This window comes from Oncorhynchus kisutch, linkage group LG13, assembly GCF_002021735.2.
Source record: "Oncorhynchus kisutch isolate 150728-3 linkage group LG13, Okis_V2, whole genome shotgun sequence".
NCBI classification, from domain to species: domain Eukaryota; kingdom Metazoa; phylum Chordata; class Actinopteri; order Salmoniformes; family Salmonidae; genus Oncorhynchus; species Oncorhynchus kisutch.
The window spans coordinates 19,298,057-19,358,470 of NC_034186.2; the positions used below are offsets into that span (position 1 = coordinate 19,298,057).

Consider the following 60,414-nt stretch of genomic DNA (forward strand, 5'->3'; position numbering starts at 1 on the left):
GTGTGAGTGTGTATCAGGATGCAGTGGGGTAGGGTGACAGAGGAAACATAACTCTCTCTCTCTCCTTCACTGATCCACTTTATCTCTTTAGATTGAGATGTTTTTTATTGTCACATACACCCAGTTTAACAAAGAAAAGATCATTCTACCACAAATACACACACGCAATATTTGAGTGTGTGATAGCGCCAAATACACACAAACACACAATATGTGATTGTGTGAAAGCTTCAAGTACATACACACACAATACCTGAGTGTATGAGAGATTCAAATACACACACACGCAATATGTGATTGTGTGAAAGCTTCAAGTACACACACACACAAACACACACACACAATGTGTTAAGTGTATGAGGGCTTCAAATACACACACACACACACACAATATGTTAGTGTATGAGGGCTTCAAATACACACACACACACACACAATATGTTAGTGTATGAGAGATTCCGTGAATGCAAGAGCATGAGAGTCCTTCTGGCATAATAATAATTAGGCTAAGGATGGTGTGTGTGTGTGTGTGCGCATGGTGGTCTCAAGGGATGGGAGGTTCACAAGCATCCATTCCTATAAACCTGTCACCAAAAAATGTAAATGAACAGAACTAAAAAACACAGCAGGACTTAACTCTCAGACACACAGAGACACCTACTGTACATATCAGGATCGCATATCAACATGTATGTGCATATGAACATGTGATGTATATGCCCTGTTATATTGAAAACACACACAAGCACATACATGCCTGCACGTACACACACATTCATTCAAAGAAACATAAAGACAATGTGCATCCTATTCCCTATATCGTGCACTATTTTTGACAAAAATAAGTGTATTATAAAGGAATAGGGTGCCATTTGGGAGACAGACACAGACATTTTGAACCCTAAAGTATACTGTCTATGAAGAAGGCATTAAGGAAATATTGCTGAAATAAATACAAATAAATTAAATTATATAAAACAGTGGGTTAAAAAACATTAAAACTCTGTTAAATACAACAAATCATCAATTAATAAAACTAAAAACATATCTTTAAAAATAATAATCCATACCAAGTCACATCTGCTAATAGAAAACATACTTTTGTACGGGTCCAAAAGACAGACAGTACTCTGACAACCTGTAGATGGAGACAGACAGGTACATTTGTAAACAACAGACAGAGTAAAAGACGTACAGACAGAAAAACAGACAGAGGTGGACGGATCTCAATTTAGACATTCAGAAATCATGTCAGTATGAGGGAATGGAGGTGTATGTAGTCTTGAGGATGGTAGGGGGGGTAGGTGAAGAGGAATGAAGAGGAATGAAGAGGGGTGAAGAGGAATGAAGAGGGGTGAAGATGAATGAAGAGGGGTGAAGAGGAATGAAGAGGGGTGAAGAGGAATGAAGATGGGTGAAGATGAATGTAGAGGGGTGAAGAGGAATGAAGAGGGGTGGAGGGGAATGATGAGGGGTGAAGATGAATGAAGAGGGGTGAAGATGAATGAAGAGGAGTGAAGAGGGGTGAAGAGGAATGAAGAGGGGTGAAGAGGTATGAAGAGGGGTGAAGAGGAATGAAGAGGGGTGAAGAGGAAGGAAGAGGGGTGGAGGGGAATGAAGAGGGGTGAAGATGAATGAAGAGGGGTGAAGATGAATGAAGAGGAATGAAGAGGGGTGAAGATGAATGAAGAGGGGTGAAGATGAATGAAGAGGAATGAAGAGGGGTGAAGATGAATGAAGAGGAATGAAGAGGGGTGAAGATGAATGAAGAGGGGTGAAGAGCAATGAAGAGGGGTGGAGGGGAACGAAGATGAATGAAGAGGGGTGGAGGGGAATGAAGAGGGGTGGAGGGGAATGAAGAGGTGTGGAGGGGAATGATGAGGGGTGAAGATGAATGAAGAGGGGTGAAGTGGAATGAAGAGGGGTGAAGAGGAAAGAAGCGGGGTGGAGGGGAATGAAGAGGGGTGGAGGGGAATGAAGAGGGGTGGAGGGGAATGATGAGGGGTGAAGATGAATGAAGAGGGGTGAAGTGGAATGAAGAGGGGTGAAGAGCAATGAAGAGGGGTGGAGGGGAACGAAGATGAATGAAGAGGGGTGAAGAGGAATGAAGAAGGGTGGAGGGGAATGAAGAGGGGTGAATAGGAAAGAAGAGGGGTGAAGAGGAATGAAGAGGAATGAAGAGGGGTGAAGAGGAAAGAAGAGGGGTGGAGGGGAATGAAGAGGGGTGAAGTGGAATGAAGAGGGGTGAAGAGGAATGAAGAGGGGTGGAGGGGAATGAAGAGGGGTGAAGAGGAATGAAGAGGGGTGGAGGGGAATGAAGAGGGGTGAAGTGGAATGAAGAGGAATGAAGAGGGGTGGAGGGGAATGAAGAAAGGTGAAGGGGAATGAAGAGGGGTGAAAAGGAATGAAGAGGGGTGAAGAGGAATGAAGAGGGGTGAAGAGGGTTGAAGAAGGTTGAAGAGGGATGAAGAGGGGTGAAGAGGGATGAGGAGGGGTGAAGAGGGTTGAAGAGGGCTAAAGAGGAATGAAGAGGGGTGAAGAGGGGTGAGGAAGGCTGAAGAGGGGTGAAAAGGGGGGAGTGAGGAGAGCTGAAGAGGGCTGATGAGGAGTGAAGAGGGGTGAGTGAGGAGGGCTGAAGAGGAGTGAGGGTTGAGTGAGGGGAGGGTGAGGTTGTGTGGTTGTCTGGGGGGTCAGAGGGGTGAAGGGGGCAGAAGTGGCTATGGCCAAGGAGATGGGTGGTAGGGGGTGCAGGGGGTAAATCAGTATTTCTAAAGTCTCACAGGAAGTCCTGTGGGACAGTGTCTGACATCCCTTCCTGTTGCGACAGACACAGTTGATTGGCAGTGCTGCGGTGATCCCCTCTAAAACCTGTCCTGGATCAGCCACCGCCGTCCAAAATAACAAAATAACTTTATCGACATCAGTTGGTTGGTGAGAACAGTGCAGACAGATAAACGGGGCTTCATGGCAGTGTGAATGTTGCTCTAGGCTTGGAGCTGATAGGTGGACTGACGCCCTCATTTGAGAACTCACAGGGAATCAGGAAGGGGGAAGCAGATGTGATTGGTTTGTATTGGGAGAGAGGCGGAGACTGGGGAGTGGACAGCACCAAAACATGTCGGACAGTGATAGCCGTTTGGGTGGGTAGGGAGTCAAACAGCTGTGTGTGTGTGTGTGTGTGCGTGCGACATTGTGTGTATTTATGACAATAGTAGGCTGAGTATATCTCAATAATGATATAGACTGATCCCATCGATCTTGTACTGTGTTGGTCAGCCATTTGTCATTGTGTATATGGATGTGTACTATAGAAGTGAGAGTATGTGTGTGTGTGTGTCAGTAAATGTACATGTGAGAGTATGTCTAGGTGAGTGTGTGTGTAACCCTGTACAATGTCTGTGCGATGCAAGTCCCTGTGTGTAGAGTGGCGGTAGAGGGGTCAGGCTCAGACTGGGATGAGACTCCGCCTGGGAGATTGGGGTCATCCTGGTTTGGGGGCCAGTAGTTGAAGTTGGGAGGTTATAGCTGGGTTTAGTGGGCAGTAGTTGAAGTTGGGAGGTTATAGCTGGATTTAGCGGGCAGTAGTTGAAGTTGGGAGGTTATAGCTGGGTTTAGTGGGCAGTAGTTGAAGTTGGGAGGTTATAGCTGGGTTTAGTGGGCAGTAGTTGAAGTTGGGATGTTATAGCTGGGTTTAGTGGGCAGTAGTTGAAGTTGGGAGGTTATAGCTGGATTTAGCGGGCAGTAGTTGAAGTTGGGAGGTTATAGCTGGGTTTAGTGGGCAGTAGTTGAAGTTGGGAGGTTATAGCTGGGTTTAGCGGGCAATAGTTGAAGTTGGGAGGTTATAGCTGGGTTTAGTGGGGAATAGTTGAAGTTGGGAGGTTATAGCTGGGTTTAGTGGGCAGTAGTTGAAGTTGGGAGGTTATAGCTGGGTTTAGTGGGCAGTAGTTGAAGTTGGGAGGTTACAGTGGGGTTTAGTGGGCAGTAGTTGAAGTTGGGAGGTTATAGCTGGGTTTAGTGGGCAGTAGTTGAAGTTGGGAGGTTATAGCTGGGTTTAGCAGGCTGTAGTTGAAGTTGGGAGGTTACAGTGGGGTTTAGTGGGTAGTTAAAGTTGGGAGGTTACAGCTGGGTTTAGTGGGTAGAAGTTGAAGTTGGGAGGTTATAGCTGGGTTTAGCGGGCAGTAGTTGAAGTTGGGAAGTTATAGCTGGGTTTAGCGGGCAGTAGTTGAAGTTGGGAGATTATAGCTGGGTTTAGTGGGCAGTAGTTGAAGTTGGGAGGTTATAGCTGGGTTTAGTGGGCAGTAGTTGAAGTTGGGAGGTTATAGCTGGGTTTAGTGGGCAGTAGTTGAAGTTGGGAGGTTACAGCTGGGTTTAGTGGGCAGTAGTTGAAGTTGGGAGGTTATAGCTGGGCAGTAGTTGAAGTTGGGAGGTTACAGCTGGGTTTAATGGGCATTAGTTGAAGTTGGGGTTTTAGCTGGGTTTAGTGGGCAGTAGTTGGAGTCGGGGGATGTCCCAACTAGTTGGTCGGGGGTACAGTTATTGTTGGGGGGCTATAGCAGGGTCTGGGGGGCCGGTGGGGCCTTGGGAGGTTTAAGGGTACAGTCGAAGTTGGGGGGCATCCTGTGTGGTTGTTTCTGATTGAGAAGTTAAAAGTTGGGGGCTATAGCAGGGAAGGGGATTGGGGTCCGATGATGTTGGTCTGGGGTACAGGAGCAGGGTTTGGGGGGCTATAACAGGGAGGGGGAAGGAGGTGGTCCCGTGTCATTGCCCTGGGGTACAGGAGCAGGGTTTGGGGGGGCTATAGCAGGGAGGTGGGGGTCCTGTATCGTTGGCCTGGGGTACAGGAGTTGGATTTTGGGGGGCTATAGCAGGGAGGTTGGGGTCCCGTGTCGTTGGCCTGGGGTGCAGAGGCAGGGTTTGGGGGGGGCTATAGCATGGAGGTGGGGGGTCCTGTGTCATTGGCTGGGGTACAGGAGCAGGGTTTGGGGGGCTATAGCAGGGCAATGGGGGTCCTGTGTCGTTGGCCTGGGGTGATGGAGCAGGGTTTGGGGGGCTATAGCAATCTGTCCATGAAGCTAGTGTCGAGGCGCTGGATGAGCACGCGGATGAAGGACATCTCTTTGCGTGTGTTCTCAAAGATGATGCGTGGGTCGTCTGACTGGCAACGCAGGCAGTTAGGGGCCATCACCATGGCCAGGTTGTTCACATCCATCTTAGTGATCACCACGTTGGCAGGCTGGCCAAACACCTGGAGGGAGAGAGAGAGATGATGATGGGTGTGTTTGATTGTGTGTGTGTTTGCTACCTATAGGAAGTGGGTGATGTTGAAGTTGATAGTGTGTATTTGGAACAGAAGATGAGTTTGGAGCAGATGATGTGTGTGTTACCTGTAGAAAGCGTATGAGGTAGCAGAGCACCAGTTTGTTGATGTGAGGAAGACCCATCACTACGTTGACTGCAGCCTCAGGGTCATCATAGTGAGTGATACACTCCTCATAGAACTCATGAGGAATCAACGGCTCCTCCAACTCCCTGTACCACAACTTCAACAGAGAGGCTGGTTGGGTTGTCGGGGGGTGGGGTGGGAATAAGGGGAGCAGAGAGGGGGGAGAGAGAAGGGGAAAATAGGTAGAATTGGAAAAGGGAGACGGTGAGAAATAGTTATTTTTGGGCTCTAGCTATCTGTATGTACAGTGTAAGTCAATTTTTTTACAAATTCATTGACAGTCCAATCAAGAGACAGAAACAGTTGACTGGTCAGACACACAGCCCACCTCTACGCACTGACACTAATGCCTTAATCACACACAGAACAGACCAGAAGAACACCATCGCACTTCTCTATGTGTGAGTGTGTGCTCATCCATGTCTGTGTTGGTAATAGAGTTGTGACTGATGATGACCTCTGCCAACCTCCACACAGGATTGCTCCTTCTTTTCGGCTATGAAATCTATTTGATTGTTATTTATAAAATGTGCAGTAGTTTAGCAGCGGGCCCATTCAGTGTGTCAGTGTGGTGGGGGGGAAGTGTGTGTGTGTGCTGGGGGTGGGTCATCCAATCATGTTGACCTGCTGCTGCAGCTCCTAACATGCTTTGGTGTTGGGGCTATTAATATTCAGAGAGAATTAGAGCACCGCAGAGGGCCTGGGGCTAGGGGAGGGTGGAAGAGAAGAGGGGGGGGGCTAGGGGAGGGTGGAAGAGAAGAGGGGGGGGGGCTGGGGCTAGGGGAGGGTGGAAGAGAAGAGGGGGGGGGGCTGGGGCTAGGGGAGGGTGGAAGAGAAGAGGGGGGGGGGGGGCTGGGGCTAGGGGAGGGTGGAAGAGAAGAGGGGGGGGGGGCTGGTCTAGGGGAGGGTGGAAGAGAAGAGGGGGGGGGGGGGGCTGGGGCTAGGGGAGGGTGGAAGAGAAGAGGGGGGGGCTGGGGCTATAGGGGAGGGTGGAAGAGAAGAGGGGGGGGCTGGGGCTAGGGGAGGGTGGAAGAGAAGAGGGGGGGGGGCTGGGGCTAGGGGAGGGTGGAAGAGAAGAGGGGGGGGGCTGGGGCTAGGGGAGGGTGGAAGAGAAGAGGGGGGGGGGCTGGGGCTAGGGGATGGTGGAAGAGAAGAGGGGGGGGGCTGGGGCTAGGGGAGGGTGGAAGAGAAGAGGGGGGGGGCTGGGGCTAGGGGAGGGTGGAAGAGAAGAGGGGGGGGGGGGCTGGGGCTAGGAGAGGGTGGAAGAGAAGAGGGGGGGGGGCTGGGGCTAGGGAAGGGTGGAAGAGAAGAGGGGGGGGGGCTGGGGGAGGGTGGAAGAGAAGAGGGGGGGGGGGCTGGGGCTAGGGAGGGTGGAAGAGAAGAGGGGGGGGGGCTGGGGCTAGGGGAGGGTGGAAGAGAAGAGGGGGGGGGGCTGGGGCTAGGAGAGGGTGGAAGAGAAGAGGGGGGGGCTGGGGCTAGGGAAGGGTGGAAGAGAAGAGGGGGGGGGGCTGGGGCTAGGGGAGGGTGGAAGAGAAGAGGGGGGGGGCTGGGGCTAGGGGAGGGTGGAAGAGAAGAGGGGGGGGGGGCTGGGGCTAGGGGAGGGTGTAAGAGAAGAGGGGGGGGGGCTGGGGCTAGGGGAGGGTGTAAGAGAAGAGGGGGGGGCTGGGGCTAGGGGAGGGTGAAGAGAAGAGGGGGGGGGCTGGGGCTAGGGGAGGGTGGAAGAGAAGAGGGGGGGGGGCTGGGGCTAGGGGAGGGTGGAAGAGAAGAGGGGGGGGGGCTGGGGCTAGGGGAGGGTGGAAGAGAAGGGGGGGGGGGGGGGCTGGGCTAGGGGAGGTGGAAGAGAAGAGGGGGGGGGCTGGGGCTAGGGAGGGGGAAGGAAGAGGTTGGGGGTGGGGCTAGGGGAGGGTGGAAGAGAAGAGGGGGGGGGCTGGGGCTAGGGGAGGGTGGAAGAGAGAGGGGGGGGGCTAGGGGAGGGTGGAAGAGAAGAGGGGGGGGGGGGCTGGGCTAGGGGAGGGTGGAAGAGAAGAGGGGGGGGGAGCTGGGGCTAGGGGAGGGTGGGAAGAGAAGAGGCGGGGGGGGCTGGGGCTAGGGGAGGGTGGAAGAGAAGAGGGGGGGGGGCTGGGGCTAGGGGAGGGTGGAAGAGAAGAGGGGGGGGGGGGCTGGGGCTAGGGGAGGGTGGAAGAGAAGAGGGGGGGCTGGGGCTATAGGGGAGGGTGGAAGAGAAGAGGGGGGGGCTGGGGCTAGGGGAGGGTGGAAGAGAAGAGGGGGGGGCTGGGGCTAGGGAAGGGTGGAAGAGAAGAGGGGGGGGCTGGGCTAGGGGAGGGTGGAAGAGAAGAGGGGGGGGCTGGGGATAGGAGAGGGTGGAAGAGAAGAGGGGGGGGGCTGGGGCTAGGGGAGGGGTGGAAGAGAAGAGGGGGGGGCTGGGGCTATAGGGGAGGGTGGAAGAGAAGAGGGGGGGGCTGGGGCTAGGGGAGGGTGGAAGAGAAGGGGGGGGCTAGGGCTAGGGGAGGGTAGAAGAGAAGAGGGGGGGGGGGGGCTGGGGGAGGGTGGAAGAGAAGAGGGGGGGGCTGGGGCTAGGGGAGGGTGGAAGAGAAGAGGGGGGGGTGCATATACATTACTATGTACCCGTACTCCCCATTTAAAGTGCCACCAGCCATCACTGGTGTACAGTGTGTGTATTACCTGGGATGTGTGGGTCCTCCAGGTCCGTGGGGATCTTCCATTGGTCCACTTGCAGTTTGAGAGCGTTGACCTCATCTATGTCACCTGGAACCCTGTGAGGTCAGGGATCAGAAACACATTAGACTCCTCCTTCCTTCCTCACAGCATTTCTATCCCTTTACCAATCCCTCTAGCTCATTCATGTATTGCTCTTCCTTTGTCTGGTCTCCATTAAGTACTAGGGCCCAGATGAACAAAATCTTCTTAAGATATTTCTTCTTAACTGACTTTTTTCCTTAACTATTTTATTGGTCATATACACGTGTTTAGCAGATATTGCGGGTGTAATGAATTGTTTGTTAAGCAAAGTTGCTATTCCTCAAAAAGGTTATTGGAAATGTTCTTGCGCTATTTCTTCTGTTTCTCTGTAAGCAAAAAGTTAAGAGGAAATTAGATTCTTGAAAATAAAGTTGTTGGAAATGAAATTCCAAGATAGCTAAACCATTGTCTTAAACTCAGGGCAGTGAGAGGAAAAGCTCATGAAAGCAATTGAATATGTTATTTCACTCACAAATTTCATCTGAAAGTTTCAGTATTGATTATTTTAAACCCAAGAACACGTTTTAGAACAGTAATATCAGTATGAAATATACTAATATGATTGCCATTGCTAGCTAGATAGCTAGCTAAAACGGTTGCCTAACAACAACAAGATATTTGAGAAATTTGTAAGAAAATCATTACATCTTAAGATATGGTTGAGGAATTGCACTTAGGAACTATCTTATGAACTTCTTATTTTTTTTCTTAAGAAACTTCTTAAGTTTTTGCATAAGAAGTGTTTTGTGAATCTGGGCCCAGGATCTTCACTGACAGGCATGTCTAATACTACTAACTCCTCCCTCCTTCCCTTTACCCCACTTCCACTCCTCCCTCTCGCCCTCCCTACCTCTCTCCCTAGTGTTAGTGAGTGAGAGGTAGGTACTGACCTGAAGATGCCCTCTATTTGGTCTCCATTAAGACCCAGGACCTCCTCAGAGAGGCGTGTCTGGACCCAGGGCAGCTGGCTGTCGGGGGTAACGCTCCTTCTGCAGTGACATCACTTCCTCCAGGGAAGAGCCAAACATGGAGGGGCTGAAGATGGCGTTCCTGGCGTGTTTGATCTCCTCCAGACACGGCTTCTGCAACCCCTGGATTACAACACAGGCAGATACGTCAATCAATCTATCAATTAATAAATAAATCAAATGTATTTTATAAAGCCCTTTTTACTTCAGCAGTTGTCACAAAGTGCTTAAAGTTATCCGGCCTAAATGCCAGAGCATGCAATGAAGAGGCAGAAGCAGAGTGGCCTGGAAAAGTTCCATAGAAGGAAGGAACCTAGAGAGGAACCAGGTTCAGAGAGGTGGCCCATCCTTTTCGGGTAGAGATTTAGAGCACATTTGTTTTTTTCTATAAACTAGGGTACCAATGAGGATTTCCTACACTGGACATTAAGATACAAAGGGGGAACATGGCTATATTCAATACAATTCACAAGTTGATTTAAAACCTATCTTTAACCCTTTATCATGGTTGGTTTTTCAGTGGCAGGGACTGGGAGACTAGTCAGGATCGAGGCAAAGATGAACGGAGCAAAGTACAGAGAGATCCTTGATGAAAACCTGCTCCAGAGTGCTCAAGACCTCAGACTGGGGAGAAGTTTCACCTTCCAACAGGACAACGACCCTAAACACACAGCCAAGACAATACAGGAATTGCTTCAGGACAAGTCTCTGAATGTCCTTGAGTGGCCCAGCCAGTGCTCGGACTTGAACCCAATCTAACATCTCTGGAGACCTGAAAATAGCTTTGCAGCAACAGTCCCCATCCAACTTGAGAGAACTTGAGAGGATCTGCAGAGAAGAATGGGAGAAACTCCCCAAATACAGGTGTGCCAAGCTTGTAGCATCATACCCAACAAGACTCAATGTTGTAATTGCTGCTAAAGGTGTTTCAACAAAGTACTGAGTAAAGGGTCTGAAAACTTGTGTAAATGTGATATCAGTAAAAAATAAAAAGATTTAAAAAAAAAAAACAGTTCTGCCATAATATAAAACTACGGCTCTTGAGGCAAAGCCCAAAGTCACATATTACACACTATGTTTAGCAACTGCGTGTTTACTGACAAATAATGCTATTCATAAATGTATCTAAATTCAGAATTAAAAAATATGTTGGATTCAAGTCTCCATCTCAACCCAAAAGAAAAGTTAAAGAATATGATTAAATCAAATCAAACTGTATGAAAGTGCATTTAAAGTTTGATTTGATTTGTTCCTATTCTTTAACTTTTCCATTTTTAGTTGAAATGGAGACTTGAATCAAACATATCAATTCTACATTTTAAGGGGAAAAGAGAGCATGGTTAAAGGATGGGGAACAGAGAGCATGGTTAAAGGATGGGGAACAGAGAGCATGGTTAAAGGATGGGGAACAGAGAGCATGGTTAAAGGATGGGGAACAGAGAGCATGGTTAAAGGATGGGGAACAGAGAGCATGGTTAAAGGATGGGGAACAGAGAGCATGGTTAAAGGATGGAGAAAAGAGAGCATGGTTAAAGGATGGGGAACAGAGAGCATGGTTAAAGGATGGGGAACAGAGAGCATGGTTAAAGGATGGGGAACAGAGAGCATGGTTAAAGGATGGGGAACAGAGAGCATGGTTAAAGGATGGGGAACAGAGAGCATGGTTAAAGGATGGGGAACAGAGAGCATGGTTAAAGGATGGGGAACAGAGAGCATGGTTAAAGGATGGGGAACAGAGAGCATGGTTAAAGGATGGAGAAAAGAGAGCATGGTTAAAGGATGGGGAACAGAGAGCATGGTTAAAGGATGGGGAACAGAGAGCATGGTTAAAGGATGGGGAACAGAGAGCATGGTTAAAGGATGGGGAACAGAGAGCATGGTTAAAGGATGGGGAACAGAGAGCATGGTTAAAGGATGGGGAACAGAGAGCATGGTTAAAGGATGGAGACAAGAGAGCATGGTTAAAGGATGGGGAACAGAGAGCATGGTTAAAGGATGGGGAACAGAGAGCATGGTTAAAGGATGGGGAACAGAGAGCATGGTTAAGGATGGGGAACAGAGAGCATGGTTAAAGGATGAGGAACAGAGAGCATGGTTAAAGGATGAGGAACAGAGAGCATGGTTAAAGGATGAGGAACAGAGAGCATGGTTAAAGGATGGGGAACAGAGAGCATGGTTAAAGGATGGGGAACAGAGAGCATGGTTAAAGGATGGGGAACAGAGAGCATGGTTAAAGGATGGGGAACAGAGAGCATGGTTAAAGGATGGGGAACAGAGAGCATGGTTAAAGGATGGGGAACAGAGAGCATGGTTAAAGGATGGGGAACAGAGAGCATGGTTAAAGGATGAGGAACAGAGAGCATGGTTAAAGGATGAGGAACAGAGAGCATGGTTAAAGGATGGGGAACAGAGAGCATGGTTAAAGGATGGGGAACAGAGAGCATGGTTAAAGGATGGGGAACAGAGAGCATGGTTAAAGGATGGGGAACAGAGAGCATGGTTAAAGGATGGGGAACAGAGAGCATGGTTAAAGGATGGAGAAAGAGAGCATGGTTAAAGGATGGGGAACAGAGAGCATGGTTAAAGGATGGGGAACAGAGAGCATTGTTAAAAGGATGGGGAACAGAGAGCATGGTTAAAGGATGGGGAACAGAGAGCATGGTTAAAGGATGAGGAAAAGAGAGCATGGTTAAAGGATGGGGAACAGAGAGCATGGTTAAAGGATGAGGAACAGAGAGCATGGTTAAAGGATGGGGAACAGAGAGCATGGTTAAAGGATGGGGAACAGAGAGCATGGTTAAAGGATGGGGAACAGAGAGCATGGTTAAAGGATGGGGAACAGAGAGCATGGTTAAAGGATGGGGAACAGAGAGCATGGTTAAAGGATGGGGAACAGAGAGCATGGTTAAAGGATGGGGAACAGAGAGCATGGTTAAAGGATGGGGAACAGAGAGCATGGTTAAAGGATGGGGAACAGAGAGCATGGTTAAAGGATGGGGAACAGAGAGCATGGTTAAAGGATGTGGAACAGAGAGCATGGTTAAAGGATGGGGAACAGAGAGCATGGTTAAAGGATGAGGAACAGAGAGCATGGTTAAAGGATGAGGAACAGAGAGCATGGTTAAAGGATGAGGAACAGAGAGCATGGTTAAAGGATGGGGAACAGAGAGCATGGTTAAAGGATGGGGAACAGAGAGCATGGTTAAAGGATGGGGAACAGAGAGCATGGTTAAAGGATGAGGAACAGAGAGCATGGTTAAAGGATGGGGAACAGAGAGCATGGTTAAAGGATGAGGAAAAGGGAAGAGAGAGAGAGAGGGAAAGTGAGAGCGTTCAGTGGGTTTGATCTTCCTTCACAAGGGCATAATCAGTACTATTAATCCCCCGGTAGAGGCTCTGCTCTGGGGTTAATACCAGTCAAACACTGTGCCTCAGGCTACAGGCTGTATTCAGGGTGTGTATGTGTGAGTCCACCAAGTGACAAACTGTCTCTATTACCACCCTGCAGAGATGCTGGCACATGCTACATGCCTCACACACGCTATGCCAACCACCAGTGCCCGCTATCACAGGCTGACATCGCCACGGGTGATAGGAGACAGGAACACACACACACACACACACACACACACACACACACACACACACACACACACACAAACAATTAATTACACTACCCACCACTATCAATCCATATTTTCACTCTTTCATTGCCTGTCTATTCGTCTTCCTCCCTCTCCATCCCAGTCAATTCCTCTACACTGCTCCTTTGCTCTGATCCTCCCTCTATCCCTTGGTCTCACTCTCCATCTGTCTTTCCTCTGTCCCTCATCTGCCCTTTCCTTCAGTTCAGCCCTCTGTCTGTTTCTGCCTCTATAGAGGCACTCTATAGTGTAGACAGCAGATGACTGCCTCACTGGCCCCCTCCTGTGGTCGGAAAGAGAGAAGCACCATTCCATGACAGGAAGTAGAATTATTGCTCCATGGTCACATTGGGGCCTGTTTGAGAGGATGTAATGTTAGCAAACTTTCAAATAGAAATGTATTGTGATATATAACTGATATTAGATAGAATAAAGAAACCTGTCAGCTCTATTCATTCTATTTCAATCTCCAATATTAAAAATATTTCACATGAACTGAGCTAGATGTAGCCCACTGGGCACAAACTGGTTAAATCAATGTTGTTTCACCTAATTTGTCAACGTATTGTGATGTGGAATCTACCCGGAAAATACATTGAATTAGAAAAAAGTAATTAGCATAAACTATTGTTAAGAGGATAACATTTCAACCTCAAGATCATGTCATCATGGTAACCAACTTTCAAAATAGACAAACCTTGCATAAAATATGTTGAAATTGTATCTTTGAAACAACGTAGTGCAGGGTGGTATACCGTATTTTACTACATACCGGTATTTATCCACGGACCGGTTTGGGTTCTTACTTTACCTTCTATAACAGTATTTGAATGTTTGGTTTGTTTAATGTGATACGCCGTGTGTAACGTCCATGTTTTATAGTTTACTCCGCTACTTGAGTCATCCCTCTCTGCTCTCTCAATTCAATTAAATTCAAGGGGCTTTATTGGCATGGGAAACATATGTTTACATTGCCAAAGCAAGTGGAGTAGATAATATACAAAAGTGAAATAAAAAATAAAAATGAACAGTAAACATTACACTCACAGAAGTTCCAAAAGAATAAAGACATTACAAATATAATTTTATGTATATATACAGTGTTGTAACGATGTACAAATGGTTGAAGTACAAAAGAGAAAATAAATAAGCATAAATATGGGTTGTATATACAGTGGTGTTTGTTCTTCACTGGTTGACCTTTTCTTGTGGCAACAGGTCACAGGTCTCTCTCTCTCTCTCCATGCCGCTTTCCACACAGAACTAGTGTTGCTTGACCACGAGACACTTGCGTTTAGTCTGCATGGTCAATGCAGCACATGCAACAATGTTGATGACAACGATGTTGTTTCCACTTTAATCTTAATATAAATCCACAAGCATTCTATAATTACAATATTAGTTTGTATTTCTTACATCTGCAAACAGCTAGTTTGTATTTTCTTAGCACTAATGCTAATCGCTAGTTAGCTGGCTAGGTAACTAGCTAATAAAAGTACTGAGCCACAGCAAACGTAGCTAGCTAATACAGCCTGATACCAGTGCTGGTGGAGGCCTAAATCAACATGTTGTTTATGCAACAGTATCTTCTAAATCAAAGAGGAAATAGGCGAAGCATGAACACGTTGGCTACATGAATAAAGATTTAATGTAGCCAAAGATTATAGTGTCCCCTAGGAAGCACTCACATCACTTTGGTTTCTACCCTGTCACAATAACTCTTCCATGGCATTTTCATTTGTTGTCATGTCAAACAACACTGTATTCAAAGTGCCCACTATTATTTATATTCTAACTATAGAATTAGAATAAACTTTATATTTCCATGACTCCAAAAGTTCACCAAATGTTTTGATCTAAATCACAATTGCAACATTTGGTTAAAAATAAGGCCTAGTTTTATTGCCCATATTGTGGCAGTGTGGAAATGATCTCAAATGAGTGCAGGAAATGCAGAAATGGATGGAAATGCAGGAAATTATTTTAGGTTGAAGTTGAATTGAACAGTATAAAACAATCAGAAAGGAGAAAGATCCCTTTAAATAATTTAGAATGTATGTGTTGCCACCCTAGGATCACTCACTACTCATAAAGCACCCTAGGATCACTCACTACTCATAAAGCACCCTAGGACCACTCACTACTCATAAAGCACCCTAGGATCACTCACTACTCATAAAGCACCCTAGGATCACTCACTACTCATAAAGCACCCTAGGATCACTCACTACTCATAAAGCACCCTAGGATCACTCACTACTCATAAAGCACCCTAGGATCACTCACTACTCATAAAGTAAATGTATAAGCATAAATATGGGTTGTATATACAGTGGTGTTTGTTCTTCACTGGTTGACCTTTTCTTGTGGCAACAGGTCACAGGTCTCTCTCTCTCTCTCCATGCCGCTTTCCACACAGAACTAGTGTTGCTTGACCACGAGACACTTGCGTTTAGTCTGCATGGTCAATGCAGCACATGCAACAATGTTGATGACAACGATGTTGTTTCCACTTTAATCTTAATATAAATCCACAAGCATTCTATAATTACAATATTAGTTTGTATTTCTTACATCTGCAAACAGCTAGTTTGTATTTTCTTAGCACTAATGCTAATCGCTAGTTAGCTGGCTAGGTAACTAGCTAATAAAAGTACTGAGCCACAGCAAACGTAGCTAGCTAATACAGCCTGATACCAGTGCTGGTGGAGGCCTAAATCAACATGTTGTTTATGCAACAGTATCTTCTAAATCAAAGAGGAAATAGGCGAAGCATGAACACGTTGGCTACATGAATAAAGATTTAATGTAGCCAAAGATTATAGTGTCCCCTAGGAAGCACTCACATCACTTTGGTTTCTACCCTGTCACAATAACTCTTCCATGGCATTTTCATTTGTTGTCATGTCAAACAACACTGTATTCAAAGTGCCCACTATTATTTATATTCTAACTATAGAATTAGAATAAACTTTATATTTCCATGACTCCAAAAGTTCACCAAATGTTTTGATCTAAATCACAATTGCAACATTTGGTTAAAAATAAGGCCTAGTTTTATTGCCCATATTGTGGCAGTGTGGAAATGATCTCAAATGAGTGCAGGAAATGCAGAAATGGATGGAAATGCAGGAAATGATTTTAGGTTGAAGTTGAATTGAACAGTATAAAACAATCAGAAAGGAGAAAGATCCCTTTAAATAATTTAGAATGTATGTGTTGCCACCCTAGGATCACTCACTACTCATAAAGCACCCTAGGATCACTCACTACTCATAAAGCACCCTAGGACCACTCACTACTCATAAAGCACCCTAGGATCACTCACTACTCATAAAGCACCCTAGGATCACTCACTACTCATAAAGCACCCTAGGATCACTCACTACTCATAAAGCACCCTAGGATCACTCACTACTCATAAAGCACCCTAGGATCACTCACTACTCATAAAGTAAATGTATAACTTTTATTAATCGAAAATATAAAATACCGTCAAATACCATCATACCGTCAAAAATGTGAAAAATACCATACGTTGGCCAAACAACGTCAGATCTTCAACGTAATATCCACTATAAGAACCGTACCCAATTCTCCACGTTGAAATTACATGTTGTGCCCAGTAGGAGGCTAGTAGTCTGGTTTACGCAGGGATATTAGATGGTCCGATCACACAAATTGCCTGGGTGGCAAACGTCTGGATGGATAATGTAATTTATCCGCGTAGTAACAAACCCCCACCTTACAACCCATGCGAGCCCATGTATTCACACCCTTTGCTGGCGGATAAAAAATGTTGCAGTTTTAAAGCAAATTTCCTGAAATTCTACAAATTTAGCATGGGGCAGAGATTTATTTAGCTGTTTTAAAGCTAATCTCATGCAATTTTACGCATTATTCCAAAAACATATACAGTGCATTCGGAAAGTATTCAGACCCCTTTACTTTTTCCACATTTTGTTACGTTACAGCCTTATTCTAAAATGTATTAAATTGTTTGTTTTCCTCACCAATCTACACACAATACCCCATGGAGCAATAATTCTACTTCCTGTCATGGAATGGTGCTTCTCTCTTTCCGACCACAGGAGGGGGCCAGTGAGGCAGTCATCTGCTGTCTACACTATAGAGTGCCTCTATAGAGGCAGAAACAGACAGAGGGCTGAACTGAAGGAAAGGGCAGATGAGGGACAGAGGAAAGACAGATGGAGAGTGAGACCAAGGGATAGAGGGAGGATCAGAGCAAAGGAGCAGTGTAGAGGAATTGACTGGGATGGAGAGGGAGGAAGACGAATAGAATTTTTTGTAAATATCTTAAAAATAAAAAACTGAAATATCACATTTACACAAGTATTCAGACCCTTTACTCAGTACTTTGTTGAAGCACCTTTGGCAGCGATTACAACCTCAAGTCTTCTTGTGTATGATACTACAAGCTTGGCACACCTGTATTTGGGGAGTTTCTCACATTTTTCTTTGCAGATCCTCTCAAGCTCTCTCAGGGTGGATGGGGAGCGTTGCTGCACAGCAATTTTCAGGTCTCTCCAGAGATGTTTGATCGGGTTCAAGTCCGGGCTCTGCCTGGGCCACTCAAGGACATTCAGAGACTTGTCCTGAAGCCACTCCTGCGTTTATCCTGGCTGTGTGCTTAGGGTCTTTGTCCTTTTGGAGGGTGAACTTTCACCCCAATCTGAGGTCCTGAGCACTCTGGAGCAGGTTTCACCAAGGTTCTCTCTGTACTTCGCTCTGTTCATCTTTGGGCGCCAGATAGCCTAGTTTTTAGAGCGTTGGGCCAGCAGTAACAGAAAGGTTGCTGGGTTGAATCCCCGTGCTGACAAGGTAAAAATCTGTCATTCTGGCCCTGAACAAGGCAGTTAACCCACTGTTCCCCGGTAGGCCATCATTGTAAATAAGAATTTGTTCTTAACTGACTTGCCTAGTTAAATAAAGGTAAAATAACAATATATTTCCCTTGATCCTAACTAGTCTCCCAGTCACTGCTGCTGAAAAATATACCCACAGCACGATGCTGCCACCACCATTCTTCACAAAGGTTTCCTCCAGACGTGACGCTTGGCATTCAGGCCAAAGAGATCAATCTTGGTTTCATCAGATCAGAGAATCTTGTCTTTTAGTTGATTTTTTGTCAAACTCCATGCAGGCTGTCATGTGCCTTTTACTGAGGAGTGGCTTCCATCTGGCCACTCTACCATAAACGTCTGATTGGTGGAGTGTTGCAGAGATGGTTGTCCTTCTGGAAGGTTGTCCAATCTCCACAGAGAAACTCTGGAGCTCTGTCAAAGTGACCATCGGGTTCTTGGTCACCTCCCTGACCAAGGCCCTTCTCCCCTGATTGCTCAGTTTGGCCAGGGCCAGCTCTAGGAAGAGTCTTGGTGGTTCCAAACTTCTTCCATTTAAGAATGTTGGAGGCAACTGTGTTCTTGGGGAGCTTCAATGCTGCAGACATTTCTGGTACTGTTCCCCAAATCCGTGCCTTGACACAATCCTGTCTCGGAGTTCTACCGACAATTCCTTTGACCTCATGGCTTGGTTTTTGCTCTGACATGCACTGTCAACTATGGGTTGTTACATTGAAAGTTGCTACATTGAAACTACAAGCAGTTGCTACATTGAAAGTCAACGTGGTCCACATTGTCCCGGAACAAAGCAAAGTAAACACAACTCCTGCAACGTTGGAAACGTTCGATAGCGGCCTCCATTTGAGACGCCGAGCCAGCTAGGCTAGCTGGGCTTTCATGTCTCTCCCCCTATATGGAATCTGGCAGGATCCCGGGACAGTTAGCTGCGCTCACAGCAACTTAGCCCAACAGAGGATTCAAAATAAAATAACAGTATATAAAAACACTGTCAGCTTTTAAACCGAGATCTTTAGTTCAGATTTCAGCGTACGACAAACCTCAAAGAGAGGTTTCTAGGGCATTCAAAAGGTCAGAGTAGAGATCAGCACTGGTCACCACCCACTGGGCAAAGACTGGTTGAATCAACGTTGATTCCATGTCATTTCAACCAAAACATTTAATGTGATGTCGTTGAATCAACGTGGAAAACTGCTTGGATTTGAAAAAAGTAATCAATTTAAGGGAATTGTGTTCTTTTTTCCCTCAACTGAAATCCAATGACGTGGTGACATTTTTTGTTGATTTCACGTTGAATTCATGTTAGTTGACAACTCAACTAAATGTATATCAAAACTAGACGATGAACTGAAGTCTGTGCCCAGTGGGCAGTAGAGAGACGCCATTATATTACAACCCATTTAAACCAGTGGAGTGGCCTGATAATGATTGGTACTGGTCTAAAACCGACAGCTAACTGGGCTTGTAACGATCGGAACTGGTTTAGTGAGTCAGTTAGTCAGATAGTGTTTTTTTAGGTCAGGGCGAGGATAGATGAACAACGGAATGGAACGTCCCCCAGGAGATGGTTTCCATGACACCCAACCTTCCCTCCACACCCTCCCAGCCTTACCCCCTTCTCTCTCACGCACACACACACACACACACACACACACACACACACACACACACACACACACACACACACACACACACACACACACACACACACACACACACACACACACACACACACACTCCTCCGTCTGGGAGCCTGGTAAACAGAGGCAGACTGTGGAGTTGTGATCTGGTATAAAAACACTCAGAAGATACATTTGCCTAAAGGGCCCCTGTAATTGGTGGACTAGTTAAGAAGCATGTGGGCATGTGTGTGTTTTGTGTGTGCTTGTGCGTTTGTGTGTGTGCAAGCGTGTGGGCGGATACGTGTGTGTGCCGTGTTGTCCCAGCAGTCTCAGCAGGAGTCCTGCTCCAGACATTTACATTAATAATACACTACATTTTGTACACCGCTTGCTGAAACAATAACTAAATTAAGACAAATACACACACACACACACACACACACACACACACACACACACACACACACACACACACACACACACACACACACACACACACACACACACACACACACACACACACACACACACACACACACACACAAACAGCTAGAGGGAAATGATTCAAATGAGAGGCTAATGAAATGGAAAAACAGGAAGTCCTTTGTCACACAAACAGTAAAATACTAAATCAAAGGATAAATGATGAGACTAATTGGAGTTTAGCTTATCCTCTCATTCACCTATTATTATTTGACCCTGCTGGTCATCTATGAACGTTTGAACATCTTGGAGAACAATCTGGCCTTAATGTCTATGTACTCTTATAAATCTCCACCCGGCACAGCCAGAAGCGGACTGGCCACCCCTCAGAGCCTGGTTCCTCTCTAGGTTTCTAGGGAGTTTTTCCTAGCCACCGTGCTTCTACATCTGCATTGCTTGTTGTTTGGGGTTTTAGGCTCTGTTTCTGTATAAGCACTTTGTGACATCTGCTGATGTAAAAAGGGCTTCATAAATACATTTGATTGATCTACTTATTAATATTCAGAAAATAAGAGCCGAAAGCAATACAAGTCAATGGTGACATACCGTTGAATGTGTGTGTATGTAGTGTGTGTGTGTTGTGTGTAAGTAGCATGTCATTGTGCCCCATCTTCCCCTCCCATTCCCATCCCTGGGAGCATTCTGATATGGAATTCTTAATCAGATGGAGGTGGGGTACGCCGTGTTATCAGGGTGTGTACAGTGTGTCTCTGTTTGTGTGTGTGCGTATCCGTGCGTGTGTGTGTTTGTCTGTGTGTGTGTGGCGTGCATGAGGAGGGGTGTTAATTAAGTGGCGTGTGTTGTTGCCTTAGGGATGGCTAGTAGTTAGCTACATAGACCTCGTTACTCCCCTTGGTTACTGTGCTGTCAGCCAATTAACAGCTAGCTAACTAACCCTGCACTAACTGCGCTACGGCTAACAGGGGAGGAAGATGAGCAGACTTGCCCCCCAGACACAGCCCTGCCAGGTACAGAGACAACAGACAAACATCCCAGGAGAGGAAGATTAGAAGGAAGAGAAAAAAAACAGGGAATAACCAAGCACAGACCTTCTTCGCTCCGGTCAGAGCAGCCTTCTGCAGTTTACGGTAACAGTATTTGGCATAGCCGCTGATCGCCACTCCTGGAAGAAATAACAGACACACACACAGGTTAGTTGTTAGATCATACAGCAACGTGTTGTAATTACCGAAGAGAAGTGGACTCAAAACACTGGTACAGGAAGGAAACAGAGATAATACACACACACACACAATAGTTCATTACTGGAGGGTAACACTGGTCTAATTCTGGAAACACACCATACTGCTCCAGTCCCCTGACCTCCTGACCCTACAAGAACACACGCACACAAACACACATACACTGACAATGTTCAACCATCAAGTTCCTGTTGTCTACATAGTTACATACACACAACAGCAGGATTTCACTGAGGTAACAGTCCTAGCAGTTACCAGTTACCCTACAGTAATGTAAAAAGACTGAACTGATGCCCAGGACTCTCCCCTTAGAGAGACTGCAGTGCAGACAGATGTAATATGGGTCAAAGAGGAGAGGTGGAGGGAGAACCTCCTTTCAATCAGACAACAAAATGATCTAGTAAAATGAATTAGTAGACACCCATATGAAAAAATACTATAGCATACTATGCTCTAAATACTGTAGTATTACTATATTTATAGTATACTTTTTGCAGAAGTATACTGTAGTATTCACTGTAGTGTTTTTGTGGACATCCCTGTAGTATACTGTAGTAAAGTTTACTATAGTATAAACACTAATATTAGTATAGTAAAAACTATATTATAAAATGGGTGGTTAGAGCCCTGAATGTTGATTAGCTGAAAGCAGTGGTATATTAGACCGTATACCACGGGCATGACAAAACATTTATTTTTACTGCTCTAATTACATTGGTAACCAGTTATAATAGCAATAAGGCAACCTGGGAGTTTGTGATATATGGCCAACATACCACAGCTAAGGGCTGTGTCCAGGCGCTCTTAGCAGTGATATATTGGCCATATACAACACCCCTTCGTGACTTATTGCTGCTTAAGTATACACTACCGTTCAAAAGTTTGGGGCACTTAGACATTTCCTTGTTTTTGAAAGAAAGCAAATTTTTTGTCCATTAAAATAACATAAAGTTGATCAGAAATACAGTGTAGACATTGTTAATGTTGTTATTGACTATAGAAGCTGGAAACGGCTGATTTTTAATGGAATATCTACATAGGTGTACAGAGGCCCTTTATCAGCAACCATCACTCCTGTGTTCCAGTGGCACGTTGTGTTTGCTAATCCAAGTTTATAATTTTAAAAGGCTAATTAATCATTAGAAAACCCTTTCGCAATTATGTTAGCACAGCTGAAAACTGTTGTTCTGATTAAAGAAGCTATAAATCTGGCTTTCGTTAGACTAATTCAGTATCTGGAGCATCAGCATTTGTGGGTTTGATTAGACTCAAAATAGCCAGAAACAAAGACCTCTCTTCTGAAACTCATCAGTCTATTCTTGTTCTGAAAAATGAAGGCTATTCCATGTGAGAAATTGCCAAGAAACTAAAGATCTCGTACAACGCTGTGTACTTCTCCCTTCACAGAACAGAGCAAACTGTCTCTAACCAGAATATAAAGAGGAGTGGGAGGCCCCGGTGCACAACTGAGCAACAGGACAAGTACATTAGAGTATGTAGTTTGAGAAACAGACGCCTCACAAGCCCTCAACTGGCAGCTTCATTAAATAGTACCCACAAAACACCAGTCTCAACGTCTGTGTGCGCCATTAAAATGCATCGCCACAGCCAGCTAGCCACCACACACACATGCACGTAACCACACACATCACACACTATCTCTCATCCAACCTTTAGTATCGTTAAGGGGGTCCATGTGTCTGTAGATGTATCCCTCCAGGTAGGAGTGGAAGCGAGGTGTAGGCGGGAAGAAGGCCAGACACACAGCCATGAGCTCCCAGCCCCTCTCCAGACTATCGTAGCGGAAGTTCTCTGTGAGAAGTAGTGGATGAGGTTAGTGTTCATTTGACTTCAGGTTGACTGTGCATCAAGCCTGTGTCTAATGAATTAATAGGTTTGTTAATTATGTGTCCAGTAGTTTACACACTGTTAGTGTTACACAGTGTGTGTGCACGTAGCTGTATGTGTTCAGGTGTAAAGCTGGCCGTGTGTGAGTGTGTGTGAGCGTGTGTGTGTGTCTGTGTGTGTACCTGTAGTCTGACGACACAGCTGAATGTAGAGTTCATCACGAAGACCCTGGCTGCTCCAACCACGCACTGCCACCTGGGAAGAAAAGAGAGGGAGGGGTAGAAGAAAGAGAGAAAGGACAGAGAAGGGAGAGAAGGGAATTATTAAAAGTCACATATGTTTCCATGATGTGCAGAATTAATAAACTGAAGGAAAATTGAAGCTTAAAAGACATAAATGCATAAAATAACAGAGTAAAAAAGTAGAGAAGTGAGAAGCAACACAATGAAAGTAAATTCAAAGAGAGACATGAACAAGTAGAAGCAGAGAACGGAGAGAGGGATAATAAAAGGGCCTGTGCAGACCTCTAGGGCGATGTTCAGGGGGCCAGTCTTGGCGCGAAAGAGAGAGAGAAAGACAGAGAGGAAATGAGGGGGGGTGGAATCATTAAGTCATGTTTATTTCTTTGATGCACAAAATCAGAAACTGAAGATAAATTGAAGCTTAAAGCACATAAATGACACATGGCTGCAGAAGGTGAGACAATGGCTCAGTCCAAAATGGCACCCTTTCCCCTTTTAGTGCATTACTTTTGACCAGGGTCCATAAGGGCTCTGGTCAAAAGTAGTGCACTATATAGAGAATATGGTGCCATTTGGGATATGCCATAAGGACATCAGAGAGTCTGCAGACCTCCAGGGCGACAGTAAGCGGGTCAGTCTTGGCCCGGCGGTCTCCCATGTAGGTCTGGATGAGTTTAAAGATCTCCACCGCCTCTCTCTTCACCGCACGGTCTGACGTCACGATCATGGGCTTTTTGATTGGCTCACTGCTCCACGCCAGCATGTTGGCTATGGACACCTTGCGCCGGAACAGACCCTGAGAGGGAGGAAGAGGAGGAGGGGGAGAGGAAGGAGGAGGTGGAAGGAATGATAGGTCAATATTTAGCTTTAGTTATACTAGATATTATATAGATGTGTTTGTGCGAGACAGTGACTACTGAGAGTGTGACTGTTCCTGTGTATTTTACATTGTAAAGCGGCGTGTGTGTCTGTAATGTATCAGTGTGTGTTAAAGTGTAAAGTTAAGTGTGTGTGGGTGGGTGTACCTGTGTGTGTTTGTTAAAGTGTTTGGAGGCCCAGTTCTCAATGTCGGTCTCGGAGGACGGCTTCCTCAAGGTGAATTCTGGGAACACTCCACAGCTGGCGCTGGGCATCATGTTCCGAGCATTCCGACTCGCCTCGAACTGAGCACACGCTCCAAGATCCTCCGACTGAGGGAGAGAGGAAGAGAAGGAGAGACAGAGAGAGAGGGAGGGAGAGAGAGAGAAAGCGAGAGTAAGGTTGAAAGGGAGAGAGAAAGAGAGAGGTTGAGAATGAGAGAGAGAGAGAGAGAGCGAGAGAGATAAAGAGAGAGAAACAGTAGCAGTAGAGAAACACATGATGTTAAAAGGGAATGCTGTGAGGAAAGAGAGAGTAGAAGACAGCCTGACATCTTTTTTTCCTTTAACGTCTCATTTTTTCTTTCTTTCTTTCTCTCTGCTCTGAGTTTGAGTAGCACTGTATTCCTTGGTAAGCACTTTCAGGCCTGCTATTTTCCACTAACCCCCGCATCTCCCCCTCTCCCTAACTGCCTACCCCACCCCACCCCCCCTCTCGCTCTCTCTCATCCCCCACCAGTCTATCTCTCTCTTCCACCCTCTTTCTCTCTGATGGTTGATATGGGGGCAGATTTCTCTTATGTGAGGGCTAAGTTAAGTGTGTGTGGGTGTGTTTGTGTGTGTCTTACAATGTGATGGTAGATATAATGAGAGAGAGAGAGAGAGAGAGAGAGAGAGAGAGATGGAGCGAGTTAGAGAAAGGATGGATAATTGGAGGGATGGAGTGTTGGGAAAAAGAGGTACTGTAGGCAGGGTTGCACATATGGAGCAGAATAAATCTGGCTTGTAGTTCCCCCCACAGCCTCCCATCGTTCTCTGGCATGGCTCCCATCTCTCTTCACACCTTAAAGAAGACCTGCTGTCTCTCTGTCTCACACATTCAGCAGCACACATGGCCTGGTGTGTCAATGCCTTTCTGTGCATGTACTGGAATGTATGTGTGTGTGTGTGTGTGTGTGTGTGTGTGTGTGTGTGTGTGTGTGTGTGTGTGTGTGTGTGTGTGTGTGTGTGTGTGTGTGTGTGTGTGTGTGTGTGTGTGTGTGTGTGTGTGTGTGCGTGTGTGTGTGTGTGTGTGTGTGTGTGTGTGTGTGTGTGTCTAAGTGAGTGTAGGCCTGTCTGGTAGAGTGAGTCTAGATCATTCCTGTAGTCCGGTGATATGTGCCTACATTCTAAGTGATGGTACATGGCAGTGTGTTATGTGTGTTGGTTTTTCTATCCTTGTGGAGTTTTCTATCCTTGTGGGGTTTTCTATCCCCACGAGGATATTAAAACAAGGAAATACGTGGTGACAAACATTTTTAAACTTAGGGGTTAGGTTTAGGATTTGGGTTAGGGTTAAGGTTATGGTAAGGATTAGGTTCAGGGTTAGGGGTTAGGAAAAATAGGATTTTGAATGGAAAAATGTTTTGGGTTCCCACGAGGATAGAAGAACATAACGTGTGTGTAGCCTATCTGGTACAGAGAGTCCAGGTAAGTCCCTGTCTAAGTGGCACTAGGTAAGTGCAATAGCAGCAGTATGGATATTACACAGGGGATGGAACCGGTTCAGGGAACAGAACAGAAAACTGTAAAAAAAATATATATATATATATATATATATATATATATATATATATATATATATATATATATATATTCAAGGAACAGAATCAGAACCGGGAATGAAAGTGATCTATACTGTTCCAGAACAGAACTGTTATTTGAAAAGAATGGGAACCGGTTAATAATGTTATTTTACGCTCTGGTCCCATAAAAAACACTTCAAAGCGCCATGATGCAAAGCCCTCCGTCTTTCAATCAGAAACTTCATCCAGTTTCTGCCTGACTGCCTTCTGTCTGCCTGCCTGCTGTCTGCCTGCCTGCTGTCTACCAGCTGAAAATCTTTGCCAGTGTGTGTGCGTGTAGTCTAGCAGCCCCTCCCCCTCCAAAGCATAGCTGTAGCCTACTGACATTAAAAGCATGATTAGGAAGATAGGGAGAACAATTATTAATTAGAGAAGAATGGATTGTTTTTTTAAATGCCAGTTAGGTGTACTACAGTTGTCACATTTTACACTGGATTTAATAACTACAAAAAGGTAAGACGTGTTTTAAATTCTGGTACCGCTCTGCACACACAAGCTTGTTCGCTAGATAGCAAGCTTTGGTCCAATATTAAATCTCTGACGTTCAAAGACATTCAAAGTTCCTTCATAGAAGCCACTCTGGAGGCATAATTCTGTGGGCCTAATTCAGATAACGCATGTCAACACAAGATGCCCAGCACTTCAAGCCAAGCTTCCTCCTCCACCCTGTCAGTTGTATCTCGCCCCCTACACTTGTCTTTCCATCACTCAAACAACTCACTGAGCTTTAGCTTGCCCTTCCCTAGCAAGCAGCTCAATCCACACTGTATACTTGGTGAAGTAAACTAATGTCAAGCTAAATGTAAAAATAAAAACAATTCTAAGGTTTAAAAAGGAACAGAAGGAACAATATAAACCTGGACTTTGTTTGGTTCAAACCAGTTCAGAACTTTATTTTACTGGTCAGAACAGTGGAACGGAACGAAAAAAATAATTAGAACGAAACGATTGGAAAATAATTTTGGTTCCAACAACTGGTATTACTTAAACCAATCTCACCCCATTAAAATAATGATCTGATTCTGCACATGATAAAACATTAATGGACCTGTGGCAGCTAGGGCGTGGCTCTGTGACAGAGAAGATGAGCTAGAGTTCGAAGTCACACAGTCACATGTGCACACACACACACACACACACACGGAGACATAGAATATAAGAGCTAGAGTCTGCACTGCACTGACAGACTGTGTGTGTGTGTGTGTGTGTATGTGTGTGTGCGTGTGTGTGCGTGTGTGTGTGTGTGTGTGTGTGTGTGCGTGTGTGTGCGTGTGTGTGCGTGTGTGTGCGTGTGTGTGCGTGTGTGTGCGTGTGTGTGTGTGTGTGTGTGCGTGCGCGTGTGTATGTGTGCGTGTGTGGATACCTGTGAGGGGTGTAGGAAGGGTTCAGGCGAGGCCAGGTTGGTCTGTACAGACAGGCTCTTCTCCAGCAGTGCCTGAGGGAAGCCCAGTCTGTCGAAGGTGCTGCGTTTCCAGTGGTAATGCCCGTGGTGCCCGTCGCTCTGTGCCAACGCCTCGTCCTCGCTAAACGCCCTCACCACTGGGCCTGGCAGGGGCAGGGGCACCGCCCCATCACTCTCGTACCCGTCTTTAGACCCTCCTCCCTGGTTAGAGCCCCTGGCCGAGCCCCCTTCCCCCGGGGCTGATTCCCAACTGCTCCTCTGTTTCATCACTTGCTGGGCCTCCCATGCCAGCCTGGCCTGGTTCAACACTGCCTCTGACAGGGTCCCCGACATCGGCCCCTCCTCCCAGTCCGCCCCGACACCACCACCCCCTCCACACCTTCCCAGCTCCTGGGGCAGGGAGGGTTTCCGGGTCTTGCGTTTGCGGTTCCCCCCGGGCGAGAAGCCCCCTCCACCTGTAGACCCAGAGAGGGAGAGGGAGTGGTGCTGACTGGAGCTCCAGGACATAGAGTCCTCGTAGAGCAACCTCTGGCCTCCGCCCTCGCCCCCCTCCTCGCTCCCGTAGTCCAGCAGCAGCCGGGGGTCCCGTATCAGACTCTGGCTGTGTTGGAGGGTGTAGGATCCTCCGTAGGAGCCCCCATACCCCCCCATGGAGGATGGGGTGGCCGTGGAGGTCCCGTAGTGAAGGAGCCGGTCGGCTGTCTTAGAACGTGGGCTGGAGGAGGACTGTTGGAGGAGGGGGAGGAGGAAGAAGATGACTTTATTGAATAATGGACACGAATGTCCGACTGGTGCCAGCAACCTTCCAGTTACCGTCTTACTGTCAGACATGGGATTCGAGCCGGCAACCCTCCGGTGGCTGGCCTATCTCTCTAACCTCTAGACTACCTACCTGTTCCACGTAGACCAGCTGTTTGACATACTCCTTCCCAGCAGGGCTGTACTCCAGACTCTGGGTCTTCTCTGGACACTTCTGTCTGGTCAGCACCAGCTGGCCGTAGGGGGAGTGGCTCTGTTTGGGAGAGTGATAGAGGGGCGTCGCCGAGGAGGGCTTTCCCCGGGCCGGGGACTTCCCTGTGCCATACAGCAAGGAGGAGTCAGAGCCCAGGTGGTGCATCACGTCTGTGGGCGGTTCCTCGTAGATGGGCGGGGGCTGGTACTAGAATCATAAAAAACAATAAGTATCCCAAAAAGTGCACACAGAAAAGACAGGCGACAATCAAATCCTAGTGCAATTAAAATCAATCATAACAAGGCCGATCACACAGGGACACTGGGAAAGACACAAAGAGGCAAGTCAAACAGAGTCAATCACAGAGCATACCAGACTAGCTGAAAGAGGTGTGTTTTTACATGTTCAATGAACGTGTTTCTGTAACTATGTGTCGTACCTCCGAGGGGGGCTCCTCGTAGAGGGGTGGTTCGTAGGCGTAGCGGGGGGAGGGGGGCTGTGAGTCGGCCGAGGGGCGACGGTGTGTCCCAGTACCTCCGCCCCCTAGCTCCGCACGTTTCAGGAAGGGCGACTGGCGGCGGTCGACGTAGAGGATTGGAGAGCCGTCGGGGCCGGTGTCAGGGGTGGCGGAGCCTCCAGAGGAATGGCGGGTACGGGAGGAGGTGCCGGTGCCAGGTGTGGGGGTGAGGGTAGGGGGGTCGCAGGGGGAGTAACCGTTCCCCTGGTGAGAGAGGAAGCTGGGTTCTCTGTCTGTCACCTTGATCAGCATCCTCTCCTTGGTACCTGTGTTCCATCTGAACGGAGAGGTTCTAAGGGGGGAGGCAGAGAGAGGTAGAGTGAGAGAGCGAGTTAATTATTGTATTTGGCACAGAGGAGCTGTCAGGTGTGATTCTGTTCAGTTACTGGTGTGTGTTATTCAAAGTAAATCCTGACAAAGTTTGAACACAGACACAGCATAGCATTTCAACTTTGCCATAGATGAGTTAGTGGTTGGAACAGAACAGAACAGTCAGAGACAGGAGTGAAACCCCTAGCCTGGTCCCAGATCTGCTTGTGCTCTCTTTTCAACTCCTGTGGCGTAACAATGACCATAGGAGTTGGCAAGTCAAAACATACGACATTATAAAATGAATGTACACAAACAACAAGTGTGCGGTTAAAATTGGCAAAAAACACACACATTTCTTCCCACAGGGCCGTGGGGTGAGACAGGGATGCAGCTTAAGCCCCACCCTCTTCAACATATATATCAACGAATTGGCGCGGGCACTAGAAAAGTCTGCAGCACCCGGCCTCACCCTACTAGAATCTGAAGTCAAATGTCTACTGTTTGCTGATGATCTGGTGCTTCTGTCACCAACCAAGGAGGGCCTACAGCAGCACCTAGATATTCTGCACAGATTCTACCAGACCTGGGCCCTGACAGTAAATCTCAGTAAGACCAAAGTAATGGTGTTCCAAAAAAGGTCCAGTCGCCAGGACCACAAATACAAATTCCCTCTAGACACCGTTGCCCTAGAGCACACAAAAAACGGTAAATACCTTGGCCTAAACATCAGCGCCACTGGTAACTTCCACAAAGCTGTGAACAGTCTGAGCCACAAGGCAAAAGGGCATTCTATGCCATCAAAAGGAACATAAAATTCAACATACCAATTAGGATCTGGCTAAAAATACTTGAATCAGTCATAGAGCCCATTGCCCTTTATGGTTGTGAGGTCTGGGGTCCGCTCACCAACCAAAACTTCACAAAATGGGACAAACACCAAATTGAGACTCTGCATGCAGAATTCTGCAAAAATATCCTTTGTGTACAATGTAGAACACCACATAATCCATGCAGAGCAGAATTAGGCCGATACCCACAAATTATCAAAATCCAGAAAAGAGCCATTTAATTCTACAACCACCTAAAAGGAAGTGATTCCCAAACCTTCCATAACAAAGCCATCACCTACAGAGAGATGAACCTCGAGAAGAGTCCCCTAAGCAAGCTGGTCCTGGGGCTCTGTTCACAAACACAAACACACCCCACAGAGCCCCAGGACAGCAGCACAATTAGACCCAATCAAATCATGAGAAAACAAAAAGATAATTACTTGACACATTGGAAAGAATTAACAAAAAAACAGAGCAAACTAGAATGCTATTTGGCCCTAAACAGAGAGCACACAGTGGCAGAATACCTGACCATGTGTAATACCTGACCATGTGTAATGTATGTGTAATGTTTACTGTTAATTGTTATTGTTTATTTCACTTTGTATATTATCTACCTCACTTGCTTTGGCAATGTTAACACATGTTTCCCATGCCAATAAAGCCCCTTGAATTGAATTGAAATTGAAAGGCAGAGAAAGAGAGAGAGAAAAGGTGTGAAATCGATTGCAGCACTAGCCACCCTCGGCTTCAATAGTTCCATGCTCTGTGTGTGTGTGTGTGTGTGTGTGTGTGTGTGTGTGTGTGTATTGAGGGGGTAGGATTAAGGATTACAGGGTTGTGTATGTTGGGTTAGACCACACTGTGCTTGGGAGCCATTAGATACAAAACCACCTCTACTCTTTTTTCCCCCCTCGCTCCCTCTCTCCACATCTCCTCTATCATCTCTTGTTCTCCCTCCTGGCCTCTCTGTCACTCCCTTGCCTGTCTTCTCTCCTTCCATCCAGCTCTTTAAATCTCTCTCTCTCTTTCCCTCTCTCCCTAGAAAATCAGTATGAAGTGAACATTGTTCCTCCTTTCCCTATCCATAAATTATTCCTATACATTTGACCTTCAAATCAATTTACACCCTGCATCCCACTGCTGACTTGCCTCTGAAGATAAGCAGGGTTACACCCTGCATCCCACTGCTGACTTGCCTCTGAAGATAAGCAGGGTTGGGCCTGTTCAATCCCTGGATGAGAGACCAGATGCTGCTGGAAGTGGTGTTGGAGGGCCAGTAGGGGGCACTCTGGTCCAAGGTGATCCTAGAGCAGTGAAGGGGACATTGCCTTGCGTAGAGTTTCGGATGGGACGTTAAACAGATGGCATGACTCTCTGTGGTCATAAAAAAATCGCATGGCACTTTATTATAAAAAGTAGGGGTGTTAATCTCGGTGTCATGGCTAAATTCTCAACCTGGCCCCATTCCATCATCCACCTCATTCCTAATTGGCATATATCACTCACCTCTCTAAATGATCTGTAGTGAGCATTCTGGCACAAAAATGGTTGCAGTGCATTATCCATGTAGGTGCCACACACACTCACTGCCTTCCTGAAGACAAACAATGTATACGAAATGCTTCAGTCTGGTTTTAGACCCCATCATAGCACTGAGACGGCACTTGTGAAGGTGGTAAATGACATTTTAATGGCATCGGACCGAGGCTCTGCATCTGTCCTCGTGCTCCTAGACCTTAGTGCTGCTTTTGATACCATCGATCACCACATTCTTTTGGAGAGATTGGAAACCCAAATTGGTCTACACGGACATGTTCTGGCCTGGTTTAGATCTTATCTGTCGGAAAGATATCAGTTTGTCTCTGTGAATGGTTTGTCCTCTGACAAATCAACTGTAAATTTCGGTGTTCCTCAAGGTTCCGTTTTAGGACCACTATTGTTTTCACTATATATTTTACCTCTTGGGGATGTTATTCGAAAACATAATGTAAACTTTCACTGCTATGCGGATGACACACAGCTGTACATTTCAATGAAACATGGTGAAGCCCCAAAATTGCCCTCGCTAGAAGCATGTGTTTCAGACATAAGGAAGTGGATGGCTGCAAACTTTCTACTATTAAACTCGGACAAAACAGAGATGCTTGTTCTAGGTCCCAAGAAACAAAGAGATCTTCTGTTGAATCTGACAATTAATCTTAATGGTTGTACAGTCGTCTCAAATAAAACTGTGAAGGACCTCGGCGTTACTCTGGACCCTGATCTCTCTTTTGAAGAACATATCAAGACCATTTCGAGGACAGCTTTTTTCCATCTACGTAACATTGCAAAAATCTGAAACTTTCTGTCCAAAAATGATGCAGAAAAATTAATCCATGCTTTTGTCACTTCTAGGTTAGACTACTGCAATGCTCTATTTTCCGGCTACCCGGATAAAGCACTAAATAAACTTCAGTTAGTGCTAAATACGGCTGCTAGAATCCTGACTAGAACCCAAAAAATGTATCATATTACTCCAGTGCTAGCCTCTCTACACTGGCTTCCTGTCAAAGCAAGGGCTGATTTCAAGGTTTTACTGCTAACCTACAAAGCATTACATGGGCTTGCTCCTACCTATCTCTCTGATTTGGTCCTGCCGTACATACCTACACGTACGCTACGGTCACAAGACGCAGGCCTCCTAATTGTCCCTAGAATTTCTAAGCAAACAGCTGGAGGCAGGGCTTTCTCCTATAGAGCTCCATTTTTATGGAACGGTCTGCCTACCCATGTCAGAGACGCAAACTCGGTCTCAACCTTTAAGTCTTTACTGAAGACTCATCTCTTCAGTGGGTCATATGATTGAGTGTAGTCTGGCCCAGGAGTGGGAAGGTGAACGGAAAGGCTCTGGAGCAACGAACCGCCCTTGCTGTCTCTGCCTGGCCGGTTCCCCTCTTTCCACTGGGATTCTCTGCCTCTAACCCTATTACAGGGGCTGAGTCACTGGCTTGCTGGGGCTCTCTCATGCCGTCCCTGGAGGGGGTGCGTCACCTGAGTGGGTTGATTCACTGTTGTGGTCATCCTGTCTGGGTTGGCGCCCCCCCCCCTTGGGTTGTGCCGTGGCGGAGATCTTTGTGGGCTATACTCAGCCTTGTCTCAGGATGGTAAGTTGGCGGTTGAAGATATCCCTCTAGTGGTGTGGGGGCTGTGCTTTGGCAAAGTGGGTGGGGTTATATCCTTCCTGTTTGGCCCTGTCCGGGGGTGTCCTCGGATGGGGCCACAGTGTCTCCTGACCCCTCCTGTCTCAGCCTCCAGTATTTATGCTGCAGTAGTTTATGTGTCGGGGGGCTGGGGTCAGTTTGTTATATCTGGAGTACTTCTCCTGTCCTATTCGGTGTCCTGTGTGAATCTAAGTGTGCGTTCTCTAATTCTCTCCTTCTCTCTTTCTTTCTCTCTCTCGGAGGACCTGAGCCCTAGGACCATGCCCCAGGACTACCTGACATGATGACTCCTTGCTGTCCCCAGTCCACCTGGCCATGCTGCTGTTCCAGTTTCAACTGACCTGAGCCCTAGGACCATGCCCCAGGACTACCTGACATGATGACTCCTTGCTGTCCCCAGTCCACCTGGCCATGCTGCTGCTCCAGTTTCAACTTCCACCTGACTGTGCTGCTGCTCCAGTTTCAACTGTTCTGCCTTATTATTATTCGACCATGCTGGTCATTTATGAACATTTGAACATCTTGGACATGTTCTGTTATAATCTCCACCCGGCACAGCCAGAAGAGGACTGGCCACCCCACATAGCCTGGTTCCTCTCTAGGTTTCTTCCTAGGTATTGGCCTTTCTAGGGAGTTTTTCCTAGCCACCGTGCTTCTACACCTGCATTGCTTGCTGTTTGGGGTTTTAGGCTGGGTTTCTGTACAGCACTTTGAGATATCAGCTGATGTACGAAGGGCTATATAAATAAATTTGATTTGATTTGATTTGATTAGTGGTGGATGAGGTGAGTTTCCCCCTGACTGTGTAAAGCGCTTTGAGTTCCAAAAGTGCTATATAAATCCAATCAATGAATTATCTTCCTCTTAATCTATCCCTCCACACTGGGGGGTACCATGAGAGTTATTTAAGGTACTCTTCAAAGAGGTAGGGTTTCAGATGTTTTCGAAAGATGGGCAGGTACTCCGCTGTCCTGATTTTAGGGGAGAGCTTGTTTCACCATTGGGGTGCCAGGACAGAGAAGAGCTTTGACTGGGCTGAGTGGGAGCTGCCCTCCTGTAGGGGAGGGCCAAGAGACCAGAGGTGGAGGAATGGAGTGTTCCGGTTGGGATGTAGGGTTGGAACATAGCCTGAAGGTAAGGAGGGGAAGTTCCCCTTGCTGCTCCGTAGGCAAGCACCAGGGACTTGAAGATGTGAGCTTCGACTGGAAGCCAGTGGAGTGGGCGGAGGAGTGGGGTGACGTGGGAGAACTTAGGAAGGTTGAACACCAGGTGTATTGACTGGGCGTGGCTTTAGCCACTGCAACGATTTAATTAACTCAATCAATATGATCAACCAACCTGTCATCAACCAACTCTTAAAATCACGTCAAATCAAAGGGGAATTTGGAGCACCTGCATCATTTGATGGACATCAGACACACGTACTGTATGAGCACAAACGGAGAAGAGAGTGGGTGATGTGTATGTGTTCAGGTGAGGGCAGGCAGGTTGGGCTGACAGCTGCAGTCTGTCGCTTCTCTGCTTCTGAAGATCAACTCCAGATGGCTGTGAGATCTGGCTTTCTCCACATACATTATGGATCTGACGCACGCACGCACACGCACGCACGCACGCACGCACGCACGCACACACACACACACACACATAGATTATGGTAATTCATCTTAACAGAACATGCAAGTTGAGGGTGCAACGGCGTGCATCCTTCTTACTGAATTCCAATGTACACTTTGAAGATGTTAGAATAACTGTCCACATTTACTTTTCTTCAGCCAACAAGACGAGTAACAAACAGCAAAATCACCAGCCTATGTCAATCTACTTTCCTCCATAGTAAAAAAGTTGACCTATTCTATTGGTCAGCTTGTAGTTCTGTGCGAGAAAAAAACAGCCTATTTCAAACAGACTCTGGGACGGTTGTGGGACGATAGATCCCAAATTTGTACAACCAGTAGGCCTAGGATACATACAAATGTAAATAAACGGTAAAAAAACTATGAGGCTGATGCAACAGATCAGAACGTCTTACTTAAAATGTTGATAAACTATTGCTTCTTCACATTATAAGTGCAGCAATGCACACAAGGCAGTAGGCTATGCTCACATGTTCGTTCCATAATGCATTAGCGGGAAAACACAGTTGTCAAAAGCACAGCGCACATGCGAGCGCTTTCATGTGACCGAGATGAAAATATGCATTCGAGATTTTGAAAGAGGGGAGATCTAAAGATGCAACAACTAGCATGGGTTACTAATATGACTAGGATTGTTCCTTTGACTACTGAACAATGAAATAAAGTTGATTTGAAAACCAATAGAACATGAGAGAAATAGGCTACTGGTTTCAATGGCATATGGAAGTCTTTATAAAATAATCGCCTCCCCGTTTCTATGATTGGATTTGACTTTGAAGCAAGGTAAGACATGCCTCATAATATGAAGTAAAACATTCAGGTTTCAAACAATGAAGTATATGTTTTAAGTTTTCAAAATGCAAACTGCCTCCAGCTCATTGCAAAGTGGTGTGTGACACGCTGAAGCCTGCCTACCGTTGGCTATATGCACTTGAACGGCGAATGGAAAGCACGCTTCAATTACCAGTTGAGAAATAAAAATAGTAGCTCTTTTTAATCGTGGGTATCAAAACTGTTTTTAACACGTGATTGCATTCAGAATTGTTACACAATGATCAGGCTTATAAAAGCACATGCTTCACTCCAGCAGCAACGAATGAGCTGTTGGAGAAGCTGTAGCAGCAGCTCTCGCGCTGTCTGGCAGATTTTCCGCTCATAGACTCTGTATCTGTATACATACACACCAATTTAATTCCATAAATTATGCAAATGAACCTAAAGACCAATAAGCATGACTGGTCAAATGTATTTACAGCTACTGGTATTTCCAGCAGATGTAAATACAGCCGGCTATTACCGGCTAATGGAAATCCTGACACACACACACAAACACACTACTGGGCAGACAGTGACATAGTGGGAAATAGGAAGGCTCAAAGACCATCTCTGCAAATGTCTCTCTCTCTCCCTCTCTCTCTCTCTCTCTCTCTCTCTCTCTCTTTCTCCATGGTTTCTAAATGGAATCCTTGTCTTTTTCTGTGGACCTCAAGGTCAATACCCACTATCCATATTGGAGACAAACCACAGTGTTTTCCATAAATAGCTGTCTACTTTTTCCACTTCATAAATAAACTAGGCTTTGTTTCATATATTTAAAAAAAAATATATTTTTTACCTTTATTTAACTAGGCAAGTCAGTTAAGAACAAACTCTTATTTAAAATGACGGCCTACACCGGCCAAACCCGGACGATGCTGGGCCAATTGTGCGCTGCCCTATGGGACTCCCAATCAGGGTCGGTTGTGATACAGCCTGGATTCGAATCAAGGTGTCTGTAGTGATGCCTCTAGAACTGAGATGCAGTGCCTTAAACCGCTGCGCCACTCGTGAGCCCAAAAAAAGCTTAAATTCGCAAGTCAGAAAAGTCTGTATAGCCTTCTCCCGCTAGAATTAACGATATGCATCTTCTAGTGATCTAGGACAGGCGTCTTCCAGTCACAAAGCGAGGGGTGACAGGGAAACTGCTGGTTTGTCAGTCTGCTGTCTGTCCCGCCTCTCGGTATCCGTTTTATTTTTTGTATGCTGGGGCTGGTTGTAGTCGAATTTCCTTTCACAGAGGGAGAGCATGATGCTTCTTCATTGTCTCCTGTGAGTGAATTTACACATCCCATGTAATGTAAGTGGTAACAATTAGTTGAAATCCACTTAATTATTGTTTTGTGGCACATTCATTTATTTTATTTTGTGTGTTTAATAGGCCACGGAGTTGGGGCGCATAGGCTATTTATTGTGCTTTGATTGACGACCTAACAGCAAGTGTTGACTAGTTTATAAAATGTGTAGAACGTATTGAACAAAGTCAATCTCCTATGTCCTATTGCTATTCAACATACAACATAATTATTTGTCCATGGTTATAAAAGCTAATGTCAAGTATTCAGACCACTTCCATTTTGTTACGTTACAGACTTTTCCAAAAATTTATTTTACTTTTTTTTTTACTCATCAATATACACACAATACCCCATAATGACAAAGTGAAAACAGGTTGTTAGAAACAGAAACACCTTATTTACATAAGTATTCAGACCCTTTGCTATGAGATCAAAATTGAGCTCAGGTGCATCCTGTTTCCATTGATCATCCTTGAGATGTTTCTACAACTTAGTTGGAGTCCACCTGTGGTAAATTCAATTGGTTGGACATGATTTGGAAAGGCACACACCTGTCTATATGATAAAATAATGTATATGTTGAAAGATAATGATAACATAATTCCACTCTACAGACCTACAGTGCCTTGCGAAAGTATTCGGCCCCCTTGAACTTTGTGACCTTTTGCCACATTTTAGGCTTCAAACATAAAGATATAAAACTGTATTTTTTTGTGAAGAATCAACAACAAGTGGGATACAATCATGAAGTGGAACGACATTTATTGGATATTTCAAACATTTTTAACAAATCAAAAACTGAAAAATTGGGCGTGCAAAATTATTCAGCCCCTTTACTTTCAGTGCAGCAAACTCTCTCCAGAAGTTCAGTGAGGATCTCTGAATGATCCAATGTTGACCTAAATGACTAAAGATGATAAATAAAATTCAACTGTATGTAATGAAGTCTCTGTATAAATGCACCTGCACTGTGATAGTCTCAGAGGTCCGTTAAAAGCGCAGAGAGCATCATGAAGAACAAGGAACACACCAGGCAGGTCCGAGATACTGTTGTGAAGAAGTTTAAAGCCGGATTTGGATACAAAAAGATTTCCCAAGCTTTAAACATCCCAAGGAGCACTGTGCAAGCGATAATATTGAAATGGAAGGAGTATCAGACCACTGCAAATCTACCAAGACCTGGCCGTCCCTCTAAACTTTCAGCTCATACAAGGAGAAGACTGATCAGAGATGCAGCCAAGAGGCCCATGATCACTCTGGATGAACTGCAGAGATCTACAGCTGAGGTGGGAGACTCTGTCCATAGGACAACAATCAGTCGTATATTGCACAAATCTGGCCTTTATGGAAGAGTGGCAAGAAGAAAGCCATTTCTTAAAGATATCCATAAAAAGTGTTGTTTAAAGTTTGCCACAAGCCACCTGGGAGACACACCAAACATGTGAAAGAAGGTGCTCTGGTCAGATGAAACCAAAATTGAACTTTTTGGCAACAATGCAAAACGTTATGTTTGGCATAAAAGCAACACAGCTCATCACCCTGACCACACCATCCCCACTGTCAAACATGGTGGTGGCAGCATCATGGTTTGGGCCTGCTTTTCTTCAGCAGGGACAGGGAAGATGGTTAAAATTGATGGGAAGATGGATGGAGCCAAATACAGGACCATTCTGGAAGAAAACCTGATGGAGTCTGCAAAAGACCTGAGACTGGGACGGAGATTTGTCTTCCAACAAGACAATGATCCAAAACATAAAGCAAAATCTACAATGGAATGGTTCAAAAATAAACATATCCAGGTGTTAGAATGGCCAAGTCAAAGTCCAGACCTGAATCCAATCGAGAATCTGTGGAAAGAACTGAAAACTGCTGTTCACATTCACAAATGCTCTCCATCCAACCTCACTGAGCTCGAGCTGTTTTGCAAGGAGGAATGGGAAAAAATTTCAGTCTCTCGATGTGCAAAACTGATAGAGACATACCCCAAGCGACTTACAGCTGTAATCGCAGCAAAAGGTGGGGCTACAAAGTATTAACTTAAGGGGGCTGAATCATTTTGCACGCCCAATTTTTCAGTTTTTGATTTGTTAAAAAAGTTTGAAATATCCAATAAATGTTGTTCCACTTCATGATTGTGTCCCACTTGTTGTTGATTCTTCACAAAAAAATACAGTTTTATATCTTTATGTTTGAAGCCTGAAATGTGGCAAAAGGTCGCAAAGTTCAAGGGGGCCGAATACTTTCGCAAGGCACTGTATATCAGGTATATCTCTCTGGTCACCCCCAAAACCAATTATTTCTTTGGCCACCTCTCCTTCCATTTCTCTGCTGCCAATGACTGGAACGAACTACAAAAATCTCTGAAACTGGAAACACTTATCTCCCTCACTTTAAGCACCAGCTGTCAGAGCAGCTCACAGATTACTGCACCTGTACATAGCCCATCTATAATTTAGCCTAAACAACTACCCCTCTTCCTACTTTATTTATTTATTTTGCTCCTTTGCACCCCATTATTTCTATCTTTACTTTGCACTTTCTTCCACTGCAAATCTACCATTCCAGTGTTTTACTTGCTATATTGTATTTACTTCGCCACCATGGCCTTTTCTTGCCTTTACCTCCCTTATCTCACCTCATTTGCTCACATTGTAGATAGACTTATTTTTCTACTGTATTATTGACTGTATGTTTGTTTTACTCCATGTGTAACTCTGTGTTGTTGTATGTGTCGAACTGCTTTGCTTTATCTTGGCCAGGTCGCAATTGTAAATGAGAACATGTTCTCAACTTGCCTACCTGGTAAATAAAGGTGCAATAAATAAATAAAATAAACTCTGAAACCTTATAATTGTATGAAATTGATTATAATCATAAAATTATAATCTTATGATGTATGTAGTTGTAGTTAGAATTAGATTAAACAATGTATTTGTATAGTGGAAAAACACAGACTGTCTGAGCAAGGCGTAGCTTAGGATTTGAACTTGTATGTGTGTGCCGCCGGAAAAAAAACGAGAACAGTTCAACTGTGTTTGGACCGACCTGGCTAGGCCTCTGAGGAACTTATGATAGCATAGGGAGTACTTCTCAAGGTTTCCCTAATCTCGGGGGAATGGAACTGTCGGCTGGGTAGTGATACACAGTGGTGAGAACTATGGAGAAGGATAAAACTCACCTACTGTTTGTGTGGAAGTATGTGCGTAGGATACCTACTGTTTGTGTGGAAGTATGTGCGTAGGATACCTACTGTTTGTGTGGAAGTATGTGCGTAGGATACCTACTGTTTGTGTGGAAGTATGTGCGTAGGATACCTACTGTTTGTGTGGAAGTATGTGCGTAGGATACCTACTGTTTGTGTGGAAGTATGTGCGTAGGATACCTACTGTTTGTGTGGAAGTATGTGCGTAGGATACCTACTGTTTGTGTGGAAGTATGTGCGTAGCTATAAAATGGATGTCTTTGTATAATGGACTTCAGAATGTTCTCGTGAATAAACTGTACTAATCTTTTGCATAAGCTGAGTCTTTGCCTAATTATTATTATACCCATGGTCTTACAAACCTCGGGGATTGGTCAAAGCTATTGATTGATTGATAGTTATTATCATTGGGATTGAAAATTCTCATGACACTATATAAGGTCCCACAGTTGACAGTGCATGTCAGAGCAAAAATCAAGCCATTAGGTCGAAGGAATTGCCCGTAAAGCTCAGAGACCTGAAAATAGCTGTGCAGCGATCTTCCCCATCCAACCTAACAGAGCTTGAGAGGATCTGCAGAAAATAATGGAAGAAACTCCCCAAATACAGGTGTGCCAAGCTTGTAGCGTTATACCCAAAATACTGAGTAAAAGGTCTGAATGTTTTTATTTGTAATACATTTGCAAACATTTCTAAAAACCTGTTTTTGCTTTGTCATTATGGGGTATTTATTGTGTGTAGATTGATGAGGAAAACAAACAATTCAATCAAATGTAGAATAAGGCTGTACCGTCACAAAATGTGGAGAAAATCTATGGGGCTGAATACTTTCCGAATGCACTGTACCAGAGGCCACTAAAATAGAGCTCGTTCTATTGCCCCATTGGACCCCCATTGGACCCCCCCAGCTCGGAACTCACAAAAACAACTAGTACTGGCCCACACACTGCCCAACATCCCTGACATTATTAATGAACTCTGAAAACCACACAAAACCACTGAACACTACTTCTCTTAAGGGGACATACTGACTGAAAACGTGTGTGTGTGTATGTGTGTGTGCGCGTGTGTGTGTGTGTGTGTGTGTGTGTGTGTGTGTGTGTGTGTGTGTGTGAGAGAGGAGAGCTGGTTTGTCAGCTCTGGCAGAGACAAGAGCAGAGAACACATTTACAGGACACTGTGACCCCGGCCAAGCGATTTCACCAATCACAGAAGACTGAAGCAGATTACAGCAAATGAGCAAAAGAGAGAGAGAGAGAGAGAGAGAGAGAGAGAGAGAGAGAGAGAGAGAGAGAGAGAGAGAGAGAGAGAATAAGGGGGGGGAGAAAGAGAGAAAGAGGAGGAGAGGGTGGGAGATAGAGATGGAGCGAGAGAGAGAGATGGGCAAATAGAATGTCGAGAACCTATAGGATTTGTGGTTGTGGTCATGGTTCTGTATAAGACTTAGATACCCCTGTGCCTCCTCCCTGTGGTCGAGTTAGAGTTAAGATTGTGGTCGGGTCATGGTTAGGGGAAGTGTAGTGTATGTAGTTACCTGTCTGCCTCCTCTCTGTTCCCCTGTTTCTCTGATGCGGTCAGTTCCTGGTCCAGTGAAGATGAGGTGCTCCCCTCTCTACTGACCGCATTGCTCCTTCCCGGGCTGTTATCAGCTGATGTCCTCCCCCCTCTTTCTCCCCCTGTCCCTCCCCCTCCCGGGCAGGGAACATCCGTGTGCTGCTTCAACGTCTGTAGCTTGGCGAGGGGGATGATGTCACAGGCCTGAGGGCGGTGCCAGACGGTGCGTTGCGTGGAAGCATTGTAGTAGTAGAAACGGGAGGTGTTGGGGTCAAACAGCTCCCACCACTGGTTGTCCCCTGTCCTCTTAATACGTACCCCTTGAGGGGGGTCCCACACACACTCTCCGGTGAGCAGATTGGCATACATGCGTTCCCGCGTGCGCGGCTCTATGATCTCCACCCACTCCAACCTGCAGACGGGGACAGAGGAGAATAGACAAGAGATGAATACTACTGTACTATAGCATCATGTGATGATATAGGCCCAGGAAATTAATACTATTCTAATTGCTATTACTATTTTATTCTAATTCCTAATTCTACAGTGTAAAGCTTATATGAGCCTCTTTGCAAACATGACTTTGGCTTTGAGATGTGAGCTTCTCTACAGCTGTGAGTCTGCCTCTTCCTATCCTCTCCTGTGGAAGCCAGCTGCATGGGTCAGATGTGACAACAACCTGCATTATCCAGGCCACACCACATAATACACAGACAACCTCAAATCAAATCAAATCACATTTTACTTGTCACATGCTCCGAATACAGCAGCTGTAGACCTTACCGTGAAATGCTTACTTACAGTACAAGCCCTTAACCAACAATGCAGTTCAAGAAAGAGTTAAGAAAATATTTACTGAATAAACTAAAGTAAAAATTGTAAAATTTAAATTAACACAATAAAAATAACGAGGCTATATCCACGGGGTACCGGTACGAGTCAATGTGCGGGGGTACAGGTTAGTCAAGTTATTTTGTACATGTAGGTATGGGTGAAGTGACTATGCATAGATAATAAACAGCGAGTAGCAGCAGTGTACAAACAAACAGAGGGAGGGCGTGTCAGTGTAATAGTCTGGTGGCCATTTGATTAATTGTTCAGCAGTCTTATGGCTTGGGGGTAGAAGCTGTTAAGGAGGCTTTTGGTCTTAGACGTGGCGCTCCAGGACCACTTATCGTGCGGTAGCAGAGGGAACAGTCTATGACTAGGGTAGCTGGAGTCTTAGACAACTTTTTGGGCCTTCCTCTGACACCGCCTAGTATATAGGTCCTGGATGTCAAGAAGCTTGGTCCCAGTGATGTACTGGGCCGTACACACTACCCTCTGTAGTGCCACCCTACCTGACACCCTAGACACACTCCAATTTGCTTACCGCCCCAATAGGTTGACAGACAACTCAATCACAATCACACTGCACACTGCCCTAACCCATTTGGACAAGAGGAATACCTATGTAAGAATGCTGTTCATTGACTACAGCTCAGCATTTAACACCATAGTACCCTCCAAACTCGTCATCAAGCTCGAGGCCCTCGGTCTTCACCCCGCCCTGTGCAAATGGGTCCTGGACTTTCTGACGGGCCGCCCCCAGATGGTGAGGGTAGGAAACAACATCTCCACCCAGCTGATCCTCAACACTGGGGCCCCACAAGGGTGCGTTCTCAGCCATCTCCTGTACTCCCTTATTCACCCATGACTACGTGGCCATGCACGACTCCAAATCAATCATCAAGATAGGCTTGATTACCAACAATGACGAGACGGCCTACAGGGAGGAGATGAGGGCCCTCGGAGTGTGGTGTCAGGAAAATAACCTCACACTCAACATCAACAAAACAAAGGAGATGATCGTGGACTTCAGGAAACAGAAGAGAGAGCACCCCCCTATCCACATCGACGGGACAGTAGTGGAGAAGGTGGAAAGTTTTAAGTTCCTCGGCGTAGACATCACAGACAAACTGAAATGGTCCACCCACACAGACAGCGTGGTGAAGAAGGTGCAACAGCGGGAGGCTGAAGAAATTTGGCTTGTCACCAATAACACTCACAAACTTTTACAGATGCACAATCGAGAGTATCCTGTCAGGCTGTATCACCGCCTGGTACGGCAACTGCTCCACCCACAACCGTAAGGCTCTCCAGAGGGTGGTGTGGTCTGCACAATGCATCACCGGGGGCAAACTGCCTGCCCCTCAGGACACCTACACCACCCGATGTCACAGGAAGGCCAAAAAGATCATCAAGGACAACAACCACCCGAGCAACTGCCTGTTTACCCGCTATCATCCAGAAGGCGAGGTCAGTACAGGTGCATCAAAGCTGGAACCGAGAGACTGAAAAACAGCTTCTATCTCAAGGCCATCAGACTGTTAACAGCCATCACTAACATTGAGTGGCTGCTGCCAACATACAGACTCAATCTCTAGCCACTTTAATAATTAATAATTGGATGTAATAAATGTATCACTAGCCACTTAAACAATACAACTTTATATAATGTTTACATACCCTACATTACTAATCTCATATGTATATACTGTACTCTATACCATCTACTGTATCTTGCCTATGCCGCACGGCCGTCGCTCATCCATATATTTATATGTACATATTCTTAATCATTCCTTTACTCTTGTGTGTATAAGGTAGTTGTTGTGAAATCATTAGATTACTTGTTAGATGTTACTGCACGGTCGGAACTAGAATTTCGACTACACTCGCATTAACATCTGCTAACCATGTGTATGTGACCAACAAAATTTGATTTGAATTTTACGGTCAAATGACGAGCAGTTGCCATACCAGGCAGTGATGTAACTGGTCAGGATGCTCTCGATGGTGCAGCTATAGACCTTTTTTGACGATCTGGGGACCCATGCCAAATCTTTTCAGTCTTCTGAGGGGTAAAAGGTGTTGTCGTGCCCTCTTCATAACTGTTTTGGTGTGGTTGGATCATGACAGTTTGTTGGTGATGTGGACACCAAGGAACTTGAAACTCTTGACCCGCTCAACTACAGCCCCGTCGATGTTAATGGGGGTCTGTTCGGTCCACCTTTTCCTGTAGTCCACCCCTGGGGGCTCCCATGTTGAGGATCAGCGTGGCAGATGTGTTGTTGCCTACCTACTCTTACCACCTGGGGGGCGGCCCGTCAGAAAGTCCAGGGTCCAGTTGCAGAGGGAAGTGTTTGGTCCCAGAGTCCTTAGCTTAGTGATGAGCTTCGTGGGCACTATGGTGTTGAACGCTGAGCTGTAGTCAATGAACAGCATTCTCACATAGGTGAGGTGAGGTGTTCGCAGCATCACGTATTTTATAGGGCCCTACATGTGTGTGAGTGTGTCTATGTGTGTGTGTGTGTTTGTATGCGTGTGTGTGTGTGTGTGTGTGTGTGTGTATACCACTCAACTGTTTGTGTATCCCATCCATCAAATCTAAGCACCGATAGTATGGGTGAAACAGTGGGTGAGGTTTTCCCTAAACCCAGCTGATAGAATAAAGGGGAGCTGCTGTTATGTCCCCTAATTAGCTGTTAATCCTGTATCCATTGCTAATATAGTCTAATTTAACCAGATTATATAGAGGGTGTCATCCATAACCACGGCTCTAATCCACTTTATAACACAGTGGGCCACGCCTAGCCAATCATAACCTGGATAGGCCACGCCCAGCCAATCACAGCCTGGATAGGACTCGCTCAGAGTAACAGCCCAGCCAGTCCCAGGCTGAATCGGTCTAGTCCCTCCTCTCCTCTGTCTCTAAAGGCCAAATAGGATTCTGTCTGATCTCATTCGTCATCACATAACACATCTGTTCTCACATCTGACAGACAGACACATAGCTGACTCAACTGGGGATGCCTGGCTGTGTGAGTCTGTGTATGGCTGGGCGATATGACCAAAATATCATATCACAGTATTTGTCCAATTTTGGACCATATGAAGGTATTTCCTGCTATTTGATGTTTCTGAATAATGCAAGTTCTAACTGTGCTTTATGGGTAGAGCATGGCACCACATTTATTCTAATGCTTTTAATGACATTTTCTCCATTCTGATTGCTTTATACTGTTCAATCAAAATTCAAACAAAAATATTAGGAGGACAAAACTGACAGTGAAGTAGTCCATTTTGTAGAACATTGCATAGGAATCAAAATGATATTTTGTAGCCTCAAACTCTGGTACTCAACCAATGGTTTCCATTTGCATAGTTATTTCCTCAATTCCAATATTCACTTCCAGCATTTTCGTAAATTTCTCAATTTCCTGCACTAATTAGTTATCATTGACACAATGTGTCACGTTTCTTTTGTCTTAGTATGCCTCTATTTCGTCAACAACCCAAAAAATCTTCATGATAATAAATAGCAGTCGGTCGGTTTCAGAGGGTCTATTTGGCAAGCTTGCCCTCCCAAAGTTGACTTGCTGTGCTAGAAAGTTAGCTAACAGTCCTCAGGTTTCATTTTTTTGTATATATATATTTTTTTACTGGCCATAAAAACAGATTATTGACATCCTTTTTTCGAGTCATTACTGAACTTTTTAATGTAACAAATATAACATTAAAATACTATTATAGAAGGTAAGGTAAAGGTAAGGTAAAAGTCCGTGAATGAATACCGGTACAGTTGACCGCACAGCCCCTCAAATCAAATTAGTTATTAGTCACATGCGCCGAATACAACACATGCGCCGAATTAAACCTTACAGTTTAATGCTTACTTACGAGCTCCTAACCAACAATGCAGTATAAAAAAATATGAATAAGAAATAAAAGTAACAAGTAATTAAAGAGAAGCTGTAAAATAAAAATAGCAAGACCATATTCAAGGGCGTACCCGTACAGAGTAATGTGCAGGTAGTACCGGTTAGTTGAGGTAACATGTACATGTAGGTAGAGTTATTAAAGTGACTATGCATAGATGATAACAGACAGAGAGTAGCAGCGATGTAAATAGTCTGGATAGCCATTTGATTATATGTTCAAGAGTCTTATGGCTTGGGGGTAGAAGCTATTTAGAAGCCTCTTGGACTTAGACATGGCGCTCCGGTACCGCTTGCCGTACGGTAGCAGAGAGAACAGTCTATGACTTGGGTGACTGGAGTCTTTGACAATTTTTAGGGCCTTCCTCTGACACCGCATGGTATAGAGGTCCTGGATGGCAGGAAGCTTGGCCCCAGTGATGTACTGGGCCGTACGAACTACCCTCTGTAGTGCCTTGCGGTCAGAGGCCGAGCAGTTGCCATATCAGGCAGTGATGCAACCTGTCAGGATGCTCTCGATGGTGCAGCTGTAGAACATCTTGAGGATTTGAGGACCCATACCAAACCTTTCAGTCTCCTGAGGGGGAATAGGTTTTGTTGTGCCCTCTTCACGACTGTCTTGGTGTGTTTGAACCATGTTAGTTTGTTGTTGATGTGGACACCAAGGAACTTGAAGCTCTCAACCTGCTCCACTGCAGCCCCGTCGATGAGAATGGGGGCGTGCTCGGTCCTCTTTTTCCTGTAGTCCACAATCATCTCCTTTGTCTTGGTCAAGTTGAGGGAGAGGTTGTTCTCCTGGCACCACACGGCCAGGTCTCTGACATCCTCCCTATAGACTGTCTCGTCGTTGTCGGTGATCAGGCCTACCACTGTTGCTGTCTGACAGACACATACAGAGGTGAGAGATTATGGATTATGGCTCTAGAGAATGTAAAGGAGAGACTGAACACATGGCCAATCATATTCTACTGTTGCAGATTTAGCCTACCACGAATGAGCAGATGATTCCTGCAGTGGTCTATGTAAGTGTGTGTTCTGGTTCTCTTGTGAGCCATCTAAACAGGATTTGAAGGAGTTGGGGTACAGATAGGGAGAACAGAGTCTGGAGGGGGGAATGAGGGACCTCAGTGCCCCCTCCTCTCTCTGACCCCCTAATCCGCTCAGATTCCGTTCAATATGCCATCAGATAATCACAGCACACTCATACAGTCTGAAGGAAGAGAGGCACAAGACAGAAGGAGAGATCTGCAGTCTCATTAACACTATTGCTGCTGATTTGCTCTCCCTCCCTCCCTCCCTCCCTCCCTCCCTCCCTCCCTCCCTCCCTCCCTCCCTCCCTCCCTCCCTCCCTCCCTCCCTCCCTCTCTGTAAAATGGTTGAAACACTTGAGGTATTTTTAGCTATGTAAATGTAGTTTTGTGAGGAGCTGTGTGTGTGTGTGTGTGTTGATGCCTGGATGCATTTCTCTCCTAGTCAGACTGACTCATCTGACTCCTGACAGGTTAAGAGATTTCTGCTGGCGAGAAAATAAACAGGATTTCAGTGCTTTTACAGTACCACACACACACACACACACACACACACACACACACACACACACACACACACACACACACACACACACACACACACACACACACACACACACACACACACACACACACACACACACACACACACACACACACACACAATCTCTCTCTCTCTCTCTCTCTCTCTCTCTCTCTCTCTCTCCCCCATCTCATGTAACCTCCCACAGTCCTCTGCTCTCTGTCACACAGAGATGATCTAAGCGATGATGTCGTTATCTGTCGGCCCCCTCCCATTGCACATGACACATCCCATTATACACGACACACAGCAAATAGGCCTGTTTGTACACTTTTCAAGTGTGTGTGTGTGTGTGTATGTGTGTATGTGTGTGTGTGTGCACAGTGTGTGGTGTATCAAAGGCTGATGATCTTTGTGATGTGTGTTTTAGATCTCTGGCAGTCTCTCCAGATGCAGTGTGTGATGTTATACTGAGAGCTGTATGAAAGACAGATTGATCTTCAGTTGAGAATGTAATTAGTTGAATCAGCTGTGTTTGCTAGGGATGGGGAAAGAGAGTGACTCCACTCTGGCCCTCGAAGACTGGAGTTGCCCATCCCTGGTCTAGGGACACTCACACAAACACACTAAATAACTTACTAGCACAACAAGTCAACAACTTCCGGAAGGCAAGCTTGCCAAATAGATCCTCTGAAATCAACCAACTACCCCTAGTGGCAAAAGTAAGAACTGCAACTGAAGCCAAAAATACACAGTAGAGGCACGAAATAGAGGCATGCTAAGACAAAATAAGTGTGGCACAGCGTGTAAATGATAACAAATTAGTGCAGGAAATGTTTAACTTTTTTATGCTGGAAGTGAACAAATAACTATTCAAATTGCAACCATTGGTCAAGTACCAGAGTAAGAGGCAACAAAGGAGGATTTTAATTCCTATGCAATGTTCTTTAAATACAACTATTTCACTGTCAGTTTTGTCCGAATATTATTTATGGCTAAAGTTTGGTTGAACAGTATAAAGCAATCAGAATGGAAAAATGCCCATTAAAACCACTTTTCGCTACATCGCCCAACCCTCACAGTCACACACGTGTAATTGTTGAGCCCCATCTGGTGAAAGGGGAACTCGTCAATGATTCCGTATTGGCTCTCAATAGTGTGTGTATGTGTGTGTGTGTGTGTGTGTGTGTGTGTGTGTGTGTGTGTGTGTGTGTAGTGTACTGTGTGTGCGTGGTCCCTTGCTGTAGTCTACCTGTCAGAGACAGAGAGTGATCACCAAGGAATCAATTGACCTCAGGATCAGCTAATGCCCCACTAGATTACTGTTACTGTACCATAGAGATCATACTCTGTGAAGGTGGGTAGGTCTGTTGTAATGAAGGTTACAGACCTCTCCTCATCAATATTTGATTGACAGCCCTCCTGTGTGTGTGGCTGTGGAGGGTCTTGTGTCCCCCAGAGGGACACTTTAGAACAGGCAGGGAGGGGACCACTCAAGTGGCCCCCCAAAAAACAGCAAGGTACACACACACCCATTCATGCATAGACAGATAGACTCATAGTCTGTCTGGTTGAATGAATGAAGCTGGCATTCACTAGCTAATGAGGTCCACAGTGAGTGAAGAAGCCATTATTAGAAAACACAGACTGAGGGACTTTCTACAGTAGATCCCCTCCCTATTGTGTCTATAGGGCTTGTTTTTATTTATCTGTTATTTAATCAGGTAAGTTGACTGAGAACACATTCTCATTTAGAACAACAACCTGGGGAAAAGTTACAGGGGAGAGGAGGGGGATGAATGAGCCAATTGTCAACTGGGGATTATTAGGTGACAACGATGGATTGAGGGACAGATTGGGAATTTGGCCAGGACACCAGGGTTAACACCCCTACAATAAGTGCCATGGGATCTTTAATGACCTCAGAGAGTCAGGACACCCGTTTAACATCCCATCTGAAAGACGGCACCCTACACAGGGTAGTGTCCCCAGTCACTGCCCTTTTTAGATCAGAGGAAAGAGTCTCCTACTGGCTCTCCAACACCACCTGCAGCAGCATCTGGTCTCCCATCCAGGGACTGACCAGGCCCAACTCTGCTTAACTTCAGAAGCAAGCCAGCAGTGTTATGGAGGGTGGTATGCTGTGTTTCAGGCTTGTGTTTAGGGCTTGTACAATTACCGTATTACCTTGTAACCGACGATGATGGATGAAGAAAGACCGGGCAGCAGAGCCTACCGGTTGACGTCTCAATCGCGTTGTGCTTGTTTTGCCCAGCAGAAGGGGCTACTCGCTATAGCAGCTTCATTCACTCTTCTTCGCGCTAGATTTAGAGAAAACTGCTGTGGAAAACTTTGCCAGAAGCTAGCAAGTGTCAAGTGAATCTATAACATCACCACAAACGTCTTTTCAAGCCAGGTAAGTTACAATTGTTTGAGATACTAGCTAATGATGTTATAATGTCACAATTTATTATATAGATAGATTATCTGCTTTATAACGTTTTAAATAGGTTATGCTAGCTAACATTAGCTATGTCGACTAAGTTAACGTTATCTAGCTAGGTTAGCTTGCTACTTTCATGGTAGCTAGGTTAAAAAACATTCACATGTAAACATGCAGAGAACGGGCTATTTTGAAAACATGATTATATTAAATTAATGCATAATTCTGAGAATATTTATTTGTAGATTACAATTTTAATGGTTTGGCATTTTAAGTAGTGTGAAAATATATTTAGACATTTTCATGGATAACATTAGCATTATGTTTTCTGTTAGAGTGGAGAGGAGGAAGACTGGATAGGAAGAAGAGTGAAAGAGATAGAGGAGGAAAGGTAAAGATATGATTGCAGAGCCTGCCAATTTATTATTCCAAACAATGTTTTTGAGATAAAATACAAAAATGAGACAAGCAATGGAAATCTGTTAACCAAAGTATTTGATCTAATAGTGTACTATTTATTATTAAAGATTGGAGAGGAAGGAGAAGGGAAGATGAAGGGAGTAAAAAGAGTGATGCGAGGAGTGTAGAAGAGTGAGGTGGAAAGGTAAAGAGAAGGAAAGGAAGAAAGAGCAGGAAGACGAGTGAAGACAAGAGGAGGAGAAAGATTGGAGGAGAAGAAAATGTTAAGAGAGTAAGAAGAGTGACACAGAGAGAGTGAAGAAGAGCAGACAAAGGTACAATGGCTCTTTCCAAGAAACGGAAATGCCATTGAATGACAACATGATGAGAGAATTTCCATTTAAACACTCAGGTCAAGATGATAGAATGGTTCACTGCACCCTTTGTAATTCCTCTTTTTCAATTGGCAGCGGGGGAAGAACGGCAGTGGTAGAACATCAACAGACCAAAAAGCATAAAGCCTCTCTGATTGGCCGTGTCACACGGAAGCTTTATGAGCCAAAGTTTACATGTGCTAGGACACAATGTGAAGCCATAGTGAGTAACGTATTAGCACCATGTGCTAGGACACAATGTGAAGCTATAGTGAGTAACGTATCAGCACCATGTGCTAGGACACAATGTGAAGCCATAGTGAGTAACGTATTAGCACCATGTGCTAGGACACAATGTGAAGTTATAGTGAGTAACGTGTTAGTACCATGTGCTAGGACACAATGTGAAGCCATAGTGAGTAACGTGTTAGCACCATGTGCTAGGACACAATGTGAAGCTATAGTGAGTAACGTATTAGCACCATGTGCTAGGACACAATGTGAAGCCATAGTGAGTAACGTATTAGCACCATGTGCTAGGACACAATGTGAAGTTATAGTGAGTAACGTATTAGCACCATGTTCTAGGACACAATGTGAAGCCATAGTGAGTAACGTATTAGCACCATGTGCTAGGACACAATGTGAAGCTATAGTGAGTAACGTGTTAGCACCATGTGCTAGGACACAATGTGAAGCTATAGTGAGTAACGTGTTAGCACCATGTACTAGGACACAATGTGAAGCCATAGTGAGTAACGTGTTAGTACCATGTACTAGGACACAATGTGAAGCCATAGTGAGTAACGTATTAGCACCATGTGCTAGGACACAATGTGAAGTTATAGTGAGTAACGTGTTAGTACCATGTGCTAGGACACAATGTGAAGCCATAGTGAGTAACGTGTTAGCACCATGTGCTAGGACACAATGTGAAGCTATAGTGAGTAACGTATTAGCACCATGTGCTAAGACACAATGTGAAGCCATAGTGAGTAACGTATTAGCACCATGTGCTAGGACACAATGTGAAGTTATAGTGAGTAACGTGTTAGTACCATGTGCTAGGACACAATGTGAAGCCATAGTGAGTAACGTATTAGCACCATGTGCTAGGACACAATGTGAAGTTATAGTGAGTAACGTATTAGCACCATGTACTAGGACACAATGTGAAGCCATAGTGAGTAACGTGTTAGTACCATGTACTAGGACACAATGTGAAGCCATAGTGAGTAACGTATTAGCACCATGTGCTAGGACACAATGTGAAGTTATAGTGAGTAACGTGTTAGCACCATGTGCTAGGACACAATGTGAAGCCATAGTGAGTAACGTGTTAGTACCATGTACTAGGACACAATGTGAAGCCATAGTGAGTAACGTATTAGCACCATGTGCTAGGACACAATGTGAAGCCATAGTGAGTAACGTATTAGCACCATGTGCTAGGACACAATGTGAAGCTATAGTGAGTAACGTGTTAGCACCATGTACTAGGACACAATGTGAAGCTATAGTGGTAACGTATTAGCACCATGTACTAGGACACAATGTGAAGCCATAGTGAGTAACGTATCAGCACCATGTGCTAGGACACAATGTGAAGCTATAGTGAGTAACGTGTTAGTACCATGTGCTAGGACACAATGTGAAGCCATAGTGAGTAACGTGTTAGCACCATGTGCTAGGACACAATGTGAAGTTATAGTGAGTAACGTGTTAGCACCATGTGCTAGGACACAATGTGAAGCCATAGTGAGTAACGTATCAGCACCATGTGCTAGGACAAAATGTGAAGCCATAGTGAGTAACGTATTAGTAACATGTGCTAGGACACAATGTGAAGTTATAGTGAGTAACGTGTTAGTACCATGTGCTAGGACACAATGTGAAGCTATAGTGAGTAACGTGTTAGTAACATGGACAACTACTTTGGTAACAGGACCTAGACCAGGTTGAATTTGTGTCCCTGTCCATTGATGTGTCCATTCATGGACATGTAAAGCTGCTGCCCAATAGTAGTCAGATATTGTAAGATATATGATGGCAGCACATCTGTGGAAACAAAACTGCTTGATTTTGTTGAATTGAAAGGAGAAACCGCGGAGGAGATTGCAGCTGAGGTCCTGGTGGTAATCCAAAATGTAACCTGGAAAACAAAGTCGTGGAATTCTCTGCCGACAACACAAATACCAACTTTGATGGACTGAATAGGCTGGGGAGGGTCAATGTCCAAACCAAAGTTAAACATGCTCTGCAGTGGGAGGTGATTGGCTTAGGTTGTCCTGCCCACATCATTCATAACACAGCCAGAACAGCTTAGGTTGTCCTGCCCACATCATTCATAACACAGCCAGAACAGCTTAGGTTGTCCTGCCCACATCATTCACAACACAGCCAGAACAGCTTAGGTTGTCCTGCCCACATCATTCATAACACAGCCAGAACAGCTTAGGTTGTCCTGCCCACATCATTCACAACACGGCCAGAACAGCTTAGGTTGTCCTGCCCACATCATTCACAACACAGCCAGAACAGCTTAGGTTGTCCTGCCCACATCATTCACAACACGGCCAGAACAGCTTAGGTTGTCCTGCCCACATCATTCACAACACGGCCAGAACAGCTTAGGTTGTCCTGCCCACATCATTCACAACACGGCCAGAACAGCTTAGGTTGTCCTGCCCACATCATTCATAACACGGCCAGAACAGCTTAGGTTGTCCTGCCCACATCATTCACAACACGGCCAGAACAGCTTAGGTTGTCCTGCCCACATCATTCATAACACGGCCAGAACAGCTTAGGTTGTCCTGCCCACATCATTCATAACACGGCCAGAACAGCTTAGGTTGTCCTGCCCACATCATTCACAACACAGCCAGAACAGCTTAGGTTGTCCTGCCCACATCATTCACAACACGGCCAGAACAGCTTAGGTTGTCCTGCCCACATCATTCACAACACGGCCAGAACAGCTTAGGTTGTCCTGCCCACATCATTCATAACACGGCCAGAACAGCTTAGGTTGTCCTGCCCACATCATTCACAACACGGCCAGAACAGCTTAGGTTGTCCTGCCCACATCATTCACAACACGGCCAGAACAGCTTAGGTTGTCCTGCCCACATCATTCATAACACAGCCAGAACAGCTTAGGTTGTCCTGCCCACATCATTCACAACACGGCCAGAACAGCTTAGGTTGTCCTGCCCACATCATTCATAACACGGCCAGAACAGCTTAGGTTGTCCTGCCCCCATCATTCATAACACGGCCAGAACAGCTTAGGTTGTCCTGCCCACATCATTCATAACACGGCCAGAACAGCTTAGGTTGTCCTGCCCCCATCATTCATAACACAGCCAGAACAGCTTAGGTTGTCCTGCCCCCATCATTCATAACACGGCCAGAACAGCTTTGGATATGATTCCCCTTGATGTTGAGTACCTGCTCACAAAGATATTTGGATATTTTCATATTTTCACCGTCAGAGTAGAAAGACTGAAGAGCTTTTGTGATTTTGTTGGCCAGGAGTACCATAACATTTTAGGTCACAGCTATGTTCGCTGGCTGTCCATGCTCCCTGCTCTAGAAAGAGTGCTGAAAATGTACGTGCCATTGAAATCCTTTTTTATTGACTGAACTTTGGCTGGCCTCTGTCCATGGAAACTTGACCGTATTCAGTGACACGATCAAGATGCTTGGAGGCCAGGACCACTGTGCAGTGGAGTCATCTGCAATTCTGAGAAACATTGAGGCAAAATTGACTGCAAGACGTGATGACAACTTGATTCCAGTTTTAGTCAGAGGACTTCTGAGAGAGCTGGAGGACAATGGAGACATGTCTAAAGAGAGCTTTCTCAAAACATCCCAATCATTCTTCACTACGGCTGTGAACTACTTGTAAGCATGGGGAAAGCACACAGATGATCTAAAAGATGTACATGGTCTCCTTTTAAAAAGGCATCCTCAGCGTGAAGAGATCCAGAAGGCAGCAGGCATACTGCAGGAAAAATGCCCCAATGTGACCATCAATGAGGATGCATTGTTTGACGAGGTTACTGGTCTGCAAGAGTTCCTAAAGGGGGATCGCTTGAAGAATGGAAAACATCTGAGACACCGCTTAGTCAGAGATGGAGCATGGTGGTTACCCACTTCAAGGAGAACGACATCCCACACACTAACCTGGCTAGATTAGCGTCTGTTGTCATGTGCTTACCTGAAAGTAATGCACCAGTCGAGAGAGTGTTCTCACAAATGAATGATCTATGGACAGCAGCAGGAAATAGGTTCACTGTTCCTACCATCAAGGCCATGCTTATTGTGAAGACAAACTTCAACCTCCCCTGCCAGGAGATCATGGAGAAGCTGGCCAAAGACAGAGCAATCCTGAAGAAGATACATTCTTCTGAGAAATATACATATTAGGTTGGTATAAGTATACAATGTAGGTACCAACCTCGTCATCGTTTTAATTCTTTATTATGTTGTTAAGTATTTCACATATACTATTGTCTGTTTTTTAAATTTTGCTCATGTTCTCTTCTGCTCGTATTCTACCCAGACTACCAGGACCACTGAATGGCTGTTCAGATCGGACAGTTCTGTCTTGTCGGTGTGTTTCTGTAATATAGTTGTTTTCTCTGTCTATCACAGTGTGCCTTGTTAGACTAAATACATGAAACCGGAATTGTCCCCCCTTTTTATGTCATAGATAATAACATTGGATATTTTAATGATATATTGACCGCCGAACTGGAAATGTCCCCGGTTTTCATTTCAGAAATCTGGTCACCTTACTTGAATGGGCCTGGCTGCTGTTCTCCCTCTCTCTGCTGACAGACAAAAAGCTGTTGGGGAAAAAAGGGACTTTTAAATCCTACTATACTCAGCTTAACAACCTAGCCACCTCCAAATGAACCGCTCTCTTTTCTCTATCCCGTATTTTCTGTCTCTCTATCTAAATATATCCTCTTTTCTTTATCTCTATCTCTCCTTGTCTTTTTCTTTTACCTCTCTTGCCATCCATATACCCATTCTCTCTCTAAATACCTCCTCTGTTGCATCCCTCCCTTCCTCCCCCTCCTCTTCCTCCATCTCTCTCCTTCATTGCATATATAAGAGCCACTGTCCTCTGTTGTCGTGGTTGGCTGGAAAGGCAAAGCGAGCTAACACCATACACACACACACGCACACGCACACGCACACACACACACACACACACACACACACACACACACACACACACACACACACACACACACACACACACACACACACACACACACAGACAGGCAAGCCAAGCAGACAGAGAACCAGAAGCACCAGGCTGCAGGAGTCACCTTTGACCTCTAAGCCCCAGCCTCATCAGTCCACAGGAAGGAGACTGGCTATAGCTTTCTCTGGGGCTACCGCTAGTGTTTGTATCAGCTTCAGGGATACAGAGTGTGGCTGTTTGTGTGTGTGTCATTGCTTCATCCATTAGATGGACCAGCACTGTGTTTAATGGATATGTGTGTGTGTGTGTGTGTGTGTGTGTGTGTGTGTGTGTGTGTGCGTGCATGTGTGTCTGTTTGAAGCAAAGATAATATTTAATAGGCGAGTCATTGGTTGATTAGGCAGTGTTACAAACGACCCAGATTTCAGAGTTACTCTTCACTCCTCTTACACACTCAGGACAGACGGACAAATTGCTTCTGGAGCCAAGCAGATGCAGGGTGAGTCCTCTCTCCTTGTTTCCTTCTCAATAAGTCAGAGGGAGAGGAGAGCATTGAGAGCTGCCTGCTGAAGACTTACTTTCATTAAGATGCTTTTAATGTGGGGCGACAAGCAGCATAGCAGGCAATAGCGTTGAGCCAGCAACCAAAAGGACGTGGATTCAAATCCCCGAGCCGACTAAGTGAAAATGCTGACAATGTGCTGAGCAAGGCACTTAACCCTAATTGCTCCTGTAAGTCGATCTGGATATGAGCGTCTACTAAATATCTTCAGTGATTTTAATTAGCTATCTTCTTTCATTCTCCTCTCTCCTGTCTTTGTTAGTACATTTTTTGCATTATTTTACAATGAAGCACTTTGTTACCTGTATTAAAAATATATTTTCAAGTTATTATTAATATTAGGAGAGGAGATCAAGATCATAAGGAACCAAGGAAATACTTATGAGATTCAACTTCATGCTCATAAAACTCTGTGAGTTCCCATAGAGAGAACAAGACGATACAGTAGGATAAATACAGTCTCTCCTGATTCCTGAACATTCAGCCTAAATGATGTATAACACCTGCATGTTGTCTCTGAGATCTCAACGCACGGTTAGGATGCTACTAACCTCTTGTCTGTCTGTTCAGAGTGTTGGATTTGGATTTGCTGGATGGGGAAAATACACTAGCTATCAGTAGTACAACATACTGTATGTCGGGACTTGGATGATAATGTTGGAGGACCCATGACTCAATATCAGTTTCCACAATAAGTACCACCGATAGACTGTCCAGTCCATGGAGGCATTTGACAAACACACAGAAATGGCAGTCTGACATTCTCCAAACAGCGGATAATATAAATATGTGATTTGAATAACCATATTCTGATTGGATGTCCTGACAATCATCCTCTCTCTCCTTTCCTCTTCTCTCTCTCTTCGAGTCATTTCCATTTAAATGCTGTTGATAGAGCTGCTCTATCAGACATGGTCAACGTCCAAAATGGCACTTTATTCAATAGTGCACTACATAGGGAATAGGGTGCCATTTGGGATTTAGCCATTCTATTCTTGCCTGGCAGTTAACTAAATCTGTTTGACTTTAGATTTTTTTTTTATGGTAACAAGCAATACATGTCACTATCAATAAGATACAGATACTGTATATACAGAACATAGTGTACAGGAGAATCTGCACTGTCTCCTGTAATCTAGAAAGCGTGTCTGTGAGAATAAACGTAAACATACAGAAACACAAACAGACAAACACACACACTACACATAGCCTAGTACTGTATTCGGAAAGTACTCAGACCTCTTCCCTTTTTACACAATTAGGTTACGTTTCAACCTTAGTCTAAAATGGATGAAATAAATACAAAATCCTCAACAAACCACACACAATACCTCATAATGACAAAACTTTATTTTTAAATGTTTTTAAATGAAATACCTTATTTACATTCAGACCCTTTGCTACGAGACTCGAAATTGAGCTCAGGTGCATCCTGTTTCCATTGATCATCTTAGAGATGTTTCTACAACTTGATTGGAATCCACCTGTGGTAAATTCAATTGATTGGACATGATTTGGAAAGGCACACACCTGTCTATATAAAGTCCCACAGTTGACAGTCAGAGCAAAAACCAAGCCATGAGGTCTAAGGAATTGTTCGTAAAGCTCCGAGACATGATTGGGTTGAGGCACAAAAATGTCTGCAGCATTGAAGGTCTCCAAGAACACAGTTGCCTCCATCATTCTTAATGGAAGAAGTTTGGAACCATCAAGACTCTTCCTAGAGCTGGCCGACTGGCCAAACTAGGCAATCGGGGGAGAAGGGCCTTGGTCAGGGAGGTGACCAAGAACCTGATGGTCACTCTGACAGAGCTCCAGAATTCCTCTGTGGAGATGGGAGAACCTTCCAGAAGGAAAACCATCTCTGCAGCACTCCACCAATCAGGCTTTATGGTAGAGTGGTCAGACGGAAGCCACTCCTCAGTAAAAGGCACATGACAGCCAGCTTGGAGTTTGCCAAAAGGCACCTAAAGGACTCTCTGACCATGCAAAACAAGATGCTCTGGTCTGATGAAACCAAGATGAAACTCTTTGGCCTGAATGCCAAGCGTCACGTCTGGAGGAAACCTGGCACCATCCTAAATAAAGTAGTTCTCTCCCATGGATTGCGCAAAACACACCAACTAGGCCCTAATGACAGTTTAATTTGGCAGTTCCCATTGCCTTGTGCAAAGTGGTAGACACAGCTGTCTGCAGCAGCAGCATGGGGTGGGACATTTCTGTGGTAACTAGCCACAGAGCAGATCCAGCCACTGCCACGCACATACAACCTTTAGCCAATCAGTGCCTCCACATTCAGCAACTTCCCCTTTAACCACAAAGGGATAGTATCATCCCTCCTTGAGAATGTGATAGAACCCAACACATCCCTGCAGGCCCTCCAGAACTCTTGCCAAATCTTGTCTTCTTTTGGGCCATCCTTCCTTACACACAACGCTTGAGGACAGAGAGAAAGAGAGATAGAGAGCCCTCTTAGCATATCCTCCTCTACAAAATCAGTTTCCCTCTCTCCTCCTATCCCTACCCTCATTCCTCCCATCTCCTCTTTCCCCTCTCTGACACATGCTTTATTCCCCTCACCATTCCCTTATTTCTTCTCCCATCCCTTCTTTCCTGCAGGTTGGCATTTATTGTCATGATCTTGCCCTGTAGGCAGCTGTGTATAGTGGTCACTAGCTGGCACGGTCACAAAGTCATCAAATCTGATTTTAAACCTAACCTTACACACACTGCTAATCCTAAAGCCTAACCCTAACCTTAAATACATTTTTGTTTTCATGGATTTCTACGATGTAGCCAATTTTGCAGCTGGCCCATCTAATGGAATTCGCTCCAGCGCAAGATTCAGATGTTCAATCAGCCAGCTGGGGTCATAGGGTCAGCCTCATCACATAAACCCTCAGCATCAAGCTGCCTGCTACAGCCACAGCCACAGCCAGTCACTGCTACACACACAGGATCAGTGGCTTGCTTGGTGCATGGTTAGCCACATTAGCTAAACAAGGAGCTGTACCCTAAGACACATTCATTGGTTAAACTAGCAGAAATAGTAGGTATTAATTTCAGAGTGATTACAGTACAGCACATTTAAAGCGAACCCCACCAACCCCACAAAGAGGAGATGACGACAGAATGAATAATGAGCAGAATCCTTCTCTATCGCTCATCCCCCTCTTTCTCCCTCTCTGCTAGTCCATTAACACAGCATGCGGAACTACCGTGGTAAAGCAGAGAGAAGAGGCAGAGAGAGAGTGAGTATGCACATCTATGCAGATGTAATACTGCAGTTACTCCAAGCTTGTAGGGAATATTGATAAACCTATCTAGAGAGAGAGAGAGACAGAGAGAGAGAGAGAGAGGGGGAGAGAGAGAGAGTGAGAGAGAGAGAGAGAGGGAGAGACAGAGAGAGACAGAGAGAGAGAGAGAGGGGGAGAGAGAGAGAGTGAGAGAGAGAGAGAGGGAGAGAGAGAGCGGAGAGAGAGAGAGAAGAGAGAGAGAGAGAGAGAGAGAGAGAGGAGAGAGGAGGAGAGAGACGGGAGAGAGAGAGAGAGCGAGAGAGAGAGAGAGAGAGAGAGAGAGACAGGAGAG

General features: G+C 45.4%; 1 protein-coding gene across 1 annotated transcript; it reads right to left on the reverse strand.

The window, feature by feature from the left end:
* Positions 1 to 3,570: 3,570 nt before the first annotated feature.
* arhgap39 (Rho GTPase activating protein 39) lies at positions 3,571 to 49,895 on the reverse strand. Its single transcript, XM_031838042.1, is given in 16 exon segments — positions 3,571 to 5,245; positions 5,385 to 5,554; positions 8,126 to 8,217; positions 9,094 to 9,179; positions 9,181 to 9,294; positions 20,850 to 20,923; positions 22,674 to 22,814; positions 23,033 to 23,105; positions 23,375 to 23,401; positions 23,703 to 23,888; positions 24,118 to 24,282; positions 27,157 to 27,921; positions 28,088 to 28,354; positions 28,587 to 28,956; positions 41,494 to 41,925; positions 49,855 to 49,895. Coding segments are annotated over 16 exon segments (3,198 nt in total). The 3' UTR covers positions 3,571 to 5,050.
* Between the last annotated feature and the right edge of the window lie 10,519 nt (positions 49,896 to 60,414).